Genomic DNA, 72,089 nt, shown 5'->3' with positions numbered 1-72,089 from the left:
GCCTAGCAGTGGGCGGGCCTGGGCCCGAATATTTAAAATGTTGATTTTGCCGGGCCCAGGCCCGCCCTATTGCCAGCCCCAGTGCCTTGTTGGCACGTGTCTGAAAAGGGTCCTGTGACCTCTCACTCGGCGATCCTCAGCGTTGCATTTGTACAGACTGGTGGGGCCTTTCAAATGGAAGGCTCAGATTGTCAATCAGACCAATTTTCCATAAACAACCTTGACCATCTCCATTGTAGGTTGTTGACTGAATGGACGTTCCAGATTGACTGATTGGACTCTCCACGTGTCCCCCCGCAACTAGTAGCACGAAAGAACTCCGGTGAACTGTGAATTCTGTGGACATGCACCCAATCTTTATGGTCATGGCATACCAGAACATCAATCCAAACCGTCCAGATCATAGGCCCCACTGTAGATGTACCATATATGAACTCAGATGGACCGTACGAACCTATCTTGCCAATTTGTAAAATCTAACGGACATCTAAAAGGTGAAATTGTCTACGTTCCAAATTCAACCAACAAATGTCTCTTGATCAAGGGTTAGTATTGTCTAATTAATCTTATTTCTGGGCTATGTCCCATCTACGGTGGGTCCATCTTTTTGAACGGTTTGGATTCAACCCATGTTTTTTGTGAGGACATTGACATTTTGCATACACCATTAATGGAATGGAATCAATTCCCGGAATGTAAAGTGGACGTCTTCAATCATAAAAGAGTGGGTTAATGATGGCTTCTTTTTCCAAAATGTCTACTTTTTCAAGACTGAGAAATAGACCACCCTTTCGTGGGACCCACCAATATAGGCAAGGCGGACAGAGGATTGCGTCCAGCCCCACCGTTGATGTAATCCGTCTAGGGAGGGGCTCTATGGGGCCAACTGGGATGTATGGGTTGTATCCGTACCGTCCATCCATTTTTCCAGATCATTTTATGGTATGAACCCAAAGAAACAGGAAGAACTAAATCTTAGGTGGACCACACCAAGGAAACAGCGGTTATTGAACGTCCACTGTTTAAAAAACTTCCCAAGGCCCACTGTAATGTTTATTTGCCATCCAAACTGTTCATAAGGTCATATAGACCTGGATGAAGGGGAAAAAAAAAATATCAGCTTGATACAAAACTTCCAGGGCTCCAAGGAAGTTTTTAATGGTGGTCCTTCAATCACTACTGTTTGCTCCACCTGTGCCGTGGATCTGCCTCATTTTTTACCTTTCATTATAAAATGATCGGGCAAAATGGATGGACGGCATGGATAAAACCCATATATCACAGTGGGCCCCACAGACCCCTGTCTGGACGGATCAGGACGCAATTGGCTTCCTGACCCACACATGATTTGACTCGTCTGAGTCAACTCAGACTCAGGTTGAGTCCACTTCGGTTAGGCAAAAATATGCCTGACTCATCCGACTCAACTCATGACTGAACGAGTCAGTACGAATCACTGAGTCTTTAAAAACATTTGGACCATTTTTCTACTTCTAATCATTCATTTCTAGCCCACCATTTTCAATAGAAGAATATTGCTCAATATGTTAAAATTATCAGCTTTTGCAAATGGGTCCCACCTTTCATGATCCAGACCGTTGTTTTATTGTTTCTCACAGTGGATGAACCACAGTTGTCTACTTTGAGCTGAAAGAAGGATACTAGTGGCTAGTATCCCTCCACGATAGATAATGTTTATATGTTCTAGAATAAAAGATTCTATTGTTGATAACATCTATATGTTCTAGAATAAAATATGATATTTTTTATAATATTTATATGTTCTAAAATAAAATATGCTATTTTTGATAATATTTATATGTTCTAAAATAAAATATGATATTTTAGGTCAGACCATACAACAACGTATCAAAATAAATAAATGCCCAGAACAAAGATACGCAATTTGTTATAGGGTCTCTCGTACAGTGGCCCACATGCATTCATGCCATGTCCATGCACAGGAGCAGTTTGGCTTGTGATTTTATTTTTTTATTTTTTTTATTTTTAAAAGCTCAGAGTTTTAAGTCTGAGGGTACAATAATAAAAGAAAATTTCACATTAGGCAAACAAATGTATTCAAGAAAATGAATTTTGTATATATGACTTTATTTCTATAATAGAAAAATGAAAGCTAAATTTATAAAAATGAAAGGCTCATGATCCAAAGTTAAAACCGGATAAGATAGCGCATGAGGGAAAATCAAGGAAAATGTAAGCCAAGGGCTCGGTACATGTAGGGATGAGGGAGCGAAATCAGAGCCATTCATCATCAAGTCCAGCTATGTAAAGGAGGGTTGTGCATTGTTGTTTTGAAATAGTTCAAGATACGTGATCAGTCCCACTTCTAGTTTGTGTTTTCTAGTTGATGGTATTGCCTAATCTTAGTCTACCATTTCAATAGTAGAAAAACTAAACATTACACCCAGTTTGCCTTGTATGTTGTAGCCCACATAAAGAGTGCAATTGTTTGATTTTGCAACCAAGGGTCCAAGCATTATTTCTAACCTCATGGAAAGCTCATATCTCACTCACATATAGATATGTATGACTCAACATTCATGTGGAATTAGCAAACATTTAAACGTTGATTTTTTAAGACAAGGAGAGTGACTTTGGTGAGTCTATAGAAGTAGAAGCACCTCATGTTAGATCTGTATAGTGGAATTGATAAATCATTTATATATTAATAATGAAGATTCAATACAATAACCTGAAAGTATACTTAATTGGAAAGACATTCTTGATGTCTCGATGTTCCGACAAGAATCTTGATCTTCCGCACCTCACACCCTTAAAAGAACCTATCAATAGGACTAGAGTTTCTCTCTTATGTTCATAAGAGGACAAAAACATGTATTTATAGGAAAAATAACTAGAAGCTTACCCATCACGCTTCTCACCTCTAGAGTCTTTATACTGTAGGTTTCCAAATCTGGCTTAATAACCGAGTAAAAGGACCACGGTTCAAGCGTTCTACCCTAAACATATTTGCAATAATTATAACTGTGGTGGGGTTCATTGAATCGCTCAATTTGAATAATCCAACTATCTGAAGTAAACCGATGATTATGTATGGCCCACCTGATAGAGTATTACACCTCATGTTTGAATTATGTGTCATGAATGACATAGTTTCATTTAGCAATGTAATGATTGGTATGGATCGATCATGTAACTATTAGGATGGGACCCACTTAATTTATATGTATATACAGTCAACTATAAGCATAAAATATAATGGATAGACCTTTATAGAGTTACATTGGGAGAAGGCTTCTCTCGTAGTGATGGGATCAAGGAGCCGTGGGCTTGGAAGAGTCTTACAATGAGTTAAATATTCACATGATTCCTTTATGAAGAGACGCTCGGTCCCCGAATCTACACTGTGCATGTACGACTCTCCCATTATAGTCTACAGTGTAATACAGGTTTGGTACAGACGGAAGAAGGAGATGAGCACGATAAATGATATTCAATCAAGGTACGCAATCTGGTGGTTGAAGACATTAGATTAATGCTAATTTAGATCCTGAAATCCATTGCGGATTTATTTAACATCTCAAGATCTAGGCTCTTTGGAAAAAAAGGGATAGGTTGTAATAATTTTTTCAATACCGACTATTTTAGCGGCTTATGGATGTGATTGCATTTATTCTGTCCTTTATCTATAATATTTAAGACTCGAGAAAGAAATGGTAGTGTAAGAAACACCCAATGAGATACACCCATTTACTCTTACTGTCACATGCGTTTTTGGTCCAAATTTCGAACCGTGCTACAGTTGACTTGATTGGACCAGACTAAACCGTCCAAATTATGGGTCCCAGATCAGATGTATCATGCACCAAAACTTACGCTTACTTGATTATCTGACCATTGGATTAGTGGACACTCTTCGGCTGGTTAAAAAATGAAAATATCCAATGGTCCTATTTGAGCAAACAAGCATCCACGAATTAGAGGATAGGATTGTTCCACCAATCTGATTTTGGGACTCTGATTAGACAGTGAGTCCACAATCAAGTCGGTTCAATTTTAGTCAATGAATCTCACTTCTTTTTTCTTATTTTTGGTTAGCTAGTTAGTACACACCCATATCAGTACACACACTCCATGTTAGCCAAACCCGCTAGGGATCGATGCCAAGTCCTCAAGTGTTGAAACGAGGTATCTCCACTCAGTCTGCTAGTTGAGATATGGATCTGGGTGTGAATGTCTGCATTTCAAAGTGTCAAACTCTACCAAAGTATCAAATAACTCCTCCCAATAAATGCGAGGAATGCTATATGGCAAAATTCTTTTAAGGATAATTTTTTAGTATAGACGTGGCCTACCATCCACAGTTTTTTATTTGACCTGGATGAAACCTATCTTACCAATTTAGACCTTTACTTTATTAATCTAAACCTTTACCTGCACGGACAAATCAATAAAAATGAAAATATTCATACTTTTTTTAACTACTTTATCCTACAAACTAGATATATTTATATCCAAAACCCTCTTTCTATACTCTAAATATTTACTTCGTAACATAAGATTTCGCCCTTTCATTAAAAACAATAAAAAATAAATAAATAAATAAAGGTATAAAAAGTAAGCATCTACCGTGCTAATTTTTTCTTCTTTTGAGGATGACTAAACTCAATTGCACTGGATGGGGACCATGCTAGTAGAGCAGTCATCAGGTTGGGCCAAGGGTGGCCCAATCCAGACCGTTTAAATTCTAGGCCTAAATTTTTAGGCCCACCAATACCCAGCAGACCTAAATGTTAAATCCAAGCCCATGTCTGGTCCATTTATCTTTTGGACCTGAAAACTAGGCTAAAACTGGGCCCATGGACCTAATAAAAAGCCCATCTTGGCTTATCATGGCCCATTTAGACAGACAGCCCGGCCCATTGTTAGCCGAGTGGATTTGGGCTGAGTTATGAGTGAGAATTGGACTCCAAATTCAATTAATGAGAATGATTTTGAGAAAAGGGTCAAAGATTGAATGGGTAGGATCTTGCAAATTCAGGAATTCCGAGGGCATGATCCATCCATCATGAGAAATCCACTCTGCCCATCAGTTTCTCAAGCTCACAATAGTACAGCTGTTCAAACCGTGTGGCAGAGTCAACACTCAGGTGGGCCACGTGAGAGAAAATGATTAGAATGAAAATGTACACTGTTAAAACCTTCCAGGAGCCCACCATGATGTTTATATGCCATCCAAACCGTTCATAAGGTTATTACCACTAGGATGAACTGTAGGAAAAAAAAATATCATCCTGATCCAAAATTTCTGTAGCCCCCACAAAGTTTCCAATGGTGGGCATTCAATCCCCACTGTTTTCTTGTAGTGTGGCCTACCTTAGTTTTAGATATGCTTCATTTTGGAATCATTTCCCATTGTGAGCTTTCAAAACTGATGAATGGAGTGGATTTCTCACGGTAATCTTGGTGGGCCCCACATAGCGTCCGCGTACAGGCAATTCCTGTTGGCCGGGGGCACAGGCAATCCGCATCCTGGGTCAATCAATTTTAACCATCCCATTGCTCAGTGGGTGGTCCAAATTTTAAAAGAAGAATCAGATGGTTGATATCATCTTCTGTAGCTAGTAATTTGGACGGTCTGGATTTCTGTGCTACTAAGCTATGTCTACGTTTCAACGGTCATTGCCATTTTTCAAATGGTGTAAAACTCACATTGGAGTCTACCATCCGCGTGCTAAAAGACATCGCGCTGCCCAATGATTCCAACGCGAGTTTGATTCCGTCGAAAACACTTGCGTACGTCGCGGAGTCTGGGTTCATTTTCTCTAATGTAGGATAAAATATTTAAATTTAAAGAAATCCACACCGTCCATCAGGTGGACCATCCCATTTTTCACGTTGGTCCAAAAATTCAGGATGATTTAACACTATAATGGGGCATCTCATAAAATTATACTAAAAAACCTCTAAATTCACGTCGCATGGCCCACATGAGCTTATGAGTACTGTTAATTTTTGGGTGTTTTTCATACTGATGAGACCCATCAGATGAATGGATTTGGTGTCATACAAACACCACGGTGGCCCCAACACAAAACTAATTGTGGGCATCCAATGCCAACTTTTTTCTTAGGATGTGTCCTACCTGATTTATGGATGGTGATGATTTTAAGAAACTAAAGTGAACATGATGCAGGGTACCTGATGGACGGGGTGGATCTCATCAAATTTCCACCCACGTGGCTCTATGTGGGCCAGTTACGGTAGCCATTGGATTTACCGCATTCTATGTCCCTGATAATATTGGCCCAAACTATACGGACATGAAATCTAGGCCATTCATCAAGTAGGGCATAATGAAAACCTACCCTGTTCCAAAAATCACACCAGTCCACCGATCAGGAACGCTACACTTGTACGGTGATAATTGGACGGCTAGGAAAAGTTGTCAGTAATCCATATTCAATATACTCGCCTGACTTACATATCTGATGAGTGGACGGACCTTTCCGTCATACCCGTGAATACCGACGGTCCACACATATGCCATGATGGCACGTGCGCCAACAAGCCGCATGTCGAACACGTGCGAGACATAAAAAGCCTCGGGAATCAATGCCCGGCTTAAAGAGAGGAAAAAGGGTTTGGCAGATTGATTGCAGCTTTGTACCTTTTCATGTGCTAATCTACAAAGCGTGCTCTTCACACCACCGTTCCACCTGTCCCCACCACATGACCCACTTTAATACCGGGTAACACCTTAGCCTTGATGATTGTACTCTTAATGTGGGTGTTACTCTTAATGTGGGCCCACCTTGATGATTTTTTGTATATCCACACCGTTCATCTGTTTTTCCAGATTATTTTACAATATGGTTCCAAAAATTAAGCAGATGCAAGTCTCAGGTGGACCACTCCATGGGAAACAGTGATGATTGAATGCCCACCGTTAATGTTTGAATGCCCACAGTTAAAAACTACTTGTGTCACCCCATAATCTTTATACAAAACTTTTTTAATGGTAAATCATCACTATATCCTATGTTGTGTTCCACTTATGACATGTTTGGGAGGGTGGATTTGAACCCCTGGATTCCGAACTCCCTGGATTTCAAATACCCTTGTTGTATTTGGCACTCTAGATTTAGAATAACTTTAATTAGAAAGTAGTTATTTATAGTATATTTGTAAGGGTTTGAATTTAATTACTAAATCAATTTTAATATCTCTAATTAGTGAACTTATGTAATTTTTAACACAATGGTTATAATTAGCTCATTAAAATATATACTTTGCCAAAAAATAATGAAATTCCAAGTCTCAATTGGGCCACAAGCACAAGATCACATCCGAGTGACTAACCAACAATTTTTAGCTGTTGATTTACATGGACAATGTTTGGACAGTATTAATCTTTGTATTAAAGTAATTATAGTGATGCAATTGATAATCTAATTATTTTAGGATATCATTAGTGGGCCATGTGTCCAATAGATTAATAGTCTAATGATACACATGTTACACATGCAACTATGAGAATCATTTTAGTTGTAATCCAAGGTCTCACCTTAGATTTCAAACCGCCTAGATTTAAAAACCTTAGTTATTTTATGGTGCCAAACAATTAGGGGATTTGAAATACTCTCTAAGTCCATGGTGCCAAATGACCCCTTAAGTTTTGAATCTACTTCGTTTCTCAAGACATCTAGCATGAGCTGGGAAACTTGGGCATAGACATAAAACATATTCATCAAAGTATGCCCCACATAATAAGGGTAACACCTAATCCTTACCCTTGAATGCTCCTTGTCCAATGAGCTTTTACATATAGGCCCATTGGACCTGATTCAAGACCATGTTCAATGGACCATGGTTGAACCTATTGTGGGCTTCGAAGTTGCTAGCTCATGATCACATTGAGTTGAAATTTAATCGAGAGATTGTTGGAAGGTGCTTGATATTTCCTATGTCAAAAATTATTATCTTAAATGAAGGTTTTCATGCTTGAGTTGTGGTTTAAAACCAGCATCACAAACACGAGGTTCTATCTCGTTAAAGTGCTCTTTAATGGAACTTTATCTTTAACTGGTTGTGGCTATGGAATCATCGTTCCACTAGTGGGTTGGGACAGTCCATCTCATCAATTCACCCAAATTAAAACTATGCCGAATTGGACAAGTCAGCAATTCACAATAAATGCTCTTTATTGGAACTTTATCTTTAGAACTTTATCTTTAGCGAGTTGATTCACTTGATGTGTTGGAAAAACACTGACAAGTCAATGTTATTCCATGAGCTAGTTATTCAATCATTGGCGCGTGGAACATGGGGGGGATGTTTATGGCCAGATTTGGTTAAGTAGAAGGGAATTCATGACCCAGGTCTAGGTTATAACCCTAGACTTGATCAATTGATATATTTAATACATTAGAGTGAATAAGTACATATACAAGCAAGATATTGGACTAAGAGAATCCAAGCATCATCTATTAGTTTGGGTCATGCTCGAATTTGGTTTGTCCATTTTCTAATTCCCTACTTAAAGTAAACTTTTTATTAATGTGCCTTTTTAAATTGAAAAATAAGATCTAAAAGTTAATTTAAGTGTTAAAATTTAAAGTGTTGAATTGTAATTTTAAAAATATTTTAATTAAAAGTGAAAACAAAAATTTATGTAACACCAGCTTTTAGCATTAATTGAAGGCAGAGATGTTCGAAAAAATACCCATATTTCATATTTTTAGCAACAATTAGGGCTCATTTGGTTACCACCAAATAAGTTACTTTTTTAAATTACAGCAGTAGATACGTAACTTATTTGAAATAAGTTTGCGTTAAGATCAATTTTAAGTAACTTTTTTAATTAAAAGTACTTAATCACTTTAGTTTAATTAGTAGAAAGCAAGATAAGTTACTTGAGGTATAAATAACTTATCTTAAGTAACTTACGATCCAAACGACCCCTTAATTTAAGCACTAGATAAGTTAGATTTGTCAAATGATATGAATTAGTAAAAATTATTGAAAATTTTAAAATTTGGTGATAAGTACTAAATTTAAGTTTTAACAAATGCCGCCTAAATAAATTTCTTGTTTTATATGTTTCCCTTCCTATGAATTGGGATACAAGTGTTTGTAGAAAAGGATGTTTCTACTGTTCTTGTTCATTTATGTGTAAAAGCTATTTATAATTATATATTTAGAATTTATTCATTTACATGTAAACATTATTTAATTAATGTGAAAGGTCAATTATATTATGTGTATGCCACTACATCCACACATCACAATAATTAAATGTCACAAAATCAAATCTATCTAATTATCAGGTAGGATGCACTACAGAGATTAAACATCCCCACAAAACTTCCACATCCCCATACTGGTGGCCCACTTAATCGAAATCACATTATTTTTTAGGCATCCTAGGGTTAGGATCCATGCACAAATCACAGTAGACTTAACACTAGGACAGTACTAAAAAGAGTCATTTTCCATAAACAAGGCGAGATTTCGACATCTTCCTTGGAATTTTAGATTTTAGTTACCTAACATTAGGAGAAATGTCACTATGAGTTACAGTACTCTAAGTTGTATTGAAACACGTGGGCAGTACAATCCATTGATCAAGACAGTTCATTAGGTCCAACGCACATTTTATAAGTGGCCGTTGAAACATCACACCAATCTAACAAATATGAATCATTTGAACAATGACCTTAAATATAGACGTTTAAGATTATTTTCACAAAAAATAAGTCTATCAGTGATTTGATACATTTATTTGTTAGGGACCATCATGGATTGCTTACGGTAAAGAGAATCACATTTGCAACCATTACCAACCATTGCTTGGAAAAAGGATGACTATTGAAGATAAGGTCAAATCAAGGATGGATTGGACCGTCTGATCAATGTGAGTTTTTTCATGATAGCTTATGAAAATGTGTTTTAAACTTAATGGAGAGCTCAGACTGCTTGATTGAACTAAGTGAACCAATGCAACTATAAATCAGGTCTGATCTCACCTTAGTTTCATTTCGGGTGGCCCCCATCTAGCCCCATTTAAAACTTGGGTCCTAAATGGATCCAATTGGCAACTTTGACATATTATACCCCATTTCAAATCTGGCCCTCCCCGCGGATCCCACCTGGATCAAAGCCCAAAAGACGCATTGGATAGATAATCTTGTTACGGGGAAGAAGGGATCAACCTATAGGAGAAGGTCAGGCCGAAATTTTAGAATCTGCTTCCTAATCAAAGTCCGTGACCAAAGAACATTTTCACAAGAGCATTACCTTCGATGATAACAAGATCTCCAGAGTTTGTCAAAAATGTCCCGTTCTTCTGCCAGACTAAAAGAGATAGGTCAGCATAACCCAAGTCGGTATGACCTAGGTCCCCAAGGCCCGGGTCAATGTGACCTAGGTCGGCACGACCCAGGTTAGCATGACCTAGGTTGACACGACTCAAAGTGACATATCTCTCCCAAGTCAGGTCGGCCAAGGCCACCTCAACTTCTCATTGCACGTCTCCACTGGTCTCAAAAAATCAGATTTTGTCTAAGAAAGATCTGACCAAGGTATTCTCTAAAGATTTTGGAGGATATTTGTGACACGTTCGGAATCTCAAGATCTTCAGCAAGGATATCGAAGATGCTCCCACTAGTGCGGGATTCGAATCCATATTATACACCTATCAAATAGGGAGATCTTCTTTACACCATCGTCTCTCTTAAAACTATAAATAGAGATACCTCTCTAATGGTGAAAGGTACACACTATCTTTAGCCCTAAAATTTTCAATACTCAATTAGACCCAAATCTCTTTCCTAACTTAGGCATCGGATAGTCCACTGCTCTAACTAGGGTCTTCCTTATTTGTTCATTGTCTGGATAAGCAGGTACAGAAAGGGCTAACCAGATTTCTACATCCACAAATCCTAACCACATATGGTGGTCATTTGGAGCTAAAATCATTCGATGAACCCCATTCAACAAACGAATTTCCATCATAGATACTTAGGCCATTTGTGGAGTGGTCGCATGTGCATTGTTCACCATAGAATGCTAATGTACCGAATAGCTTAACATTCCAATTATGAATTTGACACTGCTAAATCCCTTGTATTTGCTAGAGAGCCACGGGATATTTGCAAGATCCAAGCAATCCATTAGGGGTCCCACCTTAGATTAGCCACGCCCAAAAAATTACACTAATTAACAATATTAATCAATCCAATTAGATGACTTTTGACCCTTTAATGCGGACCGTCGGTTTATCTGTCTGGAAGTCCATTCATAGGATACTGATTGAACGGTTATGATTGCAGGATGGTAGCTACTTTAGGGCTTTGATGAGTAATCATGATGAGTGTGGCAACATATTGAAATTATTCGGTTGGTCCACTACAATATTCTAATAAAAGCTGTCATAATAAGGCTCTTATCGTATCATTGCTCTTGAACCTTTTGATTAAATTCTAAGGCCCAATGCACCCACTCATTCTGTGCAAGTGGGGCCCATTATCTGGTGATCCAGACCACGGATGTGATAGGACCCAATGCATATTGAGGGGTGCCAGAAAATAAAAATAAATAAATAAAAAAGATTGGAAGCTCCTAGTCATCCTTCTTTGGCCCTTTTCCCAAAACTTTGCAGTTTGTTTTCTTAACCATTTATTTATAGGCTACTGATGGGAGGTCCAACATCTTTCAAACCGAAAGATTTGAAGTATAAGATGCATCTTATACAGTTAGCCGTGTTTAGGGGCGCTGGACCAACAAAGGCCCACCTCATCAACGGCCAGAAACCGAGTCAAAATTAGAAGAAAAGGACAAGGGCTACCCCAACCTCCTACAGAGAATTGCATGCATGGTCACCCTACCACCGCTGACCTCCTTGGTGACCTGACTCTGTGCTGCCCTAACATGACTTGTGTATTTTATCATGCTGTCTATATGTTTTACAAGCTCATTTTAGGGTATGGGCCACACTGCAAGAAATACAGGGAATAATAATGTCCATCGTTGAAACCTTCTTGGCCCACGACATGTTTATTTGCCATCCAACCTATTCATAAGGTGACAATGACATGGACGAAGGGAAAACTTAAATATGATCAGCTGTTGAGTGCACGCCTTGCTCTCATAGAGAATGTTAGGATGGGTGTGGTGTTGACTCAGGTGGTAGACTGAGTGAAAGATAACTCATTTCAACACGGACGTCTTGGTATCGATTCCCTAAAGGGGGTGGCTAACACTGAAGTGTGAACTGACAGTTGGTGTACTAACAATTTAAAAAAAATAATTAAAATAATAATAATAATAATGTGATATTGTATTTATATGGAATCTCCACTAACCAATGAAGATCTAAGGTCTAATAAAAACTATAGATCCACTTAAGAGCTGAGGAGACAAGCAAATCCTTTAATTTAAGTGACTCTTGCAGTTCCTTTATGGCAAAAAAATATTAATAGCTTTGGGTGATGAAAAGAAGAAGAATAAGAGATTAGACACATTTTATCATCTGCACAGGGTGAAGTTTTTATTTTATGAGATTTTGAATTTTTATTAGAGGATTTAAATTTTTTTGGAAGTGATCACATCAGAAGTTGAAGTGAGCAAATGCCAGAGCAGAAATAAGAAAAGAATAAAAGCACAGGTGAGATATTTGAATGTTACATGTGAGATATTGGTGTAACCTTGTATTAATACGAAAGAAAAATAATAATAAAAAAAAAAAAAAAAAACCAAACACTCTTAAATAAAAAGAGCTTAACTTAGCATCTTCAATTCTAACTGTATTATAATGAGGGAATTTCTTATGAAAATTTGGTAGCCTTTTATTGCAACTAAGATCTTCCTCTTGGACATGTGGAATTAGAGAACGGAGTTCATAGGCACCCAATCTCAATCTTAGGAGTTGAAAAAAATAAAATGAGTTGAAAAAAATAAATGAATGAATTGAATAAAACACATGTATACACTGTCCAGTATATACAATGGTAAGAGAGTTGGGGCAATGGATAGTGCTATGTGGGCCCCAATGACATGTATTTTATCCATGCCATTTATCTATTTTGAATTGTTATTTTAAAGTATGATCCTCAAAATAGATATACTTGGAAAGCACCATAACAAAGAGTGATGATTGAATGCCCGCTGCTAAAAACTTCCTAGCACCCAAGTGTAATGGTTACATGCCATCAAACCCATTCATCAGGTCAGAGAGACCTGGATGAAGCTTAAACACAAATATCAGTTTGGTCCAGAACTTTTGTGGCTCTTTAGAATATTTTAGTGGTGTGTGTTCAATCACCACTGTTTCCTGTGGTGTGGCCCACCGGAGATTTTGATCTGTCTCATTTTTGAGCTAATACCCTGAAATGAGCTGGAGAAATAGATGGACAGAGTGCATAAAACACATGCATCATGGTGGGCCCACGGGGCACCATCTGGCAGTGTCACTAGCAATCGCATCCCCCAATATCCAACTAGATTCTGTTTGTTAACCACTAGTTTATAAAATTTCTAAACAATTGAAACTGATCGGCCGGACACGTGGCATGCACTATCTGATGATCTCAATCACTAATTCCACCTATTAGCCACTTCCAATTCATAATAAACTATTCATTTGACGGCCACCAAGTGCACCATTGACACTTTTGGGTGATGGTGATTTCCAGCCTATGATCCATCGACTCTGTCGCCCACAATTTGGACGGTCTAGATTGATGGGCCGAGATGGCACATTTTTTAAAAAATAAATCCTGACAAAATCGCAGCATAGTCAACGCAAAAAAATAAAAAATAAAATCAGAACGTTGGATACGGTGCAACTGACATTAGAAAAAGCGAAAATTTTCGGTGGTCTTGCAGAGGGAAATGGATGATACACAGTCACTAGAAATTACCTGGAAATTGCAGATGTGGCGTAAAATCAATTCAAATTAAGCTGTCCAAATTATCAGTCCTACCTTAAGATATATCTTGAAGTAAAAATTACTCTCATTTGCTTATTTGAATATTGGGTTCGTGGACATTATTGGACGGTTGAAAATGAAAGTTTTGAATTGTCTATTAATCAAAGGTTAGAATTGTCAATTTTATTTAATTTTGGGCCCAAGAAAAAGCTTGCCGCCTTATCATCATCCGCACAATTCTTTCACATATTCCCCATTTCCTTCCACTTTCCCCATAATCGTATGACTAGAGGTGGGCATGTTGGACCCGATCCGATGGATCCGACCTGAGTCGGTATCATTTCAAACAGAATCGGCGGCCTAAATCAGCCCTGATCGAGTTTGTCAATTCAGATCCGATCGTTTTTCGAGTCGGATTCGGATAGACGTGTATTCGGATAGAATCGATCCGAAAACCTAGACCGAAAGGGTCTGACCTAACCCGACCTGAGATGTAAATATCTCTCTAAACAAAAGTCTTACTGCTCAGGCTTTTCGTTCGGTGCAAAAAAAACCCCGCCCAATGTATACCTGAACCCCTCAACTCTATCTCTCTATCTCTCTCTATCTTTCTCTCTATCTGTCTATCTCTCTCTATATATCTGTCTCTCTATTTCTGTTGAAGAAGAAGGCTAGCTAGATGTCCAGTGGTAGATTAAATCCTTCTCTTTCTGCCGTTGGGTTTTGGAGCTTTATGGGATTTCTCTATTGGAGAGAGATATATATTGAGAAATTGTGTATAGTTGTGTACGGAAGAGAAAAATAGAGAGAGAGAGAGAGAGAGAGAGAGAGAGAGAGAGTCGTAGCAGGTATTGATTGAAGAATGGTGTACGAAGCGGATCAACTGGTGTAACGTCAGCAAGTTCTGTGGGTCTGATCACGAGGTATGTGTTATATCCAAACCGTCCATCCATTTGGTGAGCTCATTTTAAGGCTTGAGACAAAAAATAAGACAGATCTAACCATCAATTGGACCACACTGCAAAAACTAGTGGGAGATTGAATGTCTACCATTGAAACCCTTTTTAGGGTCACAGAAGTTTTGGATCAATATGAAATTTGTTTTTTCTCTTCATTCAGGTACGTGTGACTTTATGAAATTTATTTTTGCTCCTCATTTAGGTACTTGTGACCTTATGAACAGATTGGATGTAAAATAAACGTTATGGTGGGCCCTACAAATTTTTTAACTGTGAAAATCATTATCTCCGCCGCTATTTATGGTGTGGTCAAGATGATCTTTAGATATGATTCATTTTTTGGATAATGCTATAAAATTATCTCTAAGAATAGATGAACGGTGTAGATATAATAAATACATCACTGTGGGGGCCATGTAACTTTGATCTCCTTTGAACCATTCTCACAACTCAGAGCTCGAGGAGTGTCAGTGCTGTCTTCGCACGACACGTACCTAGAGCAGCTATATAGCTAGTGCTAGCTATAGCCAACAAGCAATACTTGAGAATTATAACTTGGGAATTATAAAGCTTCTTCGAGAAGCTATGTAACGAGTGTAAAGCTTCTTCAAGAAGCTATATAGCTGTACGTTTTTATCTTACTGAGTAAACTATGTGGGGTCCATCTTGAAATTTTTGGTTTATCCACACCGTCCATCAGTTTTTTCAGATCATTTTAGGGGTTGATACTAAATTTTAAGTATATTCAATAATTAAGTAGATCGCACCATAGAAAACACTGAGAATAATGATTTCCACACCGTTGAAAGAAATGAACGATCCGAACCTTACCCAATCCGATCCAACTCGGTTTTCCTGACCGAGTCGGACTCGGATCGATTTAGGCCAGCAGGAGTTCGGATCAGTTCGAGTTAGATGACCCGGACTCGGTCCCGGATCGGATCGAGTTCGGGTCAGGCCCTGCAAATTTCGAACCGAGTCGAGTTGGACCCAATCCAATTCGACTCGGTCCGATACCTAGCTCTACGTATGACTCTTACTTTTTAAAAAATGTAAATATCTCCATATCATTTGAATTATTATAATTACCCCCACCTTCTTCCGCAGATTCCTTCTATGCATGTGAGGTTATGGTCCATCCAGAGAATAACTTTCAACCTCTCGTTTGTACAGGGAAACCAAACCTGTCCAAGGGAGCGGATTAGGTGTACCTGCCTCACCTAAGACAGTGCAACCCTTACTGTGGTTAGAGGTGGGCATCAGACCGAGTCGGATCGGATTTGGCCCAACTCGACCAGATTCGAAATTTGTAGAGCCTGATCTGAACTCGTTCCGATCCGAGACCGAGTCTGGATTATCTAACTCGAACAGATTCGAACTTTTGTTGACCTGAATCGATCCGGGTCCGACCCGGTCAGGAAAACCGAGTCGGATCGGATTGGGGAAGGCTTGAATCGTTCGTTTTTTCCAACGGCGTGAAAATCATTATTATCAGTGTTTCGTATGGTGCGATCTACTTGATTATTGAATTCACTTAAAATTTAGTATCAACTCCTTAAATGATCTGAAAAAACTGATGGTCGGTGTAGATAAACCAAAAAAATTCACGATGAGTCCACATAATTTACTCAGTTGAATAAAAACTACTGCTATGTAGCTTCTTGAAGAAGCTTTACACCGGTGATATAGCTTCTTGGAGAAGCTTTATAATTGTTATCTGTAGCTAGCACCAGCTAGCCTATGAAATTAGATCGTGTAGTATGCTCTTATCGTGCCAAGTAAACTCAGTTGGGCCCACCGCGAATGCATGTGGTTTATCCACGCCGTCCATTCGTTTTTCTAGATCATTTTATGGGTTCAACCCAAAATTGATGCATACACAAAGTTTAAGTGGGCCATACCACTGGAAAAAGTGGAACTATTGATTTCAATCGTTGAAAATTTTTTAAGGCCCCCAGTATGTTTATTTGTCATCCAACTTGTTCATAAGATGAGAAGGACATGGATGAATGGAAAACACAAATATTAGCTTGATCTAAAACCTCTGTTGTCCCCAAGGATTTTTCAACGGTAGATGTTCAATTCACACAGTTTCCGATGGTGTGGTCCATTTGAGGCTTGGATATAATCCATTTTCGGGATAGAGACCTAAAATTATGTGTTAAAATAAATGGACAGAGTGGATACAATGCACGAATGACACAGTGACCCACGGAGTTTACTCAGTACACTTACCGTACTGAGTACTCAGTACGCAATCTGCTTCCCTAGCCTATAGGCTATAGCTGCTCTTGGTACGTGTTGTGCGAAGACAACACTGACGCTCCTCGATCTCCGAGTTGTGAGAACGGTTCAAAGGAGATCAAAGTTACATCTTACGTGGGCCCCACAGTGATGTATTTATTATATCTACACCGTTCATCTATTTTTAGAGATGATTTTAGAGCATTATCCAAAAAAATGAATCATATCCAAAGATCATTTGAACCACACCATAAATAGCAATAGAGATAATGATTTTCGCCGTTAAAAAATTTGTAGGGCCCACTACAATGTTTATTTTACATCCAATCTATTTATAAGGTCACAAGTAACTGAATGAATAGGAAAAATAAATTTCATAATGATCCAAAATTTATGTGACCCTAAAAAGGGTTTCAATGGCAGACGTTCAATCACCTACTAATTTTTGAAGTGTGGTCTAGTTGATGGTTAGATCTGTCTTATTTTTTGTCTCAAGCCTTAAAATGAGTTGACCAAATGGATGGACGGTTTGGATATAACACATACCTCGTGATCAGACCCGTTACATCGGCCGATCCAACCAATCTGCTTCAGTCAACTTCGGGTTTGACCGTCAAGACACAGCCTGTAAACAGCTATATGCACCTGATACGAGTATGACTCTCTCTCTTTCGAATTAAACTATACACCATTTCTCTGTATATATTTCTCTCCAACAGAGAAATACCATGAAGCTACAAAACCTAACAACAAAAAAAGAAGAATTTGATCTATCAAAGAACATCTAATTATCCTTCTTTTTACTCTCTTCTTCAACAGAGACAAAGAGGCAAATATAGAGAGAGATAGAGTTGGGCGGGACTTTTTGTCGCCGAACGAAAAGCCTAGACGATGAAATTTTTGTTTAGAGATATATTTACATCCGGGTCGGGTCGAGTCAGGTCAGTTTGGACCATTTCGGTTTGAGTTTTCGGATCGGTTCTGTCCGGATACACCTTTATCTGAACCCGACCTGAAAATGATCGGATCTGGATTGGCAAACTCGATCAGGGCCGATCTAGGCTGTCGGTTCTGTTCGGAACGGTACCGAGTCAGGTCGGATCGGGTCCAACATGCCCACCTCTAACTGTGGGGCCACCTTATTGATGCATGTATTTTATATCCATACCATTTATCTGTTTTTTTCAAATCATTTTAAGCGCTCGAGCTTAAAAATGAAGTAATTTAATGTTGGAGAACTGCAGAAGCACACAGAGATGAATCTAGGAGAGTAATCCAATAGCACCGGGTAAGAACAAAAAGAATATAATGATTTTTTTATTTTATTTTTTTATAAACATAACGATTTTAATGTGAAAAATTTCTTGCAAGAAAAAACCACGACATAAAGGGACAGATATCACTGTGAAAGCAGAAATTACAAAGAAAAGTGCTTACCTAATTCAAACAACATCGAATCTCACCTTTGCTACACCCTTTCGAAATCCTTGGACAATTTAGAACCTCTAGAATACTCTCTCAATCTCGTTTACATTCATATATATAAGCCAAAAAGGAATCCCAAACAAAATTGGAAACAAATCTCGTAAAACCGTAGTTTTGCATAAATCTGCGTCAAATTATTCGATGTCATCGAAATTTATCCTTTGATGGTATCAAAGCCATGTCGATGGCATCGAACTAACACCCAAACTATTCAGAGATAAAACTGAAAATTTTGATTTTCACCAATTGCATCAAGCCTTGTTCAATGGCATTGAGCAAACTTTCGATGTCATCGAACATATATTAATAACATCGAAAAGACACCCAGATAGTCTAGCGACCAACTGAAGAAAATTCAAAAAATCTCGATGGGATCGAGCATTGTTCAATGCCATCAAATTAATTGTCGATGCCATCGACAGTTCCTATATTTGACTTGATTTAAGACATTAAATATAATAATATCCACCATGTCTCTCAATCATTAAACATGTACCTTCTTATCCTCCTCTCTTATCTCTGCCTCGCATCATAGCTCCTTTATCGCTTCTTGTGCACACTCTGACCTCCTTTTGCACCATCGCCAAGCAAAGAGAAGTTGTACAGAACTTTATCTTCTTTCTACAAACAACCTTAGTGAGCATGTCCACCGAATTCACGCTAGTGTGAATTTTCTCTAAAGTTACGCATTCTTCCTCAAACACTTGTCGGATAAAATGGTGACAAATATCAATGTGTTTAGCACGTGAGTGATAAACATAATTTTTAGCCAAATTAATAGCGCTCTCACTATCACAATTAACCGGCACGACCTCCTACTAAAGCCTTAACAGATTTATCATGTCTCTTAAACAAACACCTTCTTTAAACGCTTCCGTCATTACCATATACTATGCTTCGATCGTGGAAAGAATCAGTATGGACTGAAGCTTCGACATCCAATTAATTGCTCCACCCATTAATACAAACGAGTAACCTAAAGTCGTCTTTCTAAAATCCACATTACCTGTGTAGTTGCATCAAGCCTTATTCGATAGCATCGAATAAACCTTCGATGTCATTGAACATATATCGATGGCATCGAAAAGACGCCCAGTTAATCCAGCGACCAATTGAAGAAAATTTGAAAAATCTCGATGGAATCGAGCACTATTCGATGCCGTCAAAGGTGACATCGAACAGACTGCCGATAGCATTGACATGCCCTTTATCTGACTTAATTTAAGACATCAAATACAACATTCAATTCTCAGGTGGACCTTTCCATAGGAAATGGTGGTAATTGACCATTAATGGACTATAAAATTTTTAGATCAAGCTAATTCATTTTATTTTTGTTCATTCGAGTTTTATGCTACCCTTTGTTTTTAACACACGCACTCACACCCCACATACTCACACACAATCACCCATGCCACATTGGCTAGTCCATGGTCTCAGTGTTGACATACGAGCTATCTGAGCCTTAGAGCCAGACTCAAGTTTATGTGACCTTATCAACAAGTTAGATGTGAAATAAACATTATTGAAACATTACAATGAGCTTTAAGAAGTTTTTTAATGATAGGGTGTTCGATCACCATAATTTCCTATAGTATGGTCCATATAAGATTTGGATCTTTATTATTATTATTTTATCTTATGCCCTATAATGATTTGACAAAATGGATGGACAATGTAAATATAGAATACATACATCATGATGGGCCCCATGGTAAGAGCTGCAATATCTTAGGTGAGGTTGCGGCGCACAATCCGCTCCCATCATCCAAAAGTTGGCCCCCATCATGAAGATAATTTATAAAAGTTACCCACACCAAAGTGGGCAACATTTGTATTTGCCATGGCTAGACATTGCTTTTTATAGTCTGTTCAAAATGTGAGATTGAATTGCATCATGCTGAGTTGGCATGCATCATTATTACACAATAGTTATATGTCCGGAAATATCATAATAATTTGACCATATAATTCAACATTAGGGATTAAATAAAAAATTTCATTTGAAAAAAACACAATATTAAGTGAAACCTATATTTGGTGGACCATGAAATTATAATTAACATACTAGATTTCACAACCAATATTGCCAATCATTTGTATGCATATGTAACTCTATTGTCACATTTAAATGCATATATATATATATATATATATATATAGATATATATATATATATATATATATATATATATATATATATATATATGGACAACGTAGATAAAATACATGCATCAACATAGGGCTCACAAATAAAGTGGACTTTGAAATCTATTAGAAATCCTACTATATCTTCTAATGTGATATATTAAATGATATGATACTTGGATTAATTTGATCATTCCCATGTTTCCCAACATCCGATGGATAGAGCTTCCATTGGACCAAATGCAATTCTATACCACCTATTCCCACCTAATCTTATGTTCCAAATAGGGCCATAGTAGCTGTCTATAGTATTTTATAATAGTCCGAAAACAAAATAAGCATTCGGGGTTTTGTTTTTGTTCGAAATTGTTTAAGGAGCTAATCACTTTCATAAATGATTGAGCTCTTTTTAGAGGGTGGAGCCCTATAAGAGAATGCACTAAAAAGCTTGGGATTTGTATTCCATGTGCAATTTTCCACGCATGCATTCATGTATCGAGCTGTGACATATATATAATTTTCCACTGACAGTTCACACTTCACTGTTAGCCACCCCCACTAGGGATCCATACGGTGGCTTTAGCATGATGTATGTGTGTAATGATGCCTTACCATATATATAATTTTTTATATTAATTTTCTTTTATGTGAATTTCAAAAATTCTATCATTTTTGTGTAACAATTTTTCTTTTATTTTTGCAAAGGAAGAAAACTCTCCATGCCTTAATAACCATAGGATGCCCTAACTAAAATACATAACATGTACAATTAGCTTCTATCTATTTTGAGACATTTACTTTTTCTTCTTCCTCTCTTCTTCTTTTTGTGCAAGCTGACACCTAGGTTTTCAATGCGTTCAAACTCTATTCATACTTTTGTTGTGAGCCATTTAATCCGGATTATTTTTATTTTTTTATTTTTTTTATTTTTATTTTTTTTGTTTTGATTTTTGCCATTAAAACAATGCATTAATTAGTGGGGTATCTAGTCACGAAGATGGCAATCTAGTCACAATCAGTCCTTTTTAGCGGTGCCTCTCCTTCAACATGATAGAAAATCCAACTATATGCCAGATAAAGACACAACAATCAGCATCCTTTCTCTGATTCCGTAGTAAGATATTTCTAGTTCTTAGCTCCTTTACAATAGCATGGTCCGCTAGTTAGGTATATGGTGATGATTGAGCACTTGGTGATCCTTGTGATGAGACGAATATATTGGAACGGTTGGATGTTATACTTGCTTGATAGGCTTGAAGTTTTATGTAGATGGACCATAACTTAAGTGGTTCTGTTTTTTGTTTATATATATATATATATAACGTGGCTTATTTGATAATCAAATTAGACTAGCTCTTGGGGTGTCTGATATTCATAGCGGTAGATGGTTTGGATGGCATTTATAGATAATAAAGGGTTCTTTAGGGTATGTTGGGGTATGCAGGAAATGCGATCGCTTTGACCTTGAACTAGGGGTGTACATCGAATTAAACTAAGTTGAGCCAACTCAACTCGGTTGGGCCACTACTTGACCTTAGCTCGAACTCGGCTCGGCTCGGTCCGAGCCCGACTGGCCAGCTTGGCTCATCGGGCTAGTTCGAGCTGAGTTCGAGCCGAGTTCACCATTGCAGCATTTTCACAAAAGCCTGGACTTCACTTTCAAAATCTCACTGTATTTGAGATAGCAACAATGATTTTATACGTATTTTATTAAACACCTTCTAAGCAACATAAAAATCAAGAAAAAAAAGGGTGTTAGTTTTATATACACATCTTCCTTGCCACTGACCATACTTCTTTGAGTCATTTTATCAAACACTTGATGAACAACATCAATATCAAACACTTGGTGAACAACATCAATATCAAAGTAATCGAGTCATCGAATTCGTTCGATTCGAGCTGGGTTCGATTTGAGTTGAGTCGAGCTAGGGCTAGCTCTAACTCGGCTCGAACTCATTTTTGAGCTCAAAAAACAGCTCGAACTTAGCTTCGAACCAAGTCGAATCAAGCTTTTTTGAGTCGAGTCGAGCAAGCTAACCGATCAAGCTATCTCGGTTCATGTACACCTCTACCTTGAACCATCGATGTGGGTGTGACCCTAACCATAGGGCCCAACTTGCTGTATGAAATGTATATCTACACGGTCCATTTGTTATGTCAACTTATTTTAGGGCATGGTCCAAAAGATGAAATATATACAAATTCCAAGTGGGCCACACTACAAGAAATGGTGCTTGTTGAACGCCCACCATTAAAAACTTTCTAGGGTCTGCCCTAATATTTTTTGACCATCTAATCTATTGATAAGATCATACACACTTAGAAGAAAGAATAAAAAATAAGGAAAAAAAACAAATATTAGTTTGATCTAAATTTTTTGTGGCCCACAAAAGGTTTATAATAGCCAATAACACTTGTTTCTAATTATTTGATCCACCTTAAATTTATATATGCTTCATTTTCAGGATCATGTCTTAAAATAATCTGCCAAGACAAAAGGACAACGTGGATATATATTTCATCCATCAAGGTGACTCTACGGTTAGGTCACACCTACATCGTTAGTTCCACGGTCACGGTCACAGTCACAGTCAAGTCACACACATATGTTGATTTCATTTGAAATTTGTGGAAAATTTAATGTTTACTCTTGTATAATTTTCAATTTTTGCCTTATAATTAACATTTAAAAAAGCTATCTTTATTTGAATAAGCAAGTGGAACCATCAAATTCATTAAACAAAAGTTATTTTATTTCTCAGGCAGAAATTTTAACCATGACTAAGATTGAGCGGAATTCAAGTATCCAAACAACTCATTTGTCTTTCGTGGAAAATAAATCCACATTTCTACCTGGATCCTGTGTATCCAAACATGCCCATCAAGATTGGAAGTTAATTTCAATATTTCAAAATAGAGGGGCCTCTTTTTGCATTTGTCACAGAGCATGATAGGGGGGCGTCTACAATTTTCCCTTCTTCCATTTCAAATGGGTATGTCGGATTACTACATATGACCTCTGATCTGGACATTCATCTAGATCCCCACCCCCCCACAGTGGACAAGATCTTGGCCGTTCATCAGGTTAGGATAATCTTGGATGTCCCCTTAGACAAAAATCGTGAAGATCCATTCATCAGACCGACCGCACGCTTATAAACAGTGGACGGCTAAGGATCCCCATGTGTGTCACGTTTGGCATGTGCCTGAGAGATCTGAGACGCTCATTATGTGCGGATCGAAAATCAATGTGGTGTACTTGTGATCGGGCAGACTTGATTTTCTGGATCAGGGCACATATAAGACAGCACATCTGATGAACGGATGAGATTGAGAGTCGGACAATTACTAGCAGTGAGGAAGGTACAGCGCTCGCCGAAAAACTAGGACAACATTAACTTCGAGGGGTTGGAACTAACAATTTTCTGGGGTGAAATATCAATCCCTTTTTCTTTAATATCGGTAAGTCGCGACTAATACTTATCAATAATAAATCGCTCCATCGGGTGCACGTGAAGAATTAATATGATGATCTAAACTGTCCATTTTATACTTAATATTGTATAAGATCAATTTTTAATAGTATGATTTTAATCATAAAAAATTTAGACATTTTAAAATTAAAGTTTTCAACGGTTATATTTAAACTAAAAACGTAATTTTTCTATATTGATAAGTGATTCATGACATTCTGAAGTTTTACATAAAAAAGACGGTTATGATGGTAAATAATTTTCTTAATTTGGGCTCCACGGGACGATGAATTATAGATGACTGTGCCGCGACTTACGCAACATGAAAGCGTAGTCCTCCACTCAACAGTCACGAAAATGAAAAGGACAACCAGCTCAAACGTTCGGATTGGACTTTTGTAAAAAGAGGAGAAATTCGATACCCTGACAGAGTACGATGCTTCATACACATGCTGCGCACATCTGCTTTAATCTGAGCTGTCCAAATTGTGGGACCCATGCAGATGGATCACAACAAAGAACAGTAATGGAATAACGATCCCGAGGAGATGAATATATATATCTAGTAAAAAATTCAACGGTTCAGAATCTGCGTAGAGATTTCCATTCTTCGGAGGTTAAAACTAATCAAATAAATTTATTTTCAGACCATGGCCACATCTAACGTAGAATACACTGTTTTGATGGTTCAGATCTAGTTATCCTCGCCACGTGTACGATGGTTCAGTGTATGCGTGTGGCTATCACGCTCTGCCGGATTACGTGGCGAACCATCGTTTCAGAAGTTGGTGCTTTTGTATATGAACCGTCCAAATAATGGGGCCGACAGTGGATGGTGCGAAACCGAGAATTACACTGATCGAGCAATCTTAACCGTCCAGTTCGCGGGCAGCAGAGGAATGAAAATATGGTAAATGATCAAGACCGATCAAGGAAAATCAGATGGTTAGGATCATCAAATCAATATGATGTTAGGGTTTTGCTCCATCCATAACATGGCCCACCAATCAGACGGTATAGATTGCAGTATCTGCAACCAGTAGAGTCACCACCATATTAAAATGGTGGGAAATATCGCCACAGTCTAAGCCGGTCAAACGTTATCATTCCAACGCCCGCATGTTTGCACAATATCGAGGGTTTTCATTCGGAGAAGTGGGGCCCATATTAATGTAATCCGGACCATCCAAATTGTAGATCCAACAGTAGATGGAGCATATATCTAAATTTACACAAATCAAGAAATCATAACCATCCAAATAATGGCTATTGCGTGGATCGTTAAAAGTAAAACATGGAATGGTCCAAAATTCTAGGGGAAAACGGGACTAACTTTCCAGGAGAAAAGCTCCAGTACTCTCAGATCTCTGTAAGTAATAATGCTCCTACGTGAATTGAGACACTTAGACAATCCAATATCTTGATCTGGACCGTACATTAAGTCCAATGCATATTTTTTTATCGGGCCATGCAAATATCTCACTGATCCAACAAAACTTGACCTATCTGATTATTAGCATTTAATTTGAACGGTCAAGATCATTTATACAAAAATAGATTCAACAAACAATCTGATATATCTATTCGATGGAGCCCATCGTAGATTGCTTATGTTTCTAAATGGTCAATCTTTTTCAGGCAATCCTAACCATCCATGGACAATGCTACGTGTACGGTTGAAGGGGCGAGTCACTTTTTAAGATGTGCAGAACTAACGCACGATCTTTGTAGACGTCTTCGCTCGACAGCGATGCAGACCGACGCTGCCATTAGCAAGTCGGCTGCTGGACCGTGCACTGTGGGCCCCACCATGATATATATGTACTTTATCCACGCCATCCATCTATTTTTCCGGATCATTTTATGTCATGAGGCCAGAAATGAGACAGATATAAATCTCAAGTGGACCACACCACAAGAAAACACTGGTAATTGAAAGTCTACGGTTAAAAACTACCTAGGGCCCACTGTAATGTCTATTTTCAATCCAAGCTGTTGATTACGTCACAAAGACCTGGATGAAGTTAAAACACAAATATCAGCTTCATCCAAAACTTCTGTGGCCCCCAACGAGTTTTTAATGGTGGCCATTCAATCACCACTCTTTCCTATAGTGTGGTCAATATGAGATTCGGATCATCCTCATTGGTTCCATGTAAACCTAAAACAATCTTTAAAAATGAATGGACGGAGTGGATGAAACACATACATCATGGCGGGACCCACAGAGGACAGCCCAGCAGCTACTGGCCACCAACACTGTCAGTAGCCAATCCGCGTCCGTGTCCTGAAATCCTACAATCTGGGCAGTTTCTGTACCATGCTCCATTCATTGTGGGATCCAACATACATGGCCAGGATCAATAAAAAGTGGGCCCCACCACTTCTTGGAAATTAAAAAAGAAAAAAAGTGAATGCGGTGCGTGCTGGTGTATCATATATTGTATTCCCACACACCACCCAAGAAAGCAATCGACACCGGAGCACTCTCACCGAAGAGAGCAATAGGTAGAGGAGTCTCTCTCATATAAAGAAGAAAAGGGTCCTCTGAATGCATTAATGGAGTCCTGAAACAGCTACAGCTTCTCCCTTCTTAGCTGTATTTCTATAAATACAGCATAGAGGAGCTTTCTTTGAGAGTGGGAGAGAGAGAGAGGGGTATAAAGGTGTAGGAGAGCTGAATTTGCTGGAACCCTTATTGGGTTTTCTTCAAATGGGGAGGGGTATTTATGGGATGCATTTAATGGTGGTGTGGGTGTTGTTGGTAATACATCTTCTAGTGTTTGATTGTATGAGAGTAGCAGTGTTATGTCAGCAAGAAGATGCTTCTACAGCTGCAGCAGTTTATATTGTTACACTCAAACAAGCTCCAACATCAATTCATTACTATAGTCGTGATTATGAGAATGATGATATGAAGATGGAAATGAATGGTCTGAGTCATGGTAATCACAGCAGATTAACCACACCCAACAAACCCAGGTAACATTTTTTTTTTTTTTCCTTTCATTTGGGTGATGTGGTTTCTATCTTCTATCCCCTAAAAATGATGTTTTACACCACTATAGTGGTGGATTGGTTATAGTAGGTTCTACACATGTATGTGTTTTTGACAGTTTTGTTATTGTCAATATATCAGCATGAGGTGGAACTAGTAATAATTTTGGGGTGTGGAAATATCAATTCCTTTATTGTTTTTCTTATAAGGTCTCTAGTCCAACCTGTTAGACCGTAATTTACGGTCCACCCAGTAAATAACTCTCCATCTAACATGTATGTGAGACATCCAATCCTTCCAATAGGTTGCTCCCGCAATGAGGATGAACTTATGTAAAAATCAGCCCCATTCATTCATCAGGTGGGCCACACAGTAGAAAAGAATTCTAGCCAGTGACAAATAACAAAATAGTCCGCTCGTGGCTAGTTTTTGCACCAGTTGATCCTTATGATGTGGTCAGCGTATTGGACGGGTTAGATGTGGCGCGTACATGTAAGCTTGGAAGTTATTTGTTGGGTGGATGGTAACTTATGGTCCAACCGGTTGGATTTGAGACCTCTCCTTTTTAAAATCTTTTTGGGTGCAAATGTTCGTTGGGGAATGTTATTTCTAATCCTGTAAAAATGATATTTGCACCACCTTTTAGCCACGGGCTATTTTTTTGTGAGTTCTGTAATTACCAAATTACCCTTGCGGGGTTAAACTCACAAATTTTGGGGGGTGAAAATTATGAAGGTTTTTATTATTATTTTTTTTTTGGGGGAAACTTGATATTTTCACACCATGTTTATTTATTTATTTTTATGCCAACTCCCTTTAAATTAGAGGAATGGAGTGTGTTCCTAAAAAAATAATTCCTTTTTTTTTTTTTCATTTTTTTATTGATAATGTAAATTAGTGGGTTTTATTGATTGGTTTTTTATGGTCATTAAGCTATTTAGTTGGGTTTTATGTTGGAGTTTTATCGCTTTTTTTGTTTGTGTTTACTTTTCTGTTTTTCCTGATTTTTTTCACCTTGTTTGTTTGTATCCTTTTGTTCTGTTTTTGGGTATGTTTTTTCAGTTGGGCATTTTTAATTAGTGGGTCTCGTCGATGGATTTTAGTGGGTTATGTCTCTACTAAAAATATTTGGTGGGGGCTTATGTTGGGGTTTTATGTTGAATGTGAGTGAGTTGTTATTCTGTTGGTAGCTTTGTCCTTTTCCTCTTTTTCTTTTTGTCTGTTTGGATTTGGTGGAGAGTGTAAATTAGGGGTAGTATGGATGCAGGTAAAATCTCACTTATTTAATTCTGTCATGTTTGGGTACTAATGAAGTCATTACCAGTTAATTAGTATCTTGTGTTTGGGTACTGGTAGCTGTGGGGGGAGAGGGCCTAAACTGTCTTTTCTTTTCTTTTCTTTTTCTTTTTTGAAAAGAAGAAGAAGAAGAAGAGAACCCTAGGTGGTAAGTTCTACTCAGCCTCCCGAGTGGATTTAGTTGCTTTTTAATTTTTTGAGTAAAATGTTTATTTTTTGTGTAAAGAGTTAAAAATTTACACTGTTTTCACGACCTCACATCTAAACTGTTTACATATAAATTTTTTACATTTAAGTGGGACCTTACCCGCATCAAACCGACCCCTTGCTGATCTTTCAAGGAGGAAAAAAAAAAAGAAGAAAGAAAGAAAAGAAAAAGATCCTTCCGTGTTTTTCTGTGATCATGATTGATGTAAATTTCACCTGTGTTCACTTTGAATTTTATTTATGCTGACCTTGATTTTGGTAGTGTGGTTGTTTTTAATTGTTGTAAAATCTGCATGGATTTTCATACTAGAGTTTTATCCTTCTCGCATTTCTCAGTTTTTCTCTCTTGTTGGGAAGTTTCGGATTCATGAGGGTAAGTTGTTTGAGAAATGTGACGGTGATTCTGCTGATGATAGATTGAAGAAGGCCAACCTACCATTGGTCTGGACTAATTTCTGCACATGCATATTGTTCATGGTAGGACCGACCTGATGGGAGGCTGAGATCTTGCAGATGCATGACCACATTGGCAAAAGTTTGGTGAATCACCTCTTCAATCTCTCCTCCTGCAAGCCACCTAGCACTTCTCTAGTTGTTTTTATGGTCAGTTTTCATTGTGATTGTTGTAGAATCTAGATTGATTGGGTTTATAACTTAGATTTTATTTTTTGTGTTCTTTTTCATTTTTCGTTCTCTTGTTCGCTTTATTTGTCATCGTCATCATCATCTAAGCCTTATCCCAATTAATTGGGTCAGCTACATGAATTTTTTGTCCGTATTATTGAGGGTAAAATAGTTGTTTCTACTGGGGGGTTTTTTTCCGTCATGATTATTGTAAAAATATGTTGATCTTCAGATTTGTTTTTGGTTTTATCATAACTACCAGCCTGGTGTTTTTCAGGGCTTATTATGATTTATCCTTGTAAATAAGTTTGGTTTCCATTTTCACGGCTAATTGTAAAGTCAGCTGTTTTACTGGAATTCATGGTCTAAACTCTTTAAGATTGGAAATTGGTCAGCTCCTGAAAGGATAGGAATTGCTTTCCTGTTCTATCAGTGCGCTAGTGCTCTCAGTAGTTTTGAAGCTTCAAAATGACTATAAATTGTTATTTGATGTTTTAGTTCCTTGTAAAGATAGTTTTTAGTATCATCAGGATGGAAAAACACATACTGTATTGGACACTGCGGGTTTCGATTTATATATGGTTTTTACCGCTGTTAGCAAACCTCTGTAGTTTTTAGGGAGTATATTGATTTTCTTTCCCAATTTTGAGTGGTTAAGCTTCACAACTTTAACTGAATTTTTACAAATTTCTCATCTCCGTCTGTTCTTCTTCCTTCTTCCTTTCCAGTAATTCAGGTTTGCTAGAGTAATGAGCTGCTTGGAACTTTTTGTAATGGGATTTAGAGATATACTGCATTTTATTTATTTATTTATTTATTTTTTTTTCAGTTTTTGTTTTGGTTTATAGAAAATCCACCCTAAAACTGTTCTTTGTACGCTGGTCTACTTTGATCCCTTTTTCTTTAAATCCTACAAATGTCTTTTGTGATTAAGTTCCCAGCTGTAAGCTAACCAATCTATGGGTATTTTTATTTGAATTAACAGATTCTATGTCTCCTCTATTGGATGTGCAGGAATATATCAAGATCCAGTCGTGGCTACAGTTCATATCTGGTTCGGCTTCAGGATTCACTGTTGAGGAAAGTATTGAAGGGGGAGAACTATTTGAAGCTTTATAGCTATCGTTACTTGATCAATGGGTTTGCTGTTTTTGTAACTCCTCAGCAGGTATACCATTACCATCTCTCGGTTTTCCATTATTTTCTACCATTACCATTGTAGAAATAGGGAATGAGGAGGAGAGAATGTCTGCTTCCTCCTTACAGAGAAATAATGACTGAAAGAAATCAATAACCAAAAGATAATTAAAGGATAATAACTAAGAGATCTACATCAACATGGTGTTCATCAGGAACACATGAGGCTGCGCAACATCAGTATGGTGTTGTTAGGCTTTGTTGGTTCAGTCAGGTGGCAGTTTGTAGCTTTCTGCACTTGGTTGTAGTGGTCATACTGAGGTTTTTTTTCCTGAGCTCTTGGGTTGTTTTCTTTTATTGCATTAGCATCTTGACTTGGATTCCGATGGTGGTTGTAATGTCTTTACAGCTATCTCTAAGGAACCATTTGGATTTTAAGTTTTTTTTTTTTTTTTTGAAATGCCGTTTTCCAAAAATCTTGAACTTGACGAACCTTGCAGACAATTCAGTGGAGAGTTGTCATTTTGTGGGTCTCTCCAGTCTCCACACACAATGTGACACAATGTGAAATGTGGAATTTCTGCCTCGCAACATTTGAGTGGAATTCCGAAATTCGCGTTTATGGGGTTCTTGCCATAGGACGATAACCCCTTTGTTGATGTCTGTGAGTGCCTTGTGAATTTGGGATTGTTGTGAAACAACATTTCAAAGAATTTTGAGGGCAAAAACCTACGATCTTACTTGATTTTGTTTGCGGGTTTCTTTATGTAGATTCTGACTAGTTTGGGCCCTTGGGCTTGATATAATTGATGAAAGGTGGAATTTTTGTACTGGATTTTATGCTAATTTAACCTATTGAGATGTCTCCAGTTATATTTTTATTTTTGCAAGATTTTCACCATTGAAATGTATTGGAGGTGATTTTCTAGTATTCTTCTGTAGTTCTCAGTCACCAGATTGAATGCCATCATGTTTCTCAATATCTGTAATTGATTTATACGAATAGCTGTTTCGGGGAGTAATCTATACCAGTTAGCTTTCTTAGTTTTATTTTTAATTTTAATTTAAATCTGGTTATTCGGTGAATTTTGAAGGCAGAGAAGCTTGCAAGGAGGGGAGAAGTGGCAAATGTGGTCTTGGATTTCTCAGTTCGAACTGCAACCACTCACACCCCGGAGTTCTTGGGTCTACCTAAAGGGGCGTGGGTCAAAGAAGGCGGACCAGAATTTGCAGGAGGAGGAATCGTGATTGGATTTATTGATACTGGAATTGACCCAGCACACCCCAGCTTTTCTGACGACTTCTCTGAAAATGCTTATCCAGTTCCTGCTCACTTCTCTGGAATTTGTGAAGTTACAAGGGATTTTCCATCTGGGTCTTGTAACCGGAAGCTCGTTGGAGCTCGGCATTTTGCTGCATCTGCTATAACCAGGGGGATCTTCAACGCTACTCAGGACTATGCTTCGCCGTTCGATGGTGATGGTCATGGAACGTGAGTGTTTCATTTTTGCATTTTAAAAAAATATATATTATGGAAATTACTGATGCACCTATGAATCATTTTAAGCCTTTTGATTTTCTTTATTTCAAAATTGCAATTTCTTGTTCTTTCGGTTGAAGCTTTAAACTTGGCTATTCAAATTTTACATCATTTTATTGTGTTTCTGAGGTCACCAATCAGTCAGGATTTCCTTGATATCGCCTTTATTTTGTCAATTTGAGGAAAGTTTTTGCATAAAAAAGAAAAATTCTTGTTAATGATCCTCACAAGCTCCTTACACTTGCCACTGGTTGAGATGCAGCTCTTCATCAGGTGGGCCACATCGTGTATTATGTGCCATGGTTCGAATATCAGGCCAGCCTGGTAATCAGGTAGGCAACGTCTGTATGTTGAATGTGGACAATTGATCAATTTGTTCTAACCTTTCACCTTTTAGTACATGTGGCTCATTTGATAATCAGAGCAACTTGATTTTTGGGCCGTGGCACATACATGTTGAGGCCCGCCTGATAAGTGGCCTGAATCTTGCACGTGTGGGGAGAGTAGCATTTCAAATCTTACTCTCAAGTAGAGTTCTCATTTTTCTCTTAGAAATTTCTGTTGCGTATGCTTATTGCTTCATTTCACTCAAAACTTATGAATCTGATGCATGGTGTGTTCTGGCTGCCATAGTGACAAATCTCGTTCTTGGCAATTTCTTGTGATTTTCAGTTTTCGACTTTTTCTCGCGATATTATTAGGAAAATCTCTCTGAAATTAAATATTTAAAACATTTATTATTACTAAAAAATTGAATATAAAAGTATAAACTGAATTATTTTTACTTCTAAATAATTTTCCACTTAAAAATCGCAATAATTTAAATTCAGGATAAAATCGCAAAAATTCAAAACTGCTGAGATTTGAAAAGAGAAATACTTTGATACTCTGGTAGAGTGTGATGGATGACATGCAAGCACTTAGAAGTTACTTAGAAATTGCACAAATGGTGTATAATTGGTCAAAATTAAACTGTCCAATTATATCAACTAGCGTAGATGTGTCATGAACCAATAATGAAGTTCATTAGATTATCCGACCATCGAATTGGTGGAAATTTATTATACGGTTGAAAATAAAATAAAAAGAAATCCAATTGTCTTATTCCCATGAACAAATGTCCACAAATCAAAGGTTAGGATTGTTCAACCGACCTGATCTTAAGAATGTGACTTGGAGACAGTGGTCAATATAGTTCAGTTTTATTTGAGTTAATATATGTCACATGTCAACATGTACAAGTTCCGAGTGCTTGCATAGCATATCAAGCGTTGGTATGCAACCTGAGTATCATATAACCCCTCTTTTGAAAATATCCAATATCGTTTAATAAAAAATTTTCAAAATCTTGGTGATATTTGTCACAATGCATGCTACGTAAGGAAACTTTTTTTTTTGGGAAGTAAAAGTATTTTATTTAGCTATCATTTTTTTTTTTACTGAATTTTTATGGGTCGCTGATGATCTGTTCCTGATATGTGCAGGCATACGGCCTCCATTGCAGCTGGGAACCATGGAATTCCAGTCATTGTATCCGGGCATCACTTTGGGAATGCAAGTGGCATGGCCCCTCGTGCACAGTAATCAATTCTAATAATTTGTAGTTGTTAATAAGAATTCATGTACATGTATGTCTACAGATTTTGATACACTTGTTTCTTGATCTGTTTCAGTATTGCTGTTTACAAGTCACTGTACAAGAGCTTCGGAGGCTTTGCTGCAGATGTTGTTGCTGCCATAGACCAGGTAGACAGTAACATACCTTTTAACGATTTATATGCCCTTTCTTAATTTTGGATGTGCATACATGAGCTTGAGACTCTTTACTGCAGATGTTGTTGCTGCCATAGACCAGGGAGACAGTCAACATGCTTTTTAATTATTTAGATCAATTTCTTAATTTTTGGACATGCATATGTATATACATGCATGCATGCATGGTTTTTATAGAACGTATTGAAAAACCAGGCTTAAAAAGAAGAAGAAAAAGAAAAAAAGAAAGCCCAAAAAAGAATTAAAAAAAGATAGCCCGTGTATCCTGATAAAATTCTTCTATTATTTGGAATTTGAGGTGTTTTTTTTTTTTTTTTTTTAAAAAGAATATTTATGATCAGTTAGTGACCAAGAATTCCCTAGACATATTCTTGTTTGACTTTCTTTTTCAATATTTGGGAAAGAAAAATCAAATTCGGCTTTCTAATTTTATGGCCAAGATCTTCTTAGCCATCCAATTGGAATGGTCAGTGGATTCACCTATTTTTCACCCAGGGCATATAAATGGAGCGATGTTGGACTCGTTGAGTCACAACTTGGCCGAGTCATGGGGTGACTCAATCAAGTCGGGCAAGTCACCCTCTATTCCCTATACTGACATGTGGTGCCCAATCGATCATTCCTGACCTCATCCAAGTTGACTGGGATGAGTTGTCAATCCATGACTTGGAGCCCATCTTATGAACATGTATTCCATGACTTGGAGCCCATTTTATGAACATGTATTCTCATTGAACTTTTGCATCGGTTCTCATATGTGCTGAAAATCATCCTTATTGCCTTATTCGGCAGGCAGCTCAAGATGGAGTGGACATCATAAGCTTATCGATTACTCCCAACAGGCGTCCTCCTGGGCTAGCGACTTTCTTCAATCCAATCGACATGGCGTTGCTTTCGGCTGTAAAAGCTGGCATTTTCGTTGTCCAAGCGGCCGGAAACACTGGACCTTCACCCAAGAGCATTTCATCTTTCAGCCCATGGATCTTCACAGTAGGTGCTGCCACCCATGACAGAGTCTACAGTAATTCCCTCGTCCTTGGCAACAATGTCACTATTTCAGGTGTTGGACTTGCACGTAAGTTTGAAAACTGTCGTCTATGACATATGCTTATTTAATCATTCTTGAGAAATGCTCCAGTGCTCCCAGTAACATTTGGACACTCAGTCCAATCCATTGATTCATTAGGTCCAGCACACATTTCATTGGCTAACATGCTAATATCATTCTGATCTTACAAATATTAACCATTTGATCAGTGGTCTTTAATATGTATGGTCAACCATTTAGATAAAAATAAGTCCAATCAACAATTTCATCCGTCTATTTGTTACAGCCCATCATGGATTGCTTATGATTCTAAAGAACCAGGTTCATTGGGAAATCCCAACCATCCCATCCATGGATTGGAAAAAGGATGGCTATCAAAAAAAGGACAAATCAAAGATGTATTGGGTCATCTGATTACTGCAATTTTTGCACGTCACCCCACGAAACATGTTCTGGAATTAATGGACAGCTCAGATTGATTGATTGGACTGCCCCACTAAACTGATGCATCTAGGGGCACTATAACTTGTATTGCTCTGAGGGCACTGGAGCATTTCTCATCATTCTTTAATCATTAGATTTGAACCGTTTAAAATAAATTTTCTCAGTTGATACAAAGTACACTCTAGACTCATCCAATGTTCCACTAACAAGCTCAAATGAAGGCATATACTAAAAAGTGTGAAAAATCAACATATAAATTTTATTGATGTCATTTTTAGAGAGAGAGAGAGAGAGAGAGAGAGAGAGAGAGAGAGGTGATGTCATGTCATGTCATGTGAAAATAGGGGGTAGGAGTGCCCATCCATAGGAAAAAAAAAAATGAAGCAAAAAAATAAGTCTCAACAGTTAGAAATCTAACCGTTGGGAGGTTATGCCATCGGTACTGTGTATGAGATGGCATAACTGCGTAACTATGGCTTATGCGGTCACACACTTTTTTGTACGACCACATACGCCTCAATGGCATAATAACCGCATATGCCACTATGGCATATGTGGTCCAGTGGTCCAAAATGGCGTATGTGATGGCATAAGTGTGTATGCGATCACATATGACAACACCAAACTCATCAGATGAATTGTAACCACCCAATTGGACCACCTAAGCGGTTATTTGAGGTGAAAGATGGCCATCGTCCATTTTTTTTGGTTCTCTTGAAATTGAGTGGTTATGATTCATCCAAGTAACCTGACTTTTGGGTCATGGCTCATATATGATGGACCTTACCGTTGTCCCCTTGGAAACATGTGTGAAAGTTAGGAATACCATTAAGCAATCAGGACTAATTTTCTCTTGTTATATTGTCAGCTGGGACAGATGGAGACACAATGTACACTCTGGTTGCCGCAATTCATGCACTAAACAACAACTCAACTGATAAGAATGATATGTACTTGAGTGAATGCCAAGACTCGAGTCGCCTGAATTTGGATCTGATCCAAGGAAACCTCTTAATCTGCAGCTATTCAATTCGATTCGTGCTTGGGCTGTCAACCATTAAGCAGGCTTTGGAAACGGCCAAAAACCTCAGTGCAATTGGCATCGTCTTTTACATGGACCCTTTTGTTATTGGGTTCCAGCTCAATCCTACTCCGATGAAGATGCCGGGCCTGATAATCCCTTCTCCTGACGATTCCAAGGTATGGAGTCTCCCTGCCACAGTAGGAAAAGATCCAATTTTCCCACCCATATGCATGTATAGATCCAAGCCCATCAGTTGTTGTTGATCTTCTGGGACAAAAATCGGGCAGGTCAATGTATTAGGTGGGCCACACCGAATGAAGAGTGTGCGTGTGACCACCTCAAATCTCCCCTATCAGATGATTCTAGCCATCCAGGGGTGCAACTCACAACCCAACCTGTTCTCAAGAGGACAACCCACAACCCGAACTGACCCGAATTCCAACCCCATGTACCTAACCCGAAGTCGTCTATACTTGACCCAACCTGATCCAAAATTCCAAATACATGTGATTGTTCCCAACCCGACGTAACTGACTAGAATATGCTCAACCTGAATCCAACCCGAGTTCAAATTGGTTGGGGTTTTCTAACCCGAACCCAACCTAAGGACCTTGACAACCCCAACCCAACCTGAACTCGGGTTGGGCAATGGCCCATAAGTACAGCCCCAATCAGGTTTTTAGTAATCATCTGATCGGGAAGATTCTATCAGTATTATCTCCTATTCCCCATGTGGTCTGCCATATGAATGGTTTGGATTGCCAAAAGGTGGGCCCCACATCTACAAAATTTCAGGTGAAGCAACACTAAATGGAGAATTGTATATCAATTTCCAGAAGCAGGATGTCTTTTGCTCCGCGTTCTTTGTTAATTCTCCAGATATCTTTTATGCAGATCTTTCTCCAATATTACAATGACTCCTTGGTGAAAGATGATTCAACAAAGAAAATAATCAAGTTCGGAGGTTCAGCAAGAATATTAGGCGGACTGAAAGCTAATTACAGCAATTCAGCTCCAAAAGTCTTGTATTATTCTGCTAGAGGGCCAGATCCGGAAGACAATTTTCTTGAAAATGCTGATATTCTAAAGCCCAATTTGATAGCTCCTGGTAATCTCATATGGGCTGCATGGAGTTCCCTGGCTACTGATTCCCTCGAATTCCAAGGTATAAAACATGAATAGTGCAATGGAACTTTTGACTATAGTGCACTGCCGTGCAGTTGGACAATCGATCTGGACCTTCCATTCATTGAGCACGCTCTTTATGGGCTACTGTGCAAAAGTCACACTGGTGGTAGGATCCTATCTATCCAATCAGTGTCCTAGAAAATGCATGCCTCTAATCATTTTCTAAAAAGAAGTCTAATCATCAATACGAACCACCCATTCAGTAGGCCACACTTTTGATTTGATATGGTTATCAAGAATCATTTCACATAGATTATTGTAACAATACAATATATTGGCATGAAAAACAAATCATACTTCTGATGGGTAAGTGCATCTGGCCAATGTGGTTTTTTGTCATTGGCCCGTGAAGAGTAGGCTGGACAAGCGGAAGGTTCTGATCGATTGATTGGTCTGTTCACATGTCCAAAAATGATAATCAATGCTGCTTTCAATTCAGTGACTCCAATGGAGTGCTTCTTTATATGCTTGTGATTAGATATACCGATTGTTCCGAGTATTGGTAATATTATTGATAATATCATCAATATTATTGGTATTGCCAGCTCGGCGATACGGATAACACTGGTAGTATCAGAAATTTCAGATATCAGTGATATATCATGAAGTATCGATAACGGCAATGTACCGTGGTATTTTTGACTGTATGAATTCTAGATGTTGCTTTTGTCGCCAATGTATCGGGGATATTATCAATAATATCACCCCATGTATCAATGTTGCCAATATTCTATTTATCGCCAATGTATCGGGGATATTATCAATAATATCACCCCATGTATCAATGTTGCCAATATTCTATTTATTAAAAAAAAAATTCATTTCAATTATTTTATGGGTTCATGGTTGTATGATGAAGTGCATGCATGTATGTGTGTATATGTGTGTGTCCATGGATGGTTGGTTGGATGGATGGTGCATGTATGTGTGCATCTATACATGCATGGATGGCTGGATGGACAGATCATGCATTCTTGTATGTATGTATCTGCATGCATATATGGACGTAGGGATGGATGGATCCATCATTTTCCCCGTGTTTCCCCAATGTTTTCCTGAGTCAGCTATATATGCTTTTAGGTCCCCATTAAAGAGAAACTCATTATGTGTGCATCTTTTTGCTATTATTTGATTCCTAAATATGCAAATATCTGTATTTTAGCATTTGCTGAAGTATGATTGAAAAACTCCACCATTTCCCTCATGTTCTCCAATGTTTTACATGCTTTTAGGCTTCCATCAAAGGAAAACTTATTATGTATGCATTTTTTTTTTGCAATTATTTGATTCCTAAATATGCAAAGATGTGCGTTTTAGCATCTTCTGAAGTTTCTTGGAGAAATTCCACTATTTCCTCAATGTTTCCCACAATTAGAGATGCATTTCCGGGTATTAATGATAATTTTGGTACATATTTCCATATCCCCAACCTGCAATACATGTAATGATACTGATACTACAACCAATATGGCAACATATTTCTCTCTACATATGTTTGCAACGTCCGCACCCCACCCATACTCGCCCGTGCACACGTGCAAATGTGGCAAACGTGTCAACATCCAAGATTTCCATCAGGTTGGCGACACTTTTTAGACTTTCTAGTAAAAAGAATGAGGGTGTTTCACTCAGGTGACAACAGTGTATGATCTAAAACTTCAGCTAGAATCTTGGCCATACATTTGTTCAGTACCCGCTTGACTGAAATAGCCTGATTTTTGGGCCAGATGATCTTAACAGTGCGACCCACTTGATGGAAACCTCAATCTCTAACTCTTGCCAATTGGCAAGTGTGCTTGCTAGTGGATCATGGATTGAAGACCCTGTGATTTGGGCTGCTAGTTTGGTCCTGAGTCGAGTAGGAGGGGGACTCATCTGAGTCAGGCATATTTTCAGTGCTGATTTGTGGTGCCGAACTGGATTGGACTTAAATGAGTATGATTCTACTCAGACAAGTCACATCCAACTCCGACGAGTCATCTATCCATAAGGTGTGGATGAGCAGGGCTCCAAGTATGCTTAGCGAATTCTCTCTCTCTCTCTCTCTCTCTCTCTGTGTGTGTGTGTGTGTGTGTGTGTGTGTGTGTGTGTGTGTGTGTGTCTATATATATATATTTGTATTTTTGTCTGATGCAACCTAACCCAACACTCAACTTCCGATCAAATCATCTAGGTGAGAATTTCGCCATGATCTCGGGTACAAGCATGGCGGCTCCTCATGTTGCTGGGCTTGCTGCGCTGATCAAACAAAAGTTCCCACAATTCAGCCCTTCAGCCATCGGATCCGCACTCTCTACAACCGCTTCAGTTTACGACAAGCAAGGGGGCCCGATCATGGCCCAGCGTGCTTATAGCAACCCGGATATAAACCAGTCGCCTGCAACTCCATTCGACATGGGAAGTGGATTTGTTAATGCAACTGCTGCATTGGATCCTGGTCTTATCTTTGATTCAAGTAAGTCCCCTACTTATTTTCCAACAGCTGAGAAGAAACAGAATCTTCATGTTATGATTTTTCATGACAAGAAATTTGGGTGGTGGGGCTGACCTGGTGAATGGCCTGGATCACACGTCACATTGGTGCATGTGAGAATAGAATAGGAGTAGGCTACAACTTGGGTTTGGGTCAACCTGAACCCGAAAGACCCAAGCCAAGTTTGGATCGGGCTGTCAAGGTCCTTGGGTTGGAAAATGCAATCGGATTTGAAATCAGGTCAGGGTCGGGTTCAATTCGGGTCTGGTTAGGTCAGGTTGGGTTAGATATAGAGGAATTCAGATTGTGCATCTTGGGTTGGAATTCGGGTTGTCTTGAGGTCGGTTTGGGCTCGGATTGACCCTCAACCTGACCCAACTCGCTGGAGACTCTTTCTGGAAAAGAAAAAGTATTATACAGGGGATTATTTGATACTCTTGGCAGAATGACGTTTGATACACAGGCACTCTTAAATTGTACACATTAACTCAAATTAAACCGATTCGAATTTATAGAACCACCTATAGCTAAATCACTGTACCAAAATAAGAATGGTTGAGCAATCATAACGTCTGATCTTTGGACAGGTGTTTTCTAAAACAGGACATATTTCATTTTTAACCATCCGGTAGTTGTAAAAAAAAAAAAAGAAAAAGAAAAAGAAAAAGAAAACTGATAATTAGTTAATCAAATAAGTGTAATTTTTGGTTCATAATACGTATAAACTGGGACTCCCAATTTGGACCATCTCATTTGAATTGCTTTTGTGCCTATGTAATTTCTAAGTGCCTGTGTATCATCCATTGCACACTGCCAAAGTATCAAGGTTCTTGTCATCATACTATTCTCAGCCAAAAGTTTGTACAGTATCTTCTGGGTTTTCAATTTGTACAAGTGGGGCCTATGTTTCAGCAATCAAAACCGTGAGTATGGACAACACCTTGGATGGTCCATGTTATTGAATAGGTGTGGCAACTAGAGAGCTAAGAAGAAAGGCCAAATATTCTATGGTTAGGATCTTCAAATTTTATTTATTTATTTATTTATTTATTTTTTTCTGGCATGGGCCATCCATGGTGAAGGTCAGCATCTCAACGGTTTGGATTACTTGAACCATGAACCCTACTTGGCCCAAGCATTGTATTATATCTTCCATTGAAATGGGCGTACTTTTGCAGGTTTCAACGACTTCCTGTCATTCCTATGCAGCATAAATGGTTCGGGCCCCATTGTTCTAAACTACACTGGCCAGAGCTGCGGTATTTCTACAATGAAGTGCACAGATTTAAACTTGCCTTCCATTACCATATCGAACCTAACCCAATCAAGAACTGTTCAAAGAAAGGTTACAAACATCGCCAACAACGAGACTTACAGCATCAACTGGAGCCCCCCCATGGGCGTTGCAATATCAGTGGACCCAACTCATTTTTTCATCGCAAGTGGTCAGCAGCAGATCTTGACCATCAGTCTCAACGCCACCATGAACAGCCCCACTGCAACCTTCGGAAGGATTGGGCTCTATGGAAGCAAGGGCCACATGTCTACCATTCCAGTATCTGTGATTTTGAAGGTCATGTCAAATGCCACTAACAGCTGAAACTGGTTCTGATTTTACTTCTTTTGGGTTTGTGAGTTTTCTTTGACCCATTTTTTTATTCGTTTTCTGGTGTAAAGGTGGAAGCTGCTTCTGTTTGAAATGTAGATACTGTGACTGATTTGAATAACCAAGGAATTGATTGTGTTTACCATGAACTGTGTGTAAGTTCACTGGACCCACTCAAGCATGCTTGTTGTCCTAGGCTGGATATGGTCAGCCGTCGAAGATCAAACAGTTATAAGATTGTCCAGTCATTCTAATTTGCTGGGCTGCCCTCAATTTAAGGCGCGGCCCTGATTCAGAACTGTTGAGATTGGTGTGTATGTTCACACAACTTAGGTAAGGAAATAGGCTTCTCAGCTCAGAGATTGACTACACTTCGATGCTTTGGGGATTTTGCTTGGTATGTTTGCATTTGTTACTCATTGAGCAATGCTAATAAGCAGGTGGGTGAATCAAAGTCCTGTGAGAAATGTATTATCTAATGATCTAACTGTTCTGGAGGGCTACGTTGGTACCCCATATCACAAAATGCCTGGGGGACTGGATTGTGCCAGCCATCTGATCAGTGGTCTGCAAAAGGAATAGTTTAATCAAGAGTCCACATCCCACAAGCGGATTGCGTTTTATGGGGCCAGCACGCGATGTATGTTTCTTATCCATGCTGCTGTTTTACCAGCTTAATTTAGGTCATGAACCCAAAATTGAAGCATATCCAAAGCTCTAAGTGGACCACACCACAAGAAACTGTGGGGATAGTGAGGTCGTGTTGAAACCTTCCCAGGCTCCACCGATGTTTATTTGTCATTCAACATATTCATTAGGTTACAGAGACATGGATGAAGGGGTATCGGCCTATTCCGAAACTTATGTGGCCCCCAAGAAACTTTCAACAGTAGGCGTTCAATTCCCACTGTTTCCTGTGGTGTGGTCCACTTGAGTTTTGGATGCTTCAATTTTGGGCTAATGCTCTATATTGATCTGAAAAATTGAATGGATGGTATGGGATAAGATGAACGCTGTTTGGCTGGTGATCCCAACACCATTCAGCTAGTTGATGTTAAAGTTGTGGGCCCCACCATTGTGTTTTATCCATGCCATTTATTCATTTTGGCAGCTCATTTTAGGGTTGAGCCCAAAAACGAGGCTGATCTAAATCCGAAGTGGACCACACCACAGGAAAGGAAAGTCATGTTAACCAAACGTCCACCATTAAAAACTTCTTAGGGCTCACTATAATGCTTATTTACCATTTAACCTGTTGATAAGGTCACACATACCTTGATAAAGGGAAAACACAAATATCAACTTGATCCAAAACTTTTGTTGCCACCCCGAAAGTTTTCAATAGTAAGTGTTCAATCCCCACTATTTCTTATGGTGTGTTGGGAGAAAAATTTCTTCTCAACCACACGCAAAGCAATATCGAAATAAAAAGAAAATAGAAAAAAGGTGCAAACATAATCATAAGGATTTATACGGTTCATTTTCAGTACGTTTACGGATTCACGCCAATCCACTATACTCAAAAGGCAAAAAATAAAGCAATAACTCTCAATACAATAACGTCTTTATCTCTTTATCTCAGGGTTTATATAAAATTCTATGTGAAATTATTAAATTATCTTATGAATTGGGGGCACGCTCCCGGACCCCTGAGTAAGGGGGGTTGCCCTTTACAACACCCACTGAGCTCAGCGTGGAGCTTGACCCACAAAAATGTTGGCTGGATGGACAATACACCTCTACTGATCACGCTCCATAAATCTTATCTTAGAAATCTCTTACTTAGAGACTGATAATAGGCAACTCCTACTAAATATGTCGCATCTATAAAAGCCATGACTTCATAGAGAACTTGGTGTGAATCTAATATATATATATTTTTTAGTAACTACTTTAATCAACATATCTGTAGGGTTCTGACTCGTACGAATCTTCTCCGAAGTAAATTGTTCATCCTCCAAAAGTGATCATATGGAATGATATTTAATGTTTATATGCTTGGTTCGACACCCAGATCCATAGCTCAACTGGCAGATTGAGTGGAGATACCTCGTTTCAACACTTGAGGTCTTGGTATCGATCCCTAGCGGGGGTGGCTAATATGGGGTGTGTGTACTGACATGGGTGTGTACTAACAAGCAAACCCAAAAAAAAAATAAAAAATGCTTGGTTCGTAAATGAAAGACTGAATTTTTTGATAGATGAATTACTCTGATTGTCACTGTACAACTTACAATTTTCTTGCTTATTACCTAACTCTTCCATGAGATCTTATAACCATACCATTTCCTTGGAAGCCTCTATTGCAGCAATATGCTATGCTTTTGTCGTCGAGATGGTAATAATCTTTTGTGACCGTGAGACCCAACTGTTGCACTGCCCAAAGTGAACACATACCCTGTAGCACTCTTTTTGCTATCAGTATCCCTTGTCAAATCTGAATCAACATATCATTGTAAACTTATTTTTGACTCTCTATAGCACAACGCTTCATTAGTAGCACGTCTCAAGTATATGAGAATCTATTTCACAGATTCCCAATATTTCTTTCTTAGTTGTTCATAAACCAACAAACAACTCTCACAGCTTGAGTAATATCTAGTATTGTGCAGATCATGGCGTACATTAAGCTATCGATAGTTGAGGCATATGGAACCTTAGCCATATAGTCATGTTCTTCTTGTGTTGCTACACCATGTTCCGTTAAGAGTCCGAAGTGGCTTGCCAAGAGAGTGCTAACTAGCTTAGCACATTTCATGTTGAATCGCCTGAGTACCTTTGCAATATTTTCAACCTGTGGCAATTTTAACTTAATGTTTCTTTAGTTTCTGCTGATTCTCATACCAATGAATTGTTTTACCGTACGCAAATCCTTCATTACAAACTCCTTAGACAATTGTTCATTGAGATTTGAAAATTTATGCATGTTTGACCTTGCAACAAGCATATCATCTACATACAAAATAAATATGAGATACATATTTTTAAGTTTACTGAAATAATGACAATATTCAACATGACATCTCTTAAAATCATTAGTAGACATAAAACTATTAAGCTTTTTGTGCCACACTCTTGGAGCTTATTTCAAACTATATAAATGCTTCTTAAGTTTACATAGCATATTCTCCTTGCCAGGTGCAACATATCCATATGGCTAATGCATATAAATGTCTTCTTTAAGTTATTTTACAACTAATTGCTCTAAGTGCAAATCCTCTATAACTACAGTACCTAGAACATAATATGATAGTAGAAATCTTAATAAGAGGAGAAATGATTTCAGTGTAGTCGATACTTGTCTTCTGTTGAAAACCTTTCACAACTAACCTAGCCTTGAATTGCTTAGTACCGTTATACTTTTCCTTCAATTTGTAAATCCACTTGTTATGTAAAGTTGCATTTCTCTTGGGTAATTGGACTAAAGTTCCATGTCCGATTTGATATCAGAGAACCCATCTTATCATCTATAGCCCACTCCCACTTATTTTAGGTATTAACCTGTAAGACATCTTCATAATATTCCAGTTTACCATTATGAGTCAGCAATAAATAATGTAGAGAATGAGAATAATGGACTATGAATTTGCTAACCCGGATAATTTCCTCACAAGAATAAGGTTCGAAGGTTCTACTTGTAGATTTTCACTTTGTGGTCTAAGAACATTCTTATCAGGTATCTCGTCAAGTTCTACAAACTCATTATGCTTAATTTTCTTTTCTTATTGTTTCAATTTATGCTTACACATGACAGTTTCATTACATACCACATTCTTGCTCCTAATGATTTTTCAATTTTCAGCATCCCAAAATCGATAATCAAAATCATTAAGGCCATATCCAATCAATGTACACCTTCTAAACTTAAGATCAAGCTTGGCCTTATTTTCAAAATTGATATTGTAACACCTTGGAAATCGGGGGTCGCGCATACACTCAACTCTCGAGTTCCCGAGAGTCACCATTAACAGATTTTTATTAATATGCGTTAAATCTGTTTAAGTTGCGCAGCCTGAAATTTTCTGAACATGAAACATAAACACGCAAGTCTGCCGAAATGAAAGAGGTCTGTCATATATATACAGGTCCAAATTATAAATGGGTGGCACAAGGCGTTGCTCAACCAAAACAACAAAAGAATATTACGCCCAAAAAGAATAAGGCTGAGCCCACTGCCCAGCCACCCCAACCCTGCCCATCATGCCGATGGAGAGCCGCCCATCAGCTGGAAATAAGATAACTCGTCCTCCTTGTCGAGGCTCGACTCGCCAGGCTCCTCCAGTCCTGAATCACCTGCATCTATGAACGGGTCTGGTTGGTGTTTTAAAACACCGTCCCAGAGTGGGAGTGAGTGATCAACTCAGTGGGTGCTATTAGTCTTAAGTTATCACAGACATCAATTATAATATGATCTTAATGAAAAGTAGACAATCACATGCGTCTAAGTAATCTTGTTAATGCGCATGTATGCAGCATGACATGATGCATGCTCTCGCCACAACGCTCCCTCAAGTGACTCTATCTAACGATTGCAAATGACAACACTCCCTCAGTGCGACCTCGACTGCCGAGTCGCCACCCTAACTAGTGCGATGCAATGCGATCGTGTTAGCCGAGTTATTAGTTAGGTCCGTTCATCCAGCAGATTTGGGAATCTGGTACACCCTACGTATCAACGCCCTAAACAGGTTGCGAGGCCAAGGCCCCCCAATGCGTGAGGCCGAGACCCCGCGGTCCGTGATCCCGTCGGGTTCCTCATCCCCGACTTCAAGCACATGAGGAGTGCCATGAGAAAGGGATCGCTCGCGGTCACTACGGGGAGGCGCGGTACCCCAGCATAGGCCGACAGCTCGGACACAGTGTCTCATTCCACCATGCTCGACTCACGAGGCTGTGGACTAATTTTCAAGTGGGTTATTGATGGGCTACCACGGTTGTAGGGTATTCCAGGTTCCAAACATGTGTGAGCAAACAGGGTTAACAATCAAAGTTGGTCAGATGGTAGGCTAGACCTCATGAGTCAAGCGAGCGTGAGGCGTGTGACATCGGGCATGAAGGTCTCATGTAGTCGAACTACAGCCACCCGATCACACCCGCCCAGACCCACAAGTCCAACCATAGCGTAGTCCTACCGATGGGACTACCGTCTCTCCTCAAGTTCCTGACCAACCCAAGGGTAGAACTAGTGACTCATAGCATGCCAACAATAATGCAACATCCAACATATTCAACACCTTATTCTCATGTTGCTCAACATACAAATCAAATTTTTCTAACAAGCAAACCCTTAATATCATGAATAAAGTGTATGTGTGTGGTGTGGGTTAGTGAGGAAATTAACACTTCCTCCATGTTGAGAAATCATGTACACAAGAGTAATAAAATCACACGTAATATGAAGCAACAACATATAAAAATCAACACGGCATGAGCATATGATCATCCATACACCAAATCATGTGAGAAACATGAACGACATCATGAGAGAGAGCCAAACATGTAAATCCATTCATTCCAACCAACATACAATTCCTAGGATTTCCCTAGACTTTCCAATATAACATCCAAGCAATCAAAATCATTAATCTCATATTGAAATTGTTGCTAGGCCACCTAAGATCAATAGTCCGCACCTATGGTTCGTTGGGGATTTGGAAAACGCCCTAGGAAAGAGGGCTTTCGGGTCGATCGGCCGGAATTCCTAAAATATGCTCTTGCATGTTAGAATTCCAAGCTAATCCCATCTTAGTATATGGATTTCAAGAAGAATGGGTAAAAACCTTACCTAGGCGACCCACGGACGGTTGTTAAAGTCAAGGAGGAGAGTTTCTCCTTGTAAGAGAGGTAGGGAGTTGGAAGGGTTGACTCACTTAGGCCCCGCTACGATCTAGGGTCCACCTTGAATCTCCTCCTCTCACACTATCTTCTCCTCTTAGCTCCTTCACTCTCTTTCTCTTTTAGTGGTTGTAGCAATTGAGAGAGAGAGTTATGAGAGATAGGGTTTATTCCCTAGGATTGGGCCCTTTGGCCTTAAGTCTCATCAAATTCCCAAAATAGCCAACTAGGACTCACCTTTGGGGTTGGTGTGGCCCTAATACTCCTTTGGCCGCCAAATTTGGTAGGTAAGTGCCCTATGGCCCGGTGAGGGCCTGTGTAAAATTTGGGATCAAACGGATGGACGGTTGTGGGGTTTGAGTCAGGGGTTCTGATATTTAAACGACCTTGAGGGGTCCATTCTGGTGATTGGAGAGGTTCTGTTGGCCCTTTGGCTATGAAATTTCTAGGATAGATGCTTCATGGCCTGATGAAGGGCCATGCAAAATTTGGGGACGATCGGATCTGGGGTTTGGTCGTACGGGTTTGATTTGCGATCGACGGTCACCATTCCACGATCGGGTCCCAGAGCTGGTGGACGGGTGTAGAAAAATTCATTAGACCTCCACCGTGAATGTGGAAGAGATCCGACGGTTGGATAGCCTGGTATCTCGGTTTCATTTGCAAGCGCCAGATTTTGGTCCTGACATTGGTGGGGTGCATCTAGTCAGTGCCAGATCCCACTTCTGGGTGTCCCCTGGGTCCATAGTCCACGATGGTCCACAAGCCCAGTGAGATTTATGGTCCCCTTTATTTTTAGAATTTTCTGACCTTCCTGTGTCCCGATGTAGCCCATACGAGCTATCGATAAGGGCAAATGAGCCATCTGGCTAGACGGCCCGCACCGGGTCCTGCCATGACCCGATCGGTTTATTCTAATGGGCTAATCCTAGGTTGATTTGCTTGTGGTATCTCACCGCGCATGGTTCAAATGATCGGTCCTGCGGAAAATCCTACGTGGACGCCCAAGGACACCGTACTGGTTGGACTGGTTGTTACAGATATGCACGTTAGAGATATAACCAAATACCTTGAAATGAGACAAGTTACCTCTTTTTTAGTTCATGCTTTCTCTAGCAATTCACTATCCAAAGCAACCAATAGTCCTTTGTTAATCAAGTAAGTAGCGGTATTTATTGGATGTGGTCAGAATTGTTGAGGCAATCAGATATGGATTCTCATACTCCTGGCATGCTCTAATAAGGTTCTGTTCATGCACTCAACTATATTGTTATGTTATGGTATTTTATGAATCATTTTTTGTCTCTTAATTTCATTAACCGCACGATGCTTGTCAAACTTATTATTACAATACTCTCTCCCAATATTCGATATAAGGCACTTCAACTTCAGACCTATTTCATTCTCAATCAAAGCCTTCCATTTCTGAAACACATGAAATACTTCTGATTTATGCTTCAAGAACTAAACTCACAATTTTCTAATAATATCATCAATAAAGGTAATAAAATAAAGAGAACCACCGAAAGAGATACATTGCCTGGTCCCCATACATTGATGTGAACCAGTTCCAGTTGCTCCAACTCTGGTCCTTCCGACCTTCGAGAAGCTGACTTTCCTTCATTTGCCTAGATGCAATCTTTGCAAAAATTCAGATCAATAGATTTTAGCGTTGGCAGCTTTCCTTTCGAAAATAAAACTTTCATCCACATTTCTCAAATATGCCCAAGTCCGTGATACCAATTGCTCATGTCCACTACTGATGATGTAACTATAATGGAACGATTAGAGCTGAAAGTTAAGTGAAGAGTACCTTTCTTCTTACCCCTAGCAATTACTATAGCATCCTTCCTGATCTTCCGCAAATTATTAGTGAAGGTCATCATGTGTTCAGAATTTACAAGCTGGCTAACCAAAATTAAATTCCTTTTTAGAGCCGAAATATACTTGACTTAGCTTTAATAATGTTTCATTTGATTGGTTTATTTGAACGTCCCCCTTTCCAACGATACAACATGGTTTATTACTCCCAAGTAGACTTTCCTGAAATTACCCTGTACATACTTATGAAGAACATTCCTATTTGGAGTAGCATGAAACGAGGCACTAGAATCTGTTACTCATGATTCATTAGGAGTATCTAAAGACAGAATTAGAGTATCAGAAATTTTATTTTATTTTTATAAAAAAAGATGTTTACAAAATATTTACCTCCTTAATTTTTGTTGTTGTTGTTTCTTTGGAGCTTTATTGTCCTACTTCATGTGCCCTTTTTGCCGCAATTCCAACAACCATCACCCTTTTTCTCCAGAAGCTTGGATGATCTATTTTTCCTCAATTTCAATTGACCATTACTTTTGTTTACTCTGTTTGGTGCTCTTCCTCTTTTTTCAGCATTCAAAGCATTTTCTAATGTTTCACTTGAAAATCCCGAGACTTTCCTCCGATATTCCTTATTGAGAATGGGGTTAACAATATTATCATACTTTAACTTCGCTGATCCAGAAGAATTGCTCACATCTACCACCAAATTATCTCAGTTTTCCAGTAACGTTGATAAGATCAAAAGAGTTTTAATTTCATCATCAAAATTAAGGCCTACTACCTTCAACTGGTTCGTAACTAGATTGAATTCATTAAGCTACTTAGCCACATTTCTATCATCGGATCATTTCTTATTGAACAATCTCTTCATTAGAAGAATATTGTTGGAAGTAGAAGATTTTTTCGTACATCCTTGATAGGGTTTCCATTAGATCCTCCATGGTCTTTTCCTTCAAAATGTTGAATGCAACATATTTCATTAGAGAAAGTCGAATCGTTCCCAAAGCCCTTTTGTCGAGCACCTCCCAGTTGTTATCGGGCATTTTCTTTAATTTCTTCAATCTTCTTCCAAGAGAGATATAAATCATTTAACTAGAGATAATCTTCTATCTGCATCTTTCGGAATTCTAAGTTTGAATAATCAAACTTTTCAATCCTTACATTTCCTTCTTCCTACATTATTCCCATTCAAACCAAAAGCTCTAATACCAATTGTTGAGAGAAAGATCCCATTCTTGACCACATACATAACAATATTTAAATTTAAAAAAAAAAAAAGAAAAAAAAAAAAAGAAAAAAAGAAGAGAAGAAGATGCAAATCACAACTCAAATATTTACGTGGTTTCCTTTCGATACATTCATGAATTCATACCAATCCACTGTGCTCGAAGGCAAAAAATGAAAAATAAGTTCTTAATACAATGACGGCTCTTTCTCACAACGAAATATACATTACCTTCAAATGAAATAGAGTTTACGTGAAACTCCTTATGAAATTATGAAAACACTGAGTGGATGATCAGTACACCTATAATGATCACGCTCCATCGATCTTAACAATGCGGTCCACCTGAGACTTGGATCTAGCTCAATTTGAACTTATGCCCTAAAATGAGCTGGAAAATGCGTGGACAGTGTAGATAAAACACACGCACCATGGTGGGGACCCCAGAGCTTCGACACTAGCTAGTTGACTGGTATTGGGGTCACCATCCAAACCGCACCCGGATAAGATGCACACATGATGGTGGCCCCCACAGTTTACTCATGCGCTCAAGTGTACTGAGTTACTCAATACGCAATCTGCTCTCACATTCCACCAGAAAAACTCACAGTTGGAAGGTCATCATAGCGGTCCAATCACTGTTGTTTTCATCATATAGGACATCCACATGGTGACCCACCAGATCAACGGTCCCGATCACCAGAAATACTTGACACTTGCAGTGTGATGAGGTAACTGCATAAATCATGTTTTGATGCATCTTGTTTTACCTTAAAAGGAAATAAAAATAAATCATTTGTATGACAGCAAATGCTTTTGCTTTTGAGACCAAGATTACTTTTCTTTTAGCAGCACCCCTTTTTTCTGTTTGGTAGAAAAAGTATACTCCTTTTTTAGTAGTTTCCTACAAAAGCAGAAGCATTTTTCCATCATTCAAAAGTAGTAACTCTAATGATTAGTGATTAAATTAGTAAATCTTAGTAAACTAACTTCATGTGCATTTTAATGATGAGAAATGATCCTGTGCTTTCAGAGCACTATAAGTCATAGTGATCCTAGTTGCATCGGGACGCTTGGACAATCCAAATGCATGATCCGGACCGTCTATAAGTCTTAGCATGCATTTCATTGCCTGCAATTCAAAATTCACACCAACATCACAAGTCCAACCATCTGATCAATTTCCTACATAATGTATGGTCAAGATCACTTGTATAAAACTACCTGCAATCAACATCTTCTTACATTTATTTTCCATCAGATCATCCTAAGCATCTGATGCATGGCTTGGAAAATGAATGGCTATAAATGGATGGATTTAGTCAGCAAAACACTTTTTTTTTCAATAGTTCATCCAAACACACCATACAACAATCTCTGTGACTACAATCGGATACTAAACATCTAAGACAGGCTTGTGTGTGGTACTCTCCTCTGTTGTACATGCTGTCACTGTGGCCATTTTGTCAGCATTGCTGGACCCATCTTGCTGACAGAAAATCACACGTTTGGACAACCTTGACCATCTGATTTCACTTGTTGGAGACTGCTGGATATTTCATCACCCATTCGATGGAGACGCAGATAGCGTCTAACAAGGGGTTACAAAAACCCAGTATGACAATGACATGTTCAAATGAAAAAAGTGCCATGTGCATGTATCATACGTCAAACCCATAATGACAAGGGCAAAAATCATTTTTTCTCAAGTGGAATTTATACTTTTCACTGTATATCCTACATCTGACATGCACACACACGGTACTTTTTCATTGAGCCATAGACATACGTGTTACATGCAATCCATGCCCATTTGATGGTTTCCAATTGGAAAATTTGTAGTGTCCTGTCAGTGTGGTTTCCCTGCCATGATCTATCCATATACTTGGGCCGATGAGTTGAATGGTTTGGATTGAAGCCAGTACCTAAATAAAAGGTAAAAAAAAAAAGGAGAAGAAAATGCAGGAAACCAGGAATAGCCTTGCTCATGTTGCCGTCTGGCATGTGTTGCCTTTCTTGATGGATCCATGGCTTTGACCTGTAATACATATTATTTAGGATTTAGAAATCGCGGTCTCGATGGCTTAGAAATCAATTGGGCCCATGCATGATTGGGCCAGCCTGACCTTGCTAAGGTGCTACAACCCATCTACGTATATGTGCACTATACATGCATGCTAACCTTGGACCTTCCAAGCGCATTGTAGATGAAGCATATCCTGAAACTACACTGGAGGGAAAATCTTAACCACCCAATCCTTTATAAACACATCCATTCGATGCTAACAGATTGGACAGATAGGATCATCTTATCAGTTTGATTTCTGGCACAGGCTCCATCCACAATGTGCTCATGATTTGAACACACCAGATTGACGAGCATGTTTTCCATGTGAACAAAGGATGGCTTGTAGCACTAGCACCCTAGTGACGTCTTCTGGGTTGGATTTCAACTCTTTAAATACAATAAAAAAAACTCAAGAAGTGCAATCAAGTAAATAAATTCTTCAGTTCTAGAGCCATCATATACTTGTTCTGACAAATAGGAAAAAGAGAAACAAAGCAAATGAAAGGGCCAGTAAGCACACATACCAGCCATGTGAAAGTACGAGAATGGAGTGATGAAGGAATTGGCAGAAAATGCAACTTCAGCTCTAGATTATTTGAGAACCTTCCATGCTTCCTACTCATTCAAAACCAAAGCTAGTCTTTTGGGAAAAAAGAAGGAATAAGGGGTAAAAGCATCATTGCCTAAAACATTCTTATAATCAAAGAAGAAATGATGTCTGAGGCTCCATTTGTAAAGTGTCTCCCCATTGCACCTTATTTAAATGGTGCTATCTGCAGTTTTTAAACTAAGGTTGGTTTCAAAAGTGGTGAAACTCTGTTCCACATGTAGTGGAAGGGAGAAAGCCCATCAAACCAGGTTCACTGAGGAAAACAGATGAATTCAGCAAAATGGGCAAATTGAAACAATGGCATTCCGCTCAATGCATTATTGGATTTGGCTCACAATGGGACCAAAACAGGTGTGACTCAACCCTTATCAGTTTTGTATGGGTCCTTTTTGGTTGGTTTTTGGTCCTGCTTCAGTCTATTGACTCGCATTGTTTGACTGAAACTGATTTTTCTTTTTCATTTTTAATACTGAAACCAATACGACTCAGTATCAGAAGATTTCAAAAAAAAAAATAAAAAATGCTAATATAGTAACTTCCCATCATAACACAGCCTAAATGTTCAAGCCTCACTGGGCAAATACTGATTCAAGCCTCACTAGGCAAAAGTTACAAGGGCTTTGTTCTAAGGTACACACCAACAGTAACATGTGGCTTGAGCACTGTGGGCCTGTTCTATCATTATCAATCTCCAAAGAACGAAGAAGAAATGACTCTATCAAATTCCAAGGGAGGAGCAATTAAGGTAGACGACCGGTTTCACCAGGCAAAAGTTACAAGGGCTTGGTTCTAACTTCTAAGGTACACACCAACAGTAACATGTGGCTTGAGCACTGTGGGCCTGTTCTATCATTATCAATCTCTAAAGAACAAAGAAGAAATGACTCTATCAAATTCCAAGGGAGGAGCAATTTAGGTAGATGACCAGTTTCCCAGTAACAGAGCCATTGCTAGCAGTTCTATAAAGAAGGCACTAAATACATCCATACTTTGACTAACAGAGAAAAACACAAGGTATGGTTTACAGCTGCAAATATGTAGTCTTCAAGTGCATTGGTATCAATCCAAAGGAAATGGAAAATTTTCAATTTGACTGCTGCAATAAATAAATAGAGATCAAATACCTCTGAGTGGCTGCTCCCAGCTTGTCCACCTTGTGCTTTTCTTTTTGCACCAACTTTCAGAATACAAGAGGAAAAGGAATGAAAGAACAGCCTATTTAGCACATTGGATCCCCTTCTCATGCAGACACTAACCAGTAGAGAATCAATTTGTAATCTCTGATTACAAGAACATCAACATGAATAGATACAGAAATACACATCTCTATATATATATAACTTAAACTGAACCACGCTCCACAAAAAATAACATGATTAAAGAAAAGCAATGAGCTTTCCTTCCTCAATGTTTTTTTTTTTCCCGGCTTCTTACACATCCACAAGAGAAGACAAAACCCCATAAGGAGGCTATATACGAAGAAGCAAGAAATCAGATACAAACAGTCAAGAAAATCATGTTATAAGTGCTCAATGTTCATGAGGCCGCGTCCCAGTCACTGAGAATTCCTACAAAATGTTTCACAGAGGAAAAAAAAAAAAAAGGATCAAAACATAGAAGCCACAATAACACAAAAAGGAATAAAACCTCTCGAAATGATTGAAAAACAAACATTAATTCATACCTCAGTTGGGTTGAGAAGTCTTGAATTTCCAAGCGAATTTATCTAGATTAGAAAATGCAACTTCATCTTACACTAGACGTCATCATAACTAAGATTAGAGAAAATAATCCAGAACTACGATGAAATCAGACCTGGAAAAAACTGCCAGGCCCAAAACCATGAATTCCTGAGGTGCCATGTGCATCAAAGTGATCACCCAGCGAAAGTCCCCTGTTTCAACCGACCATTCCAATATGAGAATTGTGGAGAGTGTAAAAATCTATTCCAAGCATAGTTCTAAAACTTGCTGACTCGACTCAAAACAAGGTCAAGTCAACTTGATGAGATTTTTTTTTTTTTTTTTTTTGAAAGGCAACTCGACAAGATTTTGAGCTTGGTCTAGACTCGTCGAGTCGGCTCAAAAACTTGGCTAACTCAGCCTGACTCAAACTGAGTCATGTGCCTGGTTTAGTGGTAAAATGCAAAATGTCAGCTGTGAGAATCAAAACCAATGACCTCATCTCTGGAAGTGCAAGCACTTTACCAGTGACCCACAAGCTTCAGTTACATTTTTCTTTAGCAGCTTAATCTGCAGACCTTTATAACGATTTAAAATATTCATTACAAAATCAAATATTCTTCATTTATGTATTATAATAATACCGAGTCAGGTTAAATTAAGACCGGTTCAAGTTTTGAGTTGACCAGCTCGATTGGACGTTAATTCAAATCAAGTTTTACGGTTTTGGAACCGCGATTCCAAGGAACACAAGCAAATGAAAGGGAGAGTTCACTCACAGAATTCCATCAGAGAATCCATGTTGCTCTCCACCTATCCCACCATGCCCATGCAAATCACTAGGCCCAGCATCCACTGCAAGCAAAAAATGGTTGAAGTATCGGTGGAGTTAAAAAGTTCCCCTTTATTGAAAACCTTAAGGAGGCTAGTTTGCATACCTACAAGCATACCACCACCATTGCTGAAAATGCTCCTAAAAGACGGACGAGAAAAGTTAAAGGTCGTTCCTTCCCAACACCAAACAACAAAGAAAACGGAAAATAGTGAAAGAAGTTATGTATTGTACCCTATGGGTCTCAATCTTGGACAATTGGACTTATCATGGCCATGCTCCTTGCAAATAGTACATCTTCTCACATTCTTTGTGGCCTTCTCCAAATTGGCTTTCGAACTGGAATTTCGAGGCCGGCCTCTCGGCTTCGGTTGTGTAGGTCCGCTCGAAGTTATTTGGTTCATTATATTGTCCATTTCACTTTGTGCATTGGCATTGTCTCCCTGACTACCGCCACAAACAGGAGCGCCAATTAGTGTGCCTCCTCCAGCCTTCCTTTTTGAAGCAGCAATCTTTTCCCAAGCTTCTCGTAGAGCACGTATTGCCACATCGAAATCCTGCAAAGAGGTCGCCCCCACCTCTGCACATCTAATGGCTTGCTTGCACAAAACACTGTACCGCAAGTTTGGGGATTTTCGACAATTAGCCTGCATTGCAACTCCTCTTTTGTCCAACCCAACCACACACTTAGCGTTCCTTGTCCACCGCTCTAAGATGTAATGAGACGGGACTGTTGTAATGTTTGATACGTTGAAGACAATTAATGCATGTCTACAAAGAATTCCTGAAAATTCAAACATTTTACAGCTACAACTTGCTCTTCTCTCAGCCAAATTGAGTGCAACAGTGCATTCCTTCCTTCGGTCTGCATATTTCACCACACTATATGTGCTGATCTGCCCATCCTCATTAGTTTTGTTTGCAATGTAACCAAGGCTCTCAAATATTTCCTCTTGGAATTTTGAGAACATTGTTCTCGTATAGAAGTCAGCTGCTTGTTTTTCACAAGGCAATTTCGTCTTCAAATTCGGCTTAATGTGTGCCGTTCGAATATCCTCTTCGAGTTCCTTTGCGTGCCGATTGGCAAGAGCTCTTTCGTATTGAGTGACAAACACTTGAAAAGAGGTGCTTGCTTTAACATACCCATCGAAAAATGAGTTTATGATTTCACTTTGCTGTCCAAAGAATGTGTCGTGTAAGTACGCAGGGACCCACTTGCGTCGAGCACGGTATAAAGATTGAAGCCATTCATTCTTCCTAAGTTTAAATCTATGAACAAGTGACTCCCAACATGACTCAAATTCATCAACAGTCTCCGTTAGGTTGACACATTTTTGGAACTCCGCTTCAAAGGTAGGATGTCCACGATCTATGTTAGATAACTGCTTTGGGGCTTCATTTAAGATAAGCCACTTGCAAAAACAATGATGAGTTTTCGGGAGGACCTGCTCTATTGCTGCTCCCATGGCCTCATTTTGGTTGGTTATTATTGTGACTGGATGGCGACCGGACATTGCTTCGAGCCATGTGTTAAATAGCCAAACATATGATGATTCAGTTTCATCAAAAAGTAATGCACAGCCAAACAACGTAGACTGTTGGTGGTGGTTCACTCCTATGAATGGAGCAAACGGCACTTCATATTTCTCCATCTTATATTTTGTGTCGAAATAAACCACATCACCAAAATAATTGTAAGCCATCCTCGACCTAGCATCAACCCAAAAAATACACTGCAATGACTGATCCTCATCAACTTTTGTTGCGTAAAAGAAGGCGGGATTCTCGGATTGCATGCGGTGTAAATAGTCTAGGACGTCTTGAGGGTCTTTTCCGGGGATCCTCTTTCTTTTCCGAATATTTTGAACATTGCTATTATGGTCTTGCTCAGTAATGCCAGAATTGATAATTCCGCTTGATCTTGCACCAACTGCAGGAGTCATTTCACTCGCACTTGTTCTTTCCCCCTCGGAAACACTGATTGGGTTTTTCGAAGCATCAGATGCATTCCCATTTGATCTAACTGAGCGCATTTTAGTTGGATCAAGCAGTGGATGGCTATGCTCCTTTACAAATTTTGTAATGACCCATTTCCCAGAATCCATCTTCTTTACATAAATCATCGCTTCACAACCTTCCCTTGTGACTGCTCGTGGCCGGTAAATCCTATTTTTCTTATTTTCATGCTTCTTTGCACGATAACCCTCTTTATAACATACAAATTTCCGAGCAATAACTTCTCCATCTTTCCTTGAACGCCGGTTCTTACTGATGCGGCTGCGGAAACCAATGCGCCTAGCATAGGCACTATAGAATATCCTAGCAGCATCCTCTGATTCAAGCTCCATGCCCTCATACGGATCCAGATTTGCATTTCCTTCTAAACTTTCTATCATTTCCATCTCCTTAGCCACCTGAATTTCGGCATCTAGCTTTTTCGGGGGATTAGTTATGACCCTATGTGATCGAAGGCTACGCACTTCACTTGGACTGAGTAGCACATGATTGTGCTCTTTCACAAATTTTGAAACGACCCATTTCCCAAGATTGGTTTTCTTTACAGTAATCATCGCCCCACAGCCTTCCCTAGTGACCGCTCGATGCCGCCTGATCCTGCCATCATTGTCCTCATCTTTCCTCAAACGATAACCCTCTTTGCAGCATACAAAGTTCCGAGCAATAGTTTCTCCATCTTTCCTCGAACGACGGTTCCTACTAATACGGCTACCAAAACCAATGCTCATAGCATATTTATTGTAGAATATCCTTGCGGCCTCCTCCGATTCAAACTCCATGCCCTCGTATGGTTCTACAATAACGCCTTCTTCAGAGCCTTCTAGGATTCCATGATCCTCATCCCCGTGAGGTTCAGCATCTGTTGCTGCATATTCTTGATTTGCACCACGTTTGGAACTTTCTACCGCTTTAGACTCCCCTTGTGCGTAAGCTTCATCTTGTGACATGCTACTTTCTGTGGTGCCTTGATTTGAGCTGCTTTCCGTGACATCTTGAGAACCAATGTCCATCAATGCATTATCTTGATTCATAGCATTTTCCATGACACTCTCACTTTTTGTGTAGTCTCCGGTAACAAATCTAGTTCTGTGAATCCAACAGATAAAGAAAATGGGCAAGGTAACATTAGTGACTTGAAAATGATTAAGTTACCAAGACCCAAAACTGCATGTCTAGAACCCTACATGTTGGAGAATGCTGAATCAGATGTTACAAAATCTGAACATGGCACATCTTAGATTTTCTGTAACAGATAAAAAACACATGAAAACACCCAGAAGGATAGAAGGACAGAAGTTTGACTCAATTAACATGAGGATGTTTGCCTCATTGTCACAGATACAAAACAGCATAAAAAGGCATACATAAAATGCAAATATATCAATGCACCAATGGCTGTCTTCATATGAGAAACCGCATTTCTCAACTAAGCTTTGGTTAATAGACCACAACCGCTTTCCAAAAAAAAAAAACCAGCTGAGAAAAATAATAGTGAAAACCACGGATGCAGAAATGACAATGAAACAAGGAACAAGACCTATGACTCTGTAACCAACAGGAAGCAAGTACCTAATGGCAGCTGTAACCCCACACTCAAATCTCATCTGCCAAAATGAGTATCACGCCAGAATTACTGCCTTCTTTTGCTTGGCCAGCATTCTATACATGCTGGGCCTATCTTTCAGCAAACAGGACTGTTCACTTGAAGGGCCACACCATGGCTGGGCTAAGGACAGAAATCTTGCGTATCAAAAGAGTCACAGCCATCTCATCGTTGGACTTTTTCCAGTTCATATGGACAGCTGGAAGTATCCAGTTTTAACTGTCCATTTGAAGGGCAAGAATCAGACAGCTAGGATTGTCTGATATGAGAATTACCCTAACGCTTAGGTGGTGTGCACACAATGAATGGTCTGGATCACTCTAAGGTGGGTCACATCTATTCGGAATGGGACCATTCAATCACTCTAAGCTGGGCCCTGCATAAACTATTATTAATTTTCATTAATGCATCAATAAATTCTTGGTAATTACAAGATGAAGAACAGTAATTAAGCTGGGCCCATGTAAAAGAGGCATCACTAAATTTCCAAGACCTTGATCACCATCTTTTGCTACTTCAAATGTTATTTAGCCCGGGATTGTATTGTATTTCTTTCGAAAAGAGGGAGAACAGTGAACCAATAAGACATTTGCATCCAGGCAGCAATAGTATGCTAATAGCACTCATCTCAGTGCACTTTGTAAGTGCACCCGCCTCACATGTGATATCAGAATCTCTCATTACACGATCTTTACTGTGTGAATTCTGTCCCAAAAATCAGGTTGATAAAAAAAGGGTTGTTGGACTGGTCGATACAAATAAATAAATATAAATTATTTTGGTTGGTGTTTAATATAAATCTCATTGCATCTATGAAAAAAAAAAGTTTTTAAACACAAGTGAAGCACTTGTTGGACTGGTAGAATGCTTGCATCCTTTGTAATTGGTTGTGAATTTGAGTTTCCGACAGACTCGACTCAAAATCTGGCTGAGTAGATTAACAACAAACTTTGGTCATTTTCCTATAAATAAGTTTATTAACGAATGATAATAATGGGTGATATTAACGAATGATATTACCCTATCATTGATACACAAAAAATTTGCATGGTTCAAAATAGTCATGCTTGCAACTAAGGCCAAAGCTCAACCAAGGGCCCTAGGCTCGGCACAAGCTAAGCTGGGCTAAGTTCAGACCAAGTCTGACCCAGCTGCCAACCTTGCGTGTGGGTGAATCCAAAGCTAATCTGGTTTGCTCATCAAGTCGACCACATAGTTTAACCCTTGTTTTAGTTTTCTCTTTAAAAAGTGATATATCGAAGAATTGTCCGGCCCACGAGGTAATATCCGACATCCAACCCGTGGGGCCCACGAGGTATAAGCACCACATCATGATTACAAGACGGGCCAACGGATCCAATCATACGATGGGCCAGACCATAAAAACTTAACATACACCACTTAAAAACATCCAAATTCATTTGTAGCCCCATCTGGTGATTAAATCGGCCAGGATTCTAGTTCGTGTGAACATCATGGTAAGGTTCATATGTTAGACAGATTGGATGCTAAACACATCACGTGGGCCCACAATTCTTGACTTCGCTACCTTTTTAAGTGAAAAACTACAAGGGCATTTTAGTACTTTCTCCTCCCAAGAACATAACACTAGTTTTTCAATTTGTTTGGGCATTCTTCTGCACTAAACCCATTTCAAAAAACAGGAAGAAAAAAAAAAACCTCAACAGCAACAGTAGGAGATCTCTCAAGGGAGCTTCTGATGCTCCTTTGATGGCTGCTGGTCTCTAGAAAGAGCGAAAGCTGGAATTTCGGATACTATCAGTGTTATCGGTATTGCTACCAGTGTTATCAGCATCGTCGAGTTGGAGATAGGGATAATATTAGGGATACTCTGAACAATGCTACCACATGGGCTTTATATAAATGGGCCAAAACTCACTCAAATGGAATCAAAATTGCATGATATTAGGCTTATCTGAAAGGGAACTCAATGGGTATCAAACAAGACCAATTTCATATAATCCGTGCATCATTTAAAGTAGCCCGCCAAAAAAGTGACAACAATATAAAAAAGGAAACATTATTAAATATTTAATCAAACCCAAATAACTAACTAAAATAAATAAATCCTAGAAATACAATGACCATCCAATTTGCTCCTCTCAGCCCCACAATGTAATCTACCCATTGATCCCGTCAGATTGACCATCAGACCACAGATTTAGTCCAGATCATTAATTAAGACAATTTGGATAGTTGATTTTTCAAATCTTGATCAATCAGCTTGTGTGGCCATTTGGTTACTTCACCACAGCATCTCCATGGTGGGGCACCCAGATGAACCGCCCGGATCATCCCAACGCCGACAGCAGGCCCCACCGTGGGATCCCTACAAGGCGCTCATTTTCCGCATTCCCCAATAAACAGACTTTTAACAGACAGAACAGAACAAGGAAATGCAGGACTATATGATCCCGCAGCTTATGGAAGATTGAAGCGAGAAGAGAATGAGAGAAATAACGTAGCTCGCGGACTACTATAAAAGCAACCAACAACCTCGAAAGAAAATACCACGCTTCCAGTCAATCGCGTCGGGTAAAAGACCATTCATCCACTTATATTTTTCCAGAATATCAACTACAAATTTAAAAATTGAGTTTTGAAATCCGTCCAAAGACTTTTTTTTAAAATTACAAAAAAAGGGATTCAAATGCTGTTTCTGTAAAATGAAATCTTTATCAGACAAAAATGCAAATAAATGGATTAAGAATTGAGAGAGAGAGAGAGAGAGAGAGAGAGAGAGAGAGAGAGAGAGAGAGACCGGAAATTGGAGAAACCCTAGTAAGGGGTTCGTGACACGTGTCGATATTTTATTCTGCCACGCTGTTCTGGAGCTTCTTCTTCTTCTTCTTCTCCTTCTTGCTTTTGCTTGGGATCGGAGAGAGAGAGAGAGAGAGAGAGAGAGAGGGGAGGAATGGAGAAATTTTCCTAGGGTTTGGTAGTCCCCCGGACTACCCGTCCCTTCCCTCTTCTGTGGTTGTGAGTAGACAGCACGTGAGTTGCACGTGATAAACGAGAGACCATTTTGAGTAAAATGAGTTCGTTTTCCCTTTGTCGCGACTCAGGATCCAGCGTGTGTCGCCTCGCCCACTGGGGCCCACATATCGAATGGTCCAATGATCGGAACCGTCCATAATGTGTACATGAGAATATCCTAATAAAATAGTGTTGAATGGATGACTGTGACAATCAAATTATCTATATTTGAAGATTATAAATTGAAAAGGAAATTTCATTGGCTCTCATTCAAAATCAAAAATCAGCTGTTGAGATCATTAGGTAAGCCTGATCATGGGAAAATGGCTATCACATGGTAGTATATACAATATGGACGGTTCAGATCATCCGACTATCTTATCACGTGGGCCCCAATGGATGGCCAACAGAGTCGCGACAAAGGCAAAACCAACGCGAGCAAAACTTCGGGAGTGAATTAGGTGTTACACGGGTACCACCATAATGTGTATTTCCCTGATCGTGGGGCCCACATTGACGTGTGTGTTATATCCACGCCGTCCATCAGTTTTTTCCAGATCAATTAGAAAATTATACCAAAAATGAAGTGGATCCAAATTTCAAGTGGACCACACCACAAGAAACAGTAGTCATTGAACGCCCACCATTAAAAAATTCTTAGGCCCATGGTAATTTTTATTAGCCATCCAACCTTTTGATAAGACATGGATGAAAGGAAAACACAAATATTAGTTTGGTCCAAAACTTTAGTGGACCCCAAAAAGTTTTTAATGGTCAATCACCACTGTTTCCTGTGATGTGGTACACTTGAGATTTGAATAAGCTTAATCTTTGAGACCATGACCTGAAATGATCCGGAAAAACTGATGGACGGAGTGGATATACCACACATGCTTCAAGGGCTTCGTAGGTGGAGGGGGATTGCATGGTGACCCTGCCACCACGGACCTTCATGGTGTAAGGATGGTGGCTGTACATCTGTTTATCCGTATCATTTTAGCGGATGATACCAGAAATGAAATATACCAAAGATCAAGTAGACCACACCGCAGGAAATATTGGGGATTGACCACTTATCATTGAAAATTTCCTTGGAGCAGGCTGATATTTGTGTTTTTCCTTTATTCATGTCTGTGTGACCTTATGAACGGTGTGGATGAAAGATTTCAACGGTGAACATCATTAGATGTGAATCAATTTTGAGCTCATGCATTAAAATGAGCTGGAAAATGGATGGATGGCTAGGATAAAACGCTTACATCCGGCGGGCCTCAAATAGATAGAGGTCGGTAGGGGCAGATTTGGTCGGGTACTCATTTCGGCCAAAAACAAAGGAGAGGGAGGACAGGCAAGGTGGCTTTGCCGGGAATGTTAAAGTACACTTTACTACTAGGAGTGTCACGTGGGACAACTGAGGACAATTGTGCAAGATCTAAGCCGCTCATCACACAGGTCCAATTAATTGCATTATCTAAATGGTTAACTGTTACAGTGATTTCTTTGGCTTAAAATTTGATTGTTGGTAGGTATGTAATGTGTTGGAAGTGCCGGTCTTTTATAACTAAGGTAGTTCGGTCATTTATTTATCCACTTGAAAATGAAATTAGGCAATTTGTAAAGTAGAGGATTCATCGTTATGATGAGTTTTTTCTGCCTTTTAGTTAAAAATACTTTTTGACCATGATAGTGGGGATAATTCGATTTGTGCAACGGAGAGTAGAAGAAATTCAATCATATTGAATTAAAATGAAAATAAATGCATAAAATAATAGTCTTACGTTGTGGTGTAGATGGTGATGCTTCGTATCTAAGCCTTCTTTGGCATTAGGGGTGCACACGGTTCGGTTTGGTCCGGTTTTGGGGTGAAACCGGAACCGAACCGTTCCTAACGGTTCTAGGAAATTTGGAACCGGAACCAAACCGTTGGCACCCTAGAACCGAACCGGAACCGAACCGTTAAAACCGGTTCGGTTCCGGATCGGTTCCACGGTTCTTGGCTTTTTATAATCCAACTCAATTGCAAGCCCATGTCCATCCATGTTGTGGTCCGTTTGATGAATGGTTTAGATGTTGTATAAGGTGTTCAAAAATACATTTACGAAAATAATTATTCTAGAGAAAATAATTATAAGGTATGTAAAAATACATCGGTTCGGTTCAAGGTTCGGTTCCACGGTTCGGTTCTACGGATCGGATCCACGGTTTGGTTCTACGGATCGGTTCACGGTTCGGTTCGGTTCTACATACCCCAAAACCGAGAACCGAACCGATGTCACCGGTTCTTTGATTTTTGGAACCGGAACCGGAACCGGTGCACTCTAGAACCGGACCAAACCGGACCCTTTGGTCCGTTTCGGTCCGGTTCTACGGTTCTACTGGTTAAATGTGCACCCCTATTTGGCATAGCAACTTAGGCGTAAATGAAGGAAATAACACTATTGAAAAGAAAATAAAAAAGTCTTCCTTGTAATCCAGCTTGGTGTAGATGAAAGAGAATTATACTACTTCTAATCTAAGTTAGTTTAGCGTAGTAACGCAGACGTATGGAATTACACTACTCATATACCAAAGTCAGCGTAGTAACGTAGATGGGTTAACTTATACTAAGAAAAGTTAAAATAAAAGATAAACAACATTGCACTGTTGATTTGATTTGATTTGATATGTGTTAGGTTGGCAAGGGTTCGAAGCTTTTCAATCTTCCTCCTATTTATAGAATTTTGTGATAGTTGTATAGGGAAACCTTCGTATCCACTTCTCCAATCTGCTAATGTGGAGATAATTGCCTGGACCTAAAGATAATCTTAGCATATCAAATGGCACTACGTATGTTAGTTGTTTATCATGGGTTGGTCATTGATTACGCCTACATTCTACTCCTATTATATGGTCGAGGTTTTTTCTTGAGTTTCCGTGCATTGGTAATTGTCATCTTATTTTCCACACGAATATGAATAATGCGTCTTGGAATTAACCTAACTTAGTGTGGTCATTACTCCTTTCCTCAAATATTTTTGCTATAAATCATGCGTGACACCATAGTGCATCGGCCAAACTTATCATTTAGCGTGACCGTGTTTCGATCGATACCTAACGTTGGTCATGAGGCCACTATGGTGGTTAGATGGCTTTGCCAAATAAATGAGAAGCGTGACGCTTGTATCCCTATGGTCGTCAGCTAAACTTACTCTTTTTGAACTACTCATGACTTTACAGATTATGTTCTCATTTAGTCATTAGAGCAGTAGGAGAAATTTTCATTCTATCTCTTGTTGATATTTCTCTTCTACGTGGCATCATCTGAGTCATCAGATCTAACATGGTCAGATCAGGCATAAATGTCATTACTTAAGACACATGTGGGATCCCGGTCTTTTGCAACATTGCTTGTGTGCACACGTGTCCCAACTCGCATTGTTGATAGACCATACATTGCACCCTAGTGCACATATATATAAAACTCACCAAAGTGATTTGTTCTGGATGACCTTGAGACCTCTATCATGTGGACCGCGTCATCGTTGCGGTTGCAATGGTAAAAACCATGTGTCAATCCAACTCTCTGTTAGTGAGAAATGACTCATCGAATGTACGGCCCAAATTATGTATCCAGTAATAAAGCAACCTTTATTATGCTAGACCCATTGGACTTGAGCCCATGTAGGCCTAAAGCCCACTTTAAAAACATGAAAATAACCAACAAATAGGACAAATGCTACATGACAAAAATAAGAACCTAACACGTATAAGACAAGCACTATAAGACAAAATTAGATTCTATCCCAAAACTCATCATTAGCTCTCTTCTCATGCCTTAGAAACTAATCATGGCTCATGTCCGCCTCATCCTATACATGCGTTCAATATATGTCTTGATTGTATCATACCACTTCAAACAACCAATTGCAATACTCCACTTCATCCACTATGCATCACTTACAACCTATAACCCTTATCCATCCATTAGCCAATGTATGTCTAGATCTCTTCCACCTTGGCCAATGCATGCTTAGCACCATCCACCTCATCCATCTACTACCCATACCATACATCACATTCTACCTCACTTTTAGCACCAATAAGATCCCTTATACTTGCCACATCATCTTACCACCTCAACCTTCAATTCCTTATATAAGAGTAGGAGCTCTCTTGCACTTTTTCTTTTCCTATACTTAGAAAAAATTCTGAAATTTTTAGAGAGAGTGAGAGAGAGTGGGGCCAAGGTATGACCCATCATTGATTAAGAGGGAGTGGACCACACATCATTATCTAACCATCCATCCATTGAGGTGAGTCTACACCACTCCTTCCATCTTCCTCATCCTCCTCTTTCTTCCCTTTTTTATTTTCTTGATATGTGTGCGCCCCACTAGTATGGATTTCTCGTGTGCATGTATTTATATCTATGGTGGTTAGCAAAGTGGTCCATGTCAGGATGGTCCACCATGATGAGCATCATATCCACACCCTTCATATGTAATCCTTTTTTTTTCTGGACAGCAAGTTCTACAAATCATATAAAATCAATCATGCTAAGATCGGAGTTGAAACTTGGAAATGATATGAACTATAATATGATCTAACTTTAGGCCAAATTTTATATCCATCCAACGGTCCAATTATCCGTAACATTAAGTTTACTTGACTTCTATCCAATAGCACATGCAGGATTCCTATTTGCATAAAATGGACTCATTCTAAACTCTTTTAATGAATGAATTAAAAATATATGTTCCATTGAATTCATAGAAAATTGAATTATCTTTCCAAAGGTATATAATAAGCTTCAATCGGAGTTCGGACGGCTGAGATCTTGGCCTTATACGAAAGATGTATTTAGGAGCTTATTATGATAATTCTTGTTTGGGCTATATCTGTGATTCCGACGGTCAGATGTATTTAATATTTGCTTTTAACTTACTTGAGATAGTTAATAATCATATGTATGGTCCATATAGTCAGATTCTTTCATAATAAATTTAGAAAATTCTACATCGATAGATACTTCTGTAAAGACAAATCTTGAATTTCTATGCGTGGTCCAGATGGATCCATTACTCTGTATGGTTGGAAGCCTGTAAAAGGCTTTAATGACTTGTTCCCAAACCATCCATTGGATCAGATCCTCCAACAGAGAATCTGATCATAGAGATTTCATCAATATATATTTCATGTGTTACTTGATGAATATGTTAGATTTATGTTGTACATAACAATCATCCTCTCATTGACCTACTTGGGTGTGGGATCACTTGTGATTTATGCATTTTATTAGTTCATCCAATCTGAAAACCTATGTATATTTTTTGTGTCTCTTATCTATAGTTTGCTAGCATGTGGGCCCCACTTGCCATTGGATCTATTTCATTCCCTTTACACTTTCCGTTTGCTGAAAATTTTTTAAGTACTTGATTATATTGCATATAGGCCTCTTTGACACCTTGTAGTGGACCCCACACTCTGTAATTAAAGGTCCAACTTTAATCCTTATATAAGTAAGTTGGGATGTCCTACCTTTTTGTCAAGAATGATCCCTAAGTGTTTGGATATTGGACCCTAAGTTGTGACAAACTCCATTTCTGAAAACTGTCTGATTATTTGTGTTTTGTGCAAACTTTAGGCCTCTCTAGTGGACTACACACTGGAGGTTTGAGTAGGTCACCACTTAGAACCTCTAACCTACACTAATGAATATATAAATAATATTTTAATTGGGCCAAATCAGACCCCACATGATCAGGGAGTGGATCCTAAAATGTGGTCAGGCATGGTTGTGCAGAAAAATTATGTGCAAAAAATTAAAGTGCCTATGTTTGGCTCTATACCAAATATTACGTGTGCATAACCAGTTGGTCCCAACTTATAATTTTTGAAGTGCATATATAGTAAAACCAAGGGCACCTGATGGCATATTGAAATGTGGTCCCTTGTGATCATAAGTTATATTTAAAATTGGGCCAAAATTAATTCTGTACTATATTTCCTACACAGTTTCTCCAAGTACCCATATTTGGGATATCACCGTAAATTGTATACACCAAACCAATGAAGCCTGCCTTATAATTTGTAAAGCCTATATATAAAGCTACTAGGTGGTTATTTCCTTTCACCATATGTAGGCCCCACGTGATCATGTATTTGACTCTAAAATGACCCAGAGCCAACCTTGTGCCAAAAGTCTATTTGATATAGAATTCATGTGGGGCCACGTCGGTGGGGTCTACCACATTCCTAAAGCATTTAATGCAGCATCTAAACTCTAAAAAATAACTCCCAGATGTTGTTGGGCTAAAAACCTTACGTGGGCCATCTAGTTCGGGCTATCTTGTATGTGCCTTACATTTCATGTAAAGAGGCCCACCATGTTGTATGTGTTCTATATTCATGCTATCCATTTATTTTCTGGACCATATGGGCTGCCCCAACATGTGTTCTATATTCATGCTATCCATTTATTTTCTGGACCATATGGGCTGCCCCATAAGGCCCAACGTGATATATGTGAGGCCCTTATATGAGGCCCATGACGATGTACATGAGGCCCAATATGATGTATATGATGCCTATGGGATGAGACCCATTGTGATATATGAGGCCCTTGTGTAAGGCCCATTGTGGTGTGATGAGGCCTATGTGATGAGGCCCATTGTGATGTATATAAGGCCTATGTGATGAGGCCTATTGTGATGTGTATAAGGCCTATGTGATGAGGCCCATTGTGATGTATATGAGGTATATAGGATGAGGCCCATTGTGATATATGAGGCCCTTGTGTAAGGCCCATTATGGTGTGATGAGGCCCATTGTGATGTATATGAGGCCTATGTGATGAGGCCCATTGTGATGTATATGAGGCCTATGGGATGAGGCCCATTGTGATATATGAGACCCTTGTGTAAGGCCCAAATGTGATGATGATGCCACCATGATGTATATGATAATGTTTATGATGTCCATCCATTTTTCTAGCTAGTTTAAAGGCCATGGGCCCCATTGTGAGATAGTCTCTATAGTAGGCTGCATTCTAAGAGACGATGGTGGTTAAATGTCCACATCGTAAACTCCTTAGGGCCCATTGCTAAGACCATTCCCCATTGTAAGTTAAAATCTAAGGTGGGCCGCACTTTAGGAACAATGATGGTTAAATGTCCACGTTGCAAACTCTCTGGAGCCCATTGTTAAGCCTATTTCTATTTTCCCCTTATTGAGCCCTCATTGAGAATAATGTTTTCCACCATATCCTATAGTACTACTCAAACCTTGAAACCCATCTTGTGGCCATGATATGTAGGCTTGTTGTGATAAGTAAGCCCATTATGATATGTAGGACCGTTGTGATATATAGGCCCGTTGTGATAAGTAAGCCCATTATGATATGTAGGACCGTTGTGATATGTAGGCCCATTGTGATTATATAGGGCCCATTGTGATTGTATAAGGCCCATTATGCGAGGCCCATTGTGATTGAGGCCCATTGTGATTGTAGGAGGCTCATTATGATTGTATGAGATCCATTGTGCAAGGCCCGTTGTGATTGTATGAGGCCCATTGTGATTGTAGGAGGCCCATTATGATGGTATGAGGCCCATTGTGATTGTATGAGGTCCATTGTGACTGGATGAGGCCCATTGCGATGTGTGAGGCCCATTGTGATTGTGTGAGGTCGATCATTCTTTTGATTGATAATCATGCATGGCATACACCATGATTCATGCCCATACGCATAATTTGTATGCTTGTTATGAGATGTGGTTGACCATTGCATATGCCATAGGGCAGTTTATTTATGGGACTCCCTAATAGGCGGAGTCGTCCCACATGAGCACACAGTATGTGCATGATTTATGCATGATTGGACTGTGTGACTATGCATCTTGCATTGTGTGCTGTGATTGTTGTACGCCCTAGAGACATCAGGGTCATAGCCTCCACAGGTATATCGTGGATGGCAGGTTTGGACACCGAAAATCTTCTCTTTACATGGGGCGCGAAGGATGTCCTTGGGTGAAAGTCCCTAAACCTAATGGTACCGGAGGACGCTTCAACGTCGAGACCAAGTGGATACATGAGTATACGAGAGCCGAAACCAGGAGGCCGCGTCTCCCATTGTGTCGTGGTTAGTTGGAAGGGGACGTGGCCTTACTCGCCCGAGGGTAAGGGACAATTGCTAGGTTGAGTATGACCAGCTCATAAATGGGTCCGCTATTGACGTGCCGGATAGATATTGATTGACTATTGGCCAAGCGAATAGTGAGGTCCCTTCCGTTTGCACGGTTGTGTCCAATGTAGGGCGGCAATGTGATGTATAGTATATTAGACCCCGGTGATTATCCAGAGAGGAACTGTACTGATATGTAGATTCAGATGAGGACTGATATGACTTGTGATTGTACCTTGTATATAACATCGGCCACGTAGGCCTTACATCGCATAGCCTTAGTATAGCTGACAACATTGTACTAGTCCCCAGTGATGATTCCAGAGATGTTCGGTACTGGTATTATGACACCCCATCACTGTTGTACACGTGGGTGGGCACATGTGGGTGGACGCTGATGTGGGTGGGGCCTAAGGGCATGGGCAAGCTACCAGTGGTTGGCAAGCTACTATACTAGCAGGCTACTATGCAGGGGTTGTATACTCAGCATTCGACTCATTCATTCATTCATCTACTATTTACTCGAGCTAGTGATGCACAACCAAGTTATTATGTGTACCTTTACAATGGCCAAAATTTCGGTTGAGGCATGTGACCAACTTGAGATCAGGAGTTTATCATATTGAGTATAATTATCCAAATTTTAGTATGAGACTGGTTTGGATAGAAGTCCCTTGTGATGAACCCCACAGCTTGTGATACCACGCACTATCATCCCGACTATATACTCCAGCTCTTCCATTGCCCTTCCATCGTATGCCATATAGTAGAAAATGAAATTTAATTATCATATTCATGATGATTGGTTATTTTAATGATTCATGGTCGCTTGTTGAGTGACATGTCTATTATTGATGTCATGTTCATGATAAAACTGAGTAGTTATATGACATGATTAATTGATAATCTGCTCACATATGATAACATGCTTGGTTGATAACATGCCTATGGTTTTTTTGAATGTTTTTATGGGAGCACCCTAATAAGACGTGTTTTACTCCCGGTACGTAATAGACTCACGAGCTGTGGTTTGCTCATACGTATGACTTACTTTTTCAGGATGCATACAAGAGTTGTTGGAGTTTGCTATTGTTTCCTTCATTACTATTGAGCTGGTGCACTATATTATGTGTGACATGTCGAATAGGCTCGTCTCTTCAATATGCGTTGATACCATGTACAAAATGTGTAATCGCCTAAATAAATTAACCGTTAAAAAAAATCACACTGAAAATCTTCCTTGTAGGATCCCAGGATCGGAATTTGGCATATAGGTGTCGGGAGCCGAGATGGGATAGTACGGAGGCTGTCAGCGTCGGATTTGGCAATCGAAAATTTTGCGAGCCCGATTTCTGAGTTTGGGGCGTGACAACACATTCAAAAAATAAATATAGAATCAAAAGGAATTAACAGATACTTCTTTATGGACTTCAGCCATCATTCAAGTCTTGAAATTAATTTCCATAAGGGTGTTGTTATTTTTTTTCGGATCCTACAAGATGAAAGATATCATCAAATCAATTGTGAATGTGGAGGAAGGATACCTACCTTTGAGATACTTGGGTTTCCCTTTATATTCAACACATCTTCACATTTGTCATTGTGAGCCACTTATGGATAAAATGAATAAGTATTTAAGTGGCTAGAAAGCGG

At 39.1% G+C, this 72,089-nt stretch overlaps 2 protein-coding genes across 3 annotated transcripts; one reads left to right on the top strand and one right to left on the bottom strand.

The window, feature by feature from the left end:
- The first annotated feature begins 26,676 nt into the window (after nucleotides 1–26,676).
- Nucleotides 26,677–41,732, top strand: LOC131220822 (subtilisin-like protease SBT2.2). Of its 2 annotated transcripts, XM_058215667.1 has the most exons (10): nucleotides 26,683–27,207; nucleotides 30,365–30,518; nucleotides 31,582–31,979; nucleotides 33,512–33,607; nucleotides 33,701–33,773; nucleotides 34,593–34,875; nucleotides 36,161–36,492; nucleotides 37,211–37,481; nucleotides 39,678–39,959; nucleotides 41,156–41,732. In XM_058215667.1, exons 1-10 carry the CDS (start codon nucleotides 26,939–26,941, stop codon nucleotides 41,575–41,577), a joined length of 2,580 nt encoding a protein of 859 aa, XP_058071650.1. In that variant the 5' UTR covers nucleotides 26,683–26,938; the 3' UTR covers nucleotides 41,578–41,732. The 2 variants fall into 2 exon arrangements, with proteins under 2 accessions (XP_058071651.1, XP_058071650.1); XM_058215668.1 differs by lacking the exon at nucleotides 39,678–39,959 and having other exon boundaries at nucleotides 26,677–27,207.
- Nucleotides 41,733–54,404: 12,672 nt separating this feature from the next.
- On the bottom strand, nucleotides 54,405–62,180 carry LOC131220821 (protein FAR1-RELATED SEQUENCE 5-like). The gene is made up of 7 exons (XM_058215666.1): nucleotides 62,059–62,180; nucleotides 55,894–58,758; nucleotides 55,766–55,800; nucleotides 55,607–55,682; nucleotides 54,961–55,039; nucleotides 54,830–54,871; nucleotides 54,405–54,713 (listed from the first exon to the last, which is right to left on the bottom strand). The coding sequence occupies exons 2-7, from the start codon at nucleotides 58,716–58,718 to the stop codon at nucleotides 54,675–54,677; spliced, it is 3,096 nt and encodes a 1,031-aa protein (XP_058071649.1). The 5' UTR covers nucleotides 58,719–58,758; nucleotides 62,059–62,180; the 3' UTR covers nucleotides 54,405–54,674.
- Nucleotides 62,181–72,089: the final 9,909 nt, after the last annotated feature.

Source organism: Magnolia sinica, chromosome 12 (assembly GCF_029962835.1).
Source record: "Magnolia sinica isolate HGM2019 chromosome 12, MsV1, whole genome shotgun sequence".
NCBI lineage: Eukaryota > Viridiplantae > Streptophyta > Magnoliopsida > Magnoliales > Magnoliaceae > Magnolia > Magnolia sinica.
Note: the sequence above shows the minus strand (reverse complement) of the source record. Positions and strands in the feature narration are given on the sequence as shown.

Excerpts from the sequence above, each read along its gene's own strand:
- LOC131220822 (XM_058215667.1), top strand. The coding sequence starts at position 26,939 with ATGGGGAGGGGTATTTATGGGATGCATTTAATGGTGGTGTGGGTGTTG. Across the intron at positions 31,980-33,511 it reads GATGGTGATGGTCATGGAAC|GCATACGGCCTCCATTGCAG; the intron begins GTGAGTGTTTCA and ends TGATATGTGCAG. Across the intron at positions 37,482-39,677 it reads TGATTCCCTCGAATTCCAAG|GTGAGAATTTCGCCATGATC; the intron begins GTATAAAACATG and ends CAAATCATCTAG.
- LOC131220821 (XM_058215666.1), bottom strand. The coding sequence starts at position 58,718 with ATGGAAAATGCTATGAATCAAGATAATGCATTGATGGACATTGGTTCT. Across the intron at positions 55,801-55,893 it reads CCAAGATTGAGACCCATAGG|GAGCATTTTCAGCAATGGTG; the intron begins GTACAATACATA and ends TCCGTCTTTTAG. Across the intron at positions 55,683-55,765 it reads TGGTGGTGGTATGCTTGTAG|TGGATGCTGGGCCTAGTGAT; the intron begins GTATGCAAACTA and ends TTTTGCTTGCAG.